This window comes from Phallusia mammillata, chromosome 6, assembly GCF_965637545.1.
Source record: "Phallusia mammillata chromosome 6, kaPhaMamm4.hap1.1, whole genome shotgun sequence".
NCBI lineage: Eukaryota > Metazoa > Chordata > Ascidiacea > Phlebobranchia > Ascidiidae > Phallusia > Phallusia mammillata.
Window position 1 is genome coordinate 14181048 of NC_137257.1, and position 71733 is coordinate 14252780.

At 41.6% G+C, this 71733-nt stretch overlaps 7 protein-coding genes and 3 pseudogenes across 7 annotated transcripts; 5 read left to right on the forward strand and 5 right to left on the reverse strand.

Annotated features, from left to right (window-relative positions):
* Positions 1 to 10717: 10717 nt before the first annotated feature.
* LOC145234339 (uncharacterized) lies at positions 10718 to 14572 on the reverse strand. The gene is made up of 4 exons (XM_080099077.1): positions 14528 to 14572; positions 13639 to 14208; positions 13304 to 13544; positions 10718 to 12550 (listed from the first exon to the last, which is right to left on the reverse strand). Exons 1-4 carry the CDS (start codon positions 14570 to 14572, stop codon positions 10722 to 10724), a joined length of 2685 nt encoding a protein of 894 aa, XP_079955203.1. The 3' UTR covers positions 10718 to 10721.
* An 802-nt stretch (positions 14573 to 15374) lies between these two features.
* Positions 15375 to 20519, reverse strand: LOC145234340 (histone H2B.2-like). Its single transcript, XM_080099078.1, has 2 exons — positions 20443 to 20519; positions 15375 to 15670 (listed from the first exon to the last, which is right to left on the reverse strand). Exons 1-2 carry the CDS (start codon positions 20517 to 20519, stop codon positions 15376 to 15378), a joined length of 372 nt encoding a protein of 123 aa, XP_079955204.1. The 3' UTR covers position 15375.
* A 686-nt stretch (positions 20520 to 21205) lies between these two features.
* On the forward strand, positions 21206 to 21517 carry LOC145234341 (histone H4-like). The gene has a single exon (XM_080099079.1). It carries the CDS (start codon positions 21206 to 21208, stop codon positions 21515 to 21517), a length of 312 nt encoding a protein of 103 aa, XP_079955205.1.
* Positions 21518 to 28618: 7101 nt separating this feature from the next.
* LOC145232125 (histone H4-like) lies at positions 28619 to 28934 on the forward strand. The gene has a single exon (XM_080096639.1). It carries the CDS (start codon positions 28619 to 28621, stop codon positions 28928 to 28930), a length of 312 nt encoding a protein of 103 aa, XP_079952765.1. The 3' UTR covers positions 28931 to 28934.
* A 9848-nt stretch (positions 28935 to 38782) lies between these two features.
* Positions 38783 to 40574, forward strand: LOC145234343 (histone H3-like). Its single transcript, XM_080099080.1, has 2 exons — positions 38783 to 38923; positions 39128 to 40574. Exons 1-2 carry the CDS (start codon positions 38783 to 38785, stop codon positions 39557 to 39559), a joined length of 573 nt encoding a protein of 190 aa, XP_079955206.1. The 3' UTR covers positions 39560 to 40574.
* On the reverse strand, positions 40136 to 40513 carry LOC145234344 (histone H2A-like). The gene is made up of 2 exons (XM_080099081.1): positions 40433 to 40513; positions 40136 to 40390 (listed from the first exon to the last, which is right to left on the reverse strand). Exons 1-2 carry the CDS (start codon positions 40511 to 40513, stop codon positions 40136 to 40138), a joined length of 336 nt encoding a protein of 111 aa, XP_079955207.1.
* A 6589-nt stretch (positions 40575 to 47163) lies between the features above and the next one.
* LOC145232126 (uncharacterized) lies at positions 47164 to 49557 on the forward strand (annotated as a pseudogene).
* Positions 49558 to 51406: 1849 nt separating this feature from the next.
* LOC145232124 (uncharacterized) lies at positions 51407 to 53818 on the reverse strand (annotated as a pseudogene).
* Positions 53819 to 64597: 10779 nt separating this feature from the next.
* Positions 64598 to 69220, forward strand: LOC145234345 (uncharacterized). The gene is made up of 7 exons (XM_080099083.1): positions 64598 to 64823; positions 65042 to 65522; positions 65623 to 65734; positions 67705 to 67865; positions 67972 to 68073; positions 68137 to 68255; positions 68449 to 69220. Exons 1-7 carry the CDS (start codon positions 64598 to 64600, stop codon positions 68775 to 68777), a joined length of 1530 nt encoding a protein of 509 aa, XP_079955209.1. The 3' UTR covers positions 68778 to 69220.
* A 709-nt stretch (positions 69221 to 69929) lies between these two features.
* On the reverse strand, positions 69930 to 70806 carry LOC145234346 (uncharacterized; annotated as a pseudogene).
* Positions 70807 to 71733: the final 927 nt, after the last annotated feature.

Below are 71733 nucleotides of genomic sequence, written 5' to 3' on the forward strand. Positions count from 1 at the left end.
AGTTTAAAAACACAATGTTGTCATCCTTTTTACATCCTTTTTTATATAAATATATAAACATATTTTAAAAAATTGGTCTTACTTATATTATAAAATTTGCTTCTTGGAAGCCATCTGTAAATAATAATGCAATAGATGGATTAATTACACCAAATTTCAGTTACACCACATTGCTTACTTTGAATTTTGAGATATTTTTCGTGAAATATAAGATATATAATAGTAAGACATTGTATGGTAATGATTATAAACAGATCACTTACTGTTGTAGAGCCCTAAACTGACGATAAGGCATAAACCTGTGGAATTGAACATATATACAGCATTTTTATTTATGTTAAATCATCTGGCACACAGATTTCCTAATTAACAATCAACTTTATTACCTTCTTTGTCGATTTTCTTTCTGTATCTAAAGTTTTAACGACTACTTTACAATTTTAAACAACACTTTGCTGTCAGTTCGCTGCTGCAGATCCACATGGCAGTTGTGGCAATAAATAAAATTTCCATTTTATGAAACAAATACAACATAATTAAACTACACACCAGGACCAATTAGTATAATGACACTTTTAATAATACGCTTTTTTGGCGCGAATGCTCTGTTGCGCCACTTACCGGAAAGTAGGTCCTTTTGGGGGTAGATTCCACTGATCTAGAAAAAAGCCTGGATAACGCAACCAGGCGTTACGATAAGGGGATTTTTGAAGCCTGTGTGGAGGTTTTGCCGCCATATTGGAAGGATCACCTGGTACACTGGGCAAAGCAGGAACACAGTGTTATGCATTCCGTTGCAGCAAAAAACGCTAATAAGGTAGAAGTAGAAGTGACGGCAAAGGCAGTGATGATGGAGAGAGCTGTACAAAGCCCAGATATTCCCGTACATTTCAGAAGTGGGATATATTTTTGACATTTTGTTGGAGTTATAGTGATGGCAACTGAGGCTGATTTTAGTTGTATTGGCTTGGAATATTAGTGTTTGTTATATAACTACAGATCTTTAACACATAAAATAATTGTACAAGACAAGCAGACCTTCTTCACGGTGTAGTAGTTTTTTTTAACGATTTATCCAAGTGATGTATACATTTTGTCAAATCCTGTGGTGTAGTGGTTTATCACATTTGCTTTATGGCAAAGGACCCTGGTTCGATTCCAGGCGGGATTAATAAGTATACAATCACTTGGTTATGTGGTTTATTGATCTAAGTGGTAAGTTAATCTCAATATCAAACTCGCATGAACTTCCATTTAATGTTTGGTACAGGATCTATCCCGCAAGTAGATTTTTCTTGATCAGTGGTAGATTCGCGTCATGGTGTTGGTAGCTCTACCAGAAGTTAAAGTGCCAATACAATGGTCAAAGTATAAATATGTCGGATGAGACCGATGAAGCTGGATGAGCGGGGGATGACGTGACCATGGCAACATACTAGCATAGATTACTTATAAAGTTATAATCACTGATCTAGAAAAATGCCTGGATAGCGCATTCAAGCGGAAAAGTGAAGCCTACATGGAGGGTACGGCGGCTATATTGGAAGGATCACCTGCGTTAGGCGGTGGCTGCAATCAGAACGTTATTTGGACTAAACTCAGTATTAGTGCGAAGTTATTATATTGTGTTTCATATTTTTATGTTGATTTCAGGTTGTATTAAATATATTGCTCTTAATATACGCATATTACGCGGTTCTGTGGAGAGAAATTGCTGATGTCGTCGGATTTACATTTTTGCTATTTCACCTACGTAGGTATTAAGCAGCGAAGATACATATATATATATATGATTTCTAGAGACCCCGCTATATATATATATATTCATGCAAATGCAATTGTTGATGCTTATTTTATCTAAAAAGAAACAACTTGACAACGATGCAACATGCATTAAAACCAAAAAATAACTTTTATTGCATGTTTCAAATCGTAACTGAGGAATAAAAAAAACTACTTTGTTCTACTTTTTCTGATATTGTCTCCAGTGATTTTTCTGACATTTTTTTGAGCAAGATGGTGAAGTCTAACTTTTGTGTAGCATTTTGATATCATTTTAATTAGCTCAAATTTATAATTGTCCATAACAGGACAATCAAATGAATGGTCTGTCCCTGAAACATTTTGGAATGAGGAACATCCATCAACACTGAGAATGTTATTGCTTCTAATATTCCTTTGCCTTTTGGTAATTTGTAGTGTCATGCATTTAAATCTTTTTTCCTGTTTTGGGCAAAGTGTAGTTACGCTAGATGATTTCTAGAGACCCCGCTTTATTCTTAAAAAACATAAAGCTATGGTGTGCTGGTAAAGTAGGTGAACCAAGTGATTCAATGCAAATGAAACGTGTTTGTTTTTTGACACCATCTTTCCTGTTTGAAAGACAGATAATGTTTGTGTTGCTGGAACATCTGCATAATCGTGATCATTTTGGATTCCGTTTTTCTTAATTATACTTTCTAATTACTGCAAAATATGAAATTCTCTTGTTTTTGGTCCTGCGTATATCTTTTAAACTTTTAAAAAATTGGTAGAATCTTGGTTTTGGCAATTGCTATGCTTCTCCATAGAAGGCGCTTGCATGCCGCTTTAAGTAGCTGAGTTGTTGTTGAAGCCCCCAACAGAATAAAATATTTAAAAAAAGCTCTAAATAGGCATTACTGAATTTGTACATCAACAAACACTTTAAGGGTGGGTCATTTTCATGTACAAACTCTTGAAATAGTTCGTTTTTTTTTCATGTACAAACTCCGGTTTTTCTTCTTGATTAATGCAATGGTGTGTTATCAGGCAATTTCAGACCAACAATATATAAGCACTCTAAGGAATGATTCCCTTGATGCCTTATTAGAAATTTGTAGGGGCGATTAAAAACCATGGGCAAATATATTCTGGAAAGTCAATACATCAAACAAATGATCGAACAATATAATAAACTGTAGCTTATTTACCAGTAATTTATTTTAATTAACAACTTTGGAACCTAAGACTGTGCGGCAGTATTAACCTTCATTTTGTGTTGGTGCCATTTATTATGTTTCAATTTCAGTTTTTCAATAAATACATTTATTCTTTTATGTATTACTTTTAATGTTTCAATTCATTATTTCAATAAATACAATTTAATTATCACTTGCTGTATTTGTATTGGTAAATTCTTGATTCTTGTGGAAACTGCATCCTCTCTTCAGACATGGGGCAATTCGTCATTCGAATGCATTCGAATACAGGTTTTACCACCTTCGTGCTGTATTCGAATGATTTTGGCTTTCGTTCGATAGTGCATGAATACAATTCGAATTGTTGATGTTAATTTTTGAGTAACAATTCACGAATACAAAAGCTTGAATAAATTCATTCGAATACAATTCGAATTGTTCTAGGTCTTTGCCAACTTAAGAATTTGCAAATTCGAATACACGATAATTTTTTACGAATAAAATTCGAATTATAGTCGGCCTTCGGCAACGTAACAATTCGTAAAATCGAATATATGACTACATTTTTACGAATACAATTCGAATTGTTGTCAGTCTTTGGCAACGTAACAATTCGTAAAATCGAATACATGACTACATTTTTACGAATACAATTCGAATTGTTGTCTGTCTTTGGTAACGTAACAATTCGTAAAATCGAATAGATGACTACATTTTACGAATACAATTCGAATTGTCAATTACCTCCAGACTAAGAGAAGTCGAGAATATGTTGCCACATATTTTTGCCAAATAGATTCGAATACAATTCAAATTGGCAATGATCTGTGACCTGATTTGACAAGTTTTGTTTATGTTACGAAACAATGACACATAGAAGTTTGTTTGTGACGTTACATAAGTGGAATTGTGCTATAAATCTTGCAACATTGGTTTGTTCTCAGCACATAGCGTGTTTGTGAAGCAAAAGTCTCATGTTAATTACATCAGTCAAGCTAATGTGGCAAAACAAAGCTCGTTGGTTTACATTTTCACCAATAAATTTGCAATTCATAAACCCAAATGTTACTTTTTGTTCCAATACCATTTGAGTTTCGGGGCGCTTTTATTTTCCACAACTACAAATACCCGAATCGTTGCATTCGAATGCAATTGTTGGCTTCTTACAACGACCGAACAATTCGTGAATATAAATAACTAGAACTATAATTTTGAATACAATTCGAATTGCTACATCTAAAAAGGAAGGAAGTATTCATGAATACGAATACACACTTGGGGTTTATTTGAATAGTATTCGAATTACACGTTGTTGTTTTTTGGTCAACTATTCATGAATACAAATACTTGAACCGTTTTATTCGAGTACAATTCGAATTGCGGTCACCTTAACATTACGAAACAATTCGTGAATACAAATGCTTTACTGGCATTATTCGAATACAATTCGAGTTGCTGAAATTCAAAAAGAATGGAAGTATTCATGAATACGAATACATGGTTTGGTTTATTCGAATAGTATTCGAATTATATGTCGTTGTAGTTTGGTCAACAATTCATGAATACAAATACTTGACTCGTTTTATTCGAATACTATTCGAATTGCTGTCACTCAAAAATCACCAAAGTATTCATGAATTCGAATACAGTCATGCAGGTATTCGTAAAGTATTCGAATACAGGAAGCGTGTATTCGACCCCATGTCTGCCTCTCTTAGAGTGATAATGTGGCCAGTGTGGTTTATATATTTTTGTAAAAAATGGTCTGAGCAAAGTGCTTGGATTTCAGGTTTGCCTACCAATGTGCAGACGTTTCGACAGTCAGGTTAAGATGGAAATCTAGACAAATGTATTAAACCTCGAATTAAAATGTGTGTAAAATAGTAATAAAAAACTGGAGTTCATGCGAGTTTAGAATTAAGATTAAATTACCAATTGGACAACAATAAATAGAGCACATAACCAAGTGATTGTATACTTAATAATCCTGCCTGGAATCGAACCAGGGTCCTTTGCCGTAAAGCAAATGTGATAAACCACTACACCACAGGATTTGACAAAATGTATACATCACTTGGATAAATAGGTAATACTACACCACAATGTATGACTGTGAAGAAGGTCTGTTTGTCTTGTACAAATATAATGGTAAAATATTTGTAGTTATATAACAAACACTAACATTCCCAGTCAATACAACTAAAATCTAAAACTGACATGCCCAACAGTCATGTGGGCAAACTTCTTTTATACATAACAGATAATATTGTGAAAATAGTTAAAGTTACTGAAGAACAGCATTATGTCGGAAGCAACAATCCCATTGAAAATGAAGTTTTGCAATACTTCGGAGGATTTACAATAAAAAAAGCTCTTCTCAAATTTCCCAATCACTCCAACATAATCAGCAACATTTCCCAATATATTCCAGACGGTTCGATGATAGAACATTCGAAAAAAAACTCAAGGAAATCTGCAATGTCCATCAGAAAAGCATTTATTTCTTCTTTAAATGATATACCTTAAGTACACAAGACCAGGGGCGGCTCGTGCTAGGGTGCTGCAGCACCCCTAGATATTTTTACCTAATATTCCTACCACAACAATACAGAAAACTTTTATGATACTTATTTTTATAAGTATAATTTCCGCCTTGATCGGCATTTTTTTCATTAAAAAAAAAATTATGGCATTAATATGTTATCTATGGTGTAGTTTCATGACGAATCGTGACGTTTTGCACTTGTGCGCATGCGCACTTGGAAAAGCTACATGCCGGGCGAAATAGACGACTGGGTGCTGCGGCTCGCGCAGCTCCACCAATCACGCAGCGTGTGAACCGGCCGCTGTAATTGTGTTGTCTGTTCCGGGTCTATGTTGTGCTCCAAAACCAAACCCGTTTGCTATATTCTAAGTTCGACAGTGAGTACAGTTAAACAATTTTTTATCATTTGAATTAGAAAGTGTATCTACCACCTTGAAAAAGGTCATCTAACACTTTGAAAAGTCACGATTAACCTTTATAATAAAAACCTGAAGAAAAAGTGAAGAAAACTGGGATAAAACATCTTCTATTCCAAATATGTCATGCAGGAATAAGCAACCTCAAGAACTACTCACACTGTGAAGTTAAATGTCTCACTGAAATTCGGGCAATATTAAATGCAGGTCAAACAATTGCACAAGCAACAGGAATTTTAAAATACCTTAGTGATGACAACACAAGCAACAGGAATTTTGAAATACCCTAGTGATGACAATTTCAAGTTTTGGTTTCTTAACACGCCATGTGGACAGTATTTGCAACCAAGTGCAATCTTGTGTATTGATATAATGGACATGTTATGTTTCTTTAAACAGTAGCTGCTAAATTGCTTCACAGGAAATGTTTCTTAAGAATGAACATTCTACAGGGGAGATAGTAGTGACCACCAAACATATCCTGTTGTTAGAAAAGTTACTGAAACTTTTAAGGGAAAAGCCAGTTAGCCAGCAATTTCCATGAGTCTCTCAAAGGCAAAACGGTTCTTGTAAACGTAAAGGATGCAAACTTTTCTAAGGAACACCATTATTTCCAAAAGGACTTGCACTTGCAGTGATAGCACTATATAGAAAAAAAACAGTTTCTTGGTTGTCATTTGGAAAAGCAAGAAGCTATCAATTATTTTGCCTAAACTATAGCGTTATGATTCATTTTAGTTGTAAAATAGAAGCACAAGGTTTAATAATATGTCTTAAATTTAAGTGAGAGTGTTGTGATTTTCAAAGCTTGCAGAGTTTTGTACTTCAAAAAAGGAATTATAAGCTATTTGCCACCAAATAAAGCAGCAAATTTAGCGGTTAAGAAACTTACAAACAATTAATAGTTGTACACAAAAATTAAGAAAAGATGTTGAATAAATCAGTTCTGACACAAATGTAATGTGGTTGTTGAATTTGTCAGTTATGATACAAATTAAAAGCTTTATGGCTATTTTTTTATGTGGTAATTATAATCTGTGACGTGTAATGGAATATGTTGAAAATGCTGACTGTGGCTATAAGGTACTTAAATGATACATGACCATATTAATGACTGAATAGCAAGTGTGTTAGTTAGTAATCATTGTTATAACCAGTTTTACTTAAATGTTGTCCAATTGAAATACTTCGACCTTTTTCGACTCATTTATTAATAATTTTTTTCTATATACTGTTGTTGTGTTTTACCGTATTTACAACCGCTTTGTTTCTAGTCTGTGTCACGTGTGTTTTTGTGCCACATTATTACTGCGTGTTATTGAGTTTGGCCTGTCGCTGTGCAAGTAAACAAAATTCCCCAATGATACCTGTGCTGTTTACACCCGTGTACATTATTGCGTAACAACCATTACGTCACAATGGAGTTGCTAATTAAGATTTGTATTACTTACAAAACTTGCTTTTTCTACACAAAACAATGAGTAGAAAACTAGAAATGCGGCTTTTCTATACATTGCCAACTTATATTTGTCCAATAAAGGCTAAAAATTGGAGCAGCACCCCAAGAAATTTTAGGCATGAGCCGCCACTGCACAAGACATGCAATTAAGCAGCCTAAAGACATCTCCATTAACGAGGTTATTGCTGACATTGTGTGTTCAGTACACTACAACAACTTCATTGAGCAGTTGCACGACTGCACTTTAGAATGTTCTTTTTTACATTGTTAACTTGTTTGTCAAAACATTGTCTCATAATCTTGCCAAAAAAAGTTTCAAAAGTTATTTGTTTCTGTTAACAAAAGGTCTGGTGGATTGCGTGCAGACTTAAAAAAATCTGCCAACAGTGTTCAAATGTAATTTAAAAATAAAATACAAAAACTCCTGTTTGATGTGTTTTTTTGAACATTTTGGCATTGGTTCTTCACACAAATATGTCCAGACATTGACTGAACTATGTGTTGTATTGCCTCCTTTAATTTTTTTGATAACTTTTCTTCGGGTAAGTGTTGAACAATGTAGCTAAATTGATTGACATCTGGATTTGTCATTCTTCTACACACCTGCCTCTTACAATATAAATGCTGCTAAAAATGTTTTTTTAACACTCACAGAGTTTCCAAAAAATGCTTCCAAGCAATCCTGTGTAAAACTTTCTAAGCAAACAGAAATTTAGTATTTAGTAAATTTTTAGTCATTTCATCGAAGTTTAGTGTTGTGAATACAAGTCCTACAAAAATAGGAAAAGACAATATGCTCTTGAATTCACCTTTATGGCTTGTATCGACACAATCCTACACTAGCACTGTTTCTGCATATAGCAGTGGTTCTCACACTTTTTTGACCGCGACCCAAATCTGAGTTTTATAAACATCTCACGACCCAAGCCTCAAACATCAAAAAATGTAACAATTTCGACTCCAAGGTTACGAAGATAAAGCCACATAAAATGTCTATGATACAATAATTCAGTCATGACTAGGAATTGAAAATACTTGAAAAATGAAATGAAAAAAGTTCATTTTGGCAGAATTGAATCACCATAGCGCGACCCATTTTTTGACCGTGCGCGACCCATGTTTGGGTCGCGACCCATACTTTGAGAACCACTGTGCTAAGGCATGGCAAACTTTGCTCAAGCTTGTATAGTTCCACAATGTGAGACCATAGAATGCCCTGCCATTCCTATTAAAGTACTTAGTTTCTCCTGGTTTTGAGAAATAAAGGCTATTTTGAATTGTCTAAAGTTTTGCAAAATTATATATGCTACCACTTCACTAAAAGTAAGGACAAAATATAATACCTTTAACAAATTAGATGGATCACAACATACATAAACCATCCTGTCAGTAGCACAGTAATTGGTGGCAACAAAACATGATTTCACTGGGATTTTATCAACCCCTGCCACTAGTTTAAAAAATTGCCTGTTGGTTCGATGTCCATCTGCTATAACTGCATGTATTTGAACACCACGTGTTTCACACTCAAACAACAATTTCCGAAAAAATTATGCAAGTTTGAAAGCTGGAGTGGCACTTGTTGGGTACCAGGCTAAAGGAAGTAAAATTTCACGACGGACAGTCCTTAGGTAGAAAACTACAACATGCAAAACAAATTTATCATTTTTAGTTTTGGATTTTATAAACAAACCTTACCTAAACGTTTTTCATCACAAGATTTTCCTTCACTACAGAAATTGCATGTTTTATCATCACAAAAACCAGGAAATTATTCTGTATCTTATTGACTTTTACTCTTCATTTCATCAAGACAAATAAAACCTATTGGTGGAGATTCCCGATTTAGGCTCTCTCGATTTCTGCTAAAGCCTGACAATTTGTTCCTGGCTTGGGAGCAATGCAGTTTCTACACACAAAACAATCAAATCAAAAAAGATTTTGTAGATGTAAAACTTTTGTAAATAGTGCAATACCTGTAGCTTCTAATAGTTGATGCGACGAACATGATCATATGCAGCACCTATTGTAAATTTCAATTGCCCATCAAATAAAGTCTGGATGATAACCACGTGCACATGGTAGAACATCGATGCATCATTTTAAGCCACTCGTTTGGCCCCTAAAATGACTCAGCAACCTCAGTATGTGTGCAAATTAATGATACAAAACACACTCACAGGTTCTGTTTGTTCATGTGACTTCAGCTCTCACCCCAAGATCAACTACATTGGCTTGTTGTTCACATTGAGATTGTGTGCATGTATCACATTGATTTGTTACTGCTGTTAGATATCACAAAAAATGCCGTAGTTTTGCACAATGATACAAATTTATTATACCTGAAATTTTATAATTGGGGGATCAAACAATGGTGGTTTCCACAATTTTGTCACCATTCCAAAAAATAAGCGGGTGCAGTTTTGTGTTGAAACCAGTTTGTGCAACTCCATTGCAAAGATTTAGATTTTCTAATTTTGCCTAACACAATGGAAATAGAATTATTTTCTGTATTAAAATAATAGGACTAACATTTTACACACCAAAGTAGTGCACAATGATTCATGCATACTATGAACATCCAGTCTTTTAACATCAACTTTCCAACCTGACATTGAAACTTCTGTTATATATGCTGAAAGCATATGGATATATTTACACCACAGAGAACATTTCACTGCAATGTGTTAAAACCTTATAGCTGGAACCAAGTTGCCATTTTTGAGGTCTGCAGTCAGCTGCTCCCCACTCCTATAATATACCCACTTGTCTTTAAATCAGTAAAGTGTGTCACATATATTTTACTTAGGCTTGCCATATTTTTTTTACTTTAAACCGGGACACTTCCAAACATTTTTTTTCCCGTTTCTTCTGTGTTGGGGGAACAAAGGTTAGCATAGTAGGTGATATTACTGATATGAGACATCGCCGTCGCGACTTCTGTACGATCTGCCTGAAGGTGGTTGACCTGATCATAATCAAGAAAATCTGGCTGTGTATTTGCGAACGCAGCAGAAAACACAAACATTTTTAACGACATAAACATGCGGTATTTTTTACATCAAAAACAGACGATACGATTTTTATCCTGAAAATGAAACTTACTGACAGGCGGAAGGCTGGGGTGGATACTGTCCAAAAAATACCCCGTACACAAACACAAGGAGTAAACGTTACAGACACAAACGAAACGCTACAATCACACAGCAAATAAATTACATTTTATTCATTTTTTAGCATATCCATAAATTTGAGGAATATTAGGCTAAAATCTATTGCGTTTAAACCACTACTCTACCACCTAACTTAAACGAACAACGATATCCGAATTACGCAACACAAAAAGCAAACACGCAATCAATTTACATTTTGGCCCAGTCGTATTGATCTGTACCTCGGACTTTTTTTAAGAACTCGTTGTTCGATTTAACTTTGTCATAAAAATCGCAGCATGACATATTAGTGTTAATTTTGCATGTCAGAAGGGCTTTTACATTCTGCTCCAACATTCTGCTTTTATTGTCGGACCATATATTTTTCATAATGGAAAAAATTCTCTCCACCGGTGCCGAAGTCCCTGGTAAGCAAAATACAAATTCCATCACCTTTCGAAAGTTTGGAGTGAGTAAATTTTTTTCTGAAAGGAAGGCAAACATCTCGACCCACTTTTTTTCACAACATTTCTTTTTCCAGCTTTCGTTTTTGTCATGTTGAGACAGATACCGTTTGATTAGCACATGCTCGTCGAAAAGGGAGTCGCTGTTGATTACCTGAATCCCAAACAGGGTGTTAATGTGCTCTGCCGATGAAAGAACACTAGGCCATGATATTTCATCTGCTTTTAGATCAATCCAAAGATGAGGTAACACATCTTTATAAGCATCCCCATAAAGATCCAGATATGATAGGCATTTTTGATAAAATTCTGTTGTTTGTTTACGGAATACTTTTCCATCCACTTCCCCCGCGTTTTCCAACTTTTCTAAAAGACACAGTGCCTGGTAGGGAATGAAGCTGATCTCCTTCCTTTCACGTAAGTTTAATTTTAGTTCCGACAGAACGTTTGCCATATCTACAGCACTGGCATTTTCCTTTTCCAACTTCAAAATAATTTCGTTGAAGTACTTCAGTAAGCCGTGGACAAATTTCAAATAAAGCTCTTGCGATGGTTCTTCAAAACATCTTCTGATTAGTGTTGGGCAGCCTTCCTGGGAGTTAAAGTAACTTTTTAGAGCTTCAAACATATCAAGTATTCTTTGCAAAGCTGGTAACAAGGACAAAAATCTGGTGTTACCATGTTGCAAGATTCGCTGATATTCAATTTCGACAAAGTCGCAAAAATTTTTCAGTTCGGTAACGCGAACAGTGTAAATGTGGAAGTATTTGTAGATTTTTACTACAAGACTTTCCACACACACAGGCAATGTATCCACTGCGTGTTGGAGGCAGTTGTGAACAATGTGAGTAGCACATCCAATGCCTATTATATTTCTTTTCAGGCTTTCCCTTACTTTGAAGAAAACGTTATTTTTCCCCTTTCTTTTTACACCGCCAAAGTTAGTATTGCAGTTGTCCGCACAGAATCCAACAAGTTTTTCTTTTAGCACATTTTGGTCAAGAATGGACACTAAGTAGTTGCTAAGTATTTCAGAAGTTTCACCACCTAGTGATTTAAACTCCAACAGCTTTACTTTTACGCCCAAGTCGGGCACAAAGTAACGAACCACAACTGGAACAAGTTTGATCTCTTTTCTGTTCGAAGCATCGATTGTAACGGTGACAAAATTAGCCTTGTTTAACTCCAGCCGTAGTTCAGCCGCTAACATCGGCACAATACAATTAACAACCACTGATTCACATTTTGTTTTTGCCAGGGAAAACTTCGGATCAAACAATGTTGCAATCAACTTGGACGTACAGTCACAACTTTTAAAGCTGTGTCCATGAATAGCAGTATGAAACGCAAATGTAGCCTCTTTTGCTGCTGAGATTAAAGATTCGTTTGAATTGACCTTTTTGAAAAATGTTGTCAGTTGAGTTGACGACGCTGCTGCCTCAATGGAAGTTTTGTGCCTTTTGGTTTCCAAATGTTCTTTGATATCTGATCGACCACCATGACAAATTGAAAAAACAGACCGACAACGATCACAGTGAACCTTGCCATCATGCGTCTCTCGTATATATGGGTAGTCTATTTTGAGCTGACTAGTTAATTAACATTTTCTTTTAGGCATTTTAGAAAAATTTTAGCAGTCTGATTGTCACACTTTAAAGTGCTTCACAAATCTAGCAAACTATCTTGCAGCCAACTATACTTATCCAATGAAAGCAGGAACAATCAACTCACAATTATACAGTGATGTAACAATGCCACTTTCATCAAAATGAATGTAGTGAACAACAAACCAAAGCAAGACAATCCACTTTTAATAGCAACACAGGTGAGAGTCAATTAAACGTACCGGATGGCTGCATAAACTTAAAAAAACGGGACATATCGGCTAACCGGGCGGGACACCGGGACAGACCCTTAAAACCGGGACGTATGGCAAGCCTAATTTTACTGGACATTGATAAAAAAAGGAAACAAGTTATACCATGGATGGCACCAGACAATTTTGCAGCTGCCTTTTTTAATCCTGCAAACACTTGTACAACCTCTTTTCAGGTAACTTATTTCTGACTGTTGCTTTTCTTTTGCTTGCTGGTTTGAGTAAATATTTTAATATCGGCAACCACAACCCTCCCGTCCCGATCCCCGTGATGCGACACAAAAGAGAGAGACGGGTGAATTAGTAAAATTGCGACTCCATTGCTCGCCACACTTTTGTTATTTTGATTTGAATAAAACAAGGCTCTGGAAGGCCCAAATTGACGAGTCCATGTCTCCTCCTGTTCGATTCTCGAGTGAGTCTCTTGCAGGAGGACGACATGGACTTCCAACTGCCGAAGACTTTTGAAGACGGCCAGTCTCCTTGCGTCATCCGCGAGTCCTCGGCAGTTGAGGGTTGCTTATTGTTATTGTTAGGCGAGGGAGTAGACCTCCCTCGTTTCTTTCTTCTAACCTTAGTGAAAGTGGTGTCCTCTGTCTCGTCCTTCTCCTCCGATGTATCATCCGAGTTATGGATGCTGCAGTTGCCGCTTGGTGTTGAGGGGTAAGAGGAGTCACAGCGTACCTCCTCTTCCTGGACCACATCGGGTGGCGCATCCACTGCCTCGTGCGAAAGTGAAACAGGGTCCCCCTCGCTAGTGTCGAGCGAGTCTTGGGTTTGGTTTCACTTTCTTTAGCTTTTCAAAGGCTTCTTTGACCGCTATCGCGTTGTCCGCAGCGTTAACGACTGTGGCGTGGCGACTATGTCTGCCTTTGGTTTCTTTTGGCGTTAGAGTTAGTGAAGGAAAGTCCTCCACTTCTTCATCGACCTGGGGACATTCCTTGTCCCGGTGTCCAAATTTTCTGCATAGGAAGCATTGGACTAGTTGACTATCGTAGTGGACTACGAAACGCAATCCACACACTCTAACATTTTTCGGAATTGGATTTTCCTTAAGATCGGTCGTTCGTACCTCAAAGACTCTTTTTCCGTTGAACTTACGATATTGCGGATCACGCAACTTGTAATATTTGCGAACCTCCCCGTGTCGCCTTTCCAACTGGTACAAGATTGGCTCCCATTCCAATCTGTTAGGTATGTGTTCTATTAGCACGTCGGTGAACTCCGGATCGTGGAGTTTTGCATACTCCACCTCTTTTAAGGAGTTGAGCCTTTCCGCAAGTATCTTTGCTTTTTCTTTAGAGGTACAAGTGATGTCAGTTAGGCCGTTGAACCTCTCCACGATCCCTTCAATGGCCTGCAATGGAAATTTGACTTTTTCTATCCACTTGTAAATTAATCCCCGTGTTTTTCTTGCGGGAAATTTGACGAGAACTTCCGTCTCTGTAGAGAAAGATGTGGTGGGCCCTTTAGCACCACCGCTTACTATTCTGTTCCATCCTCGTTTGATGGTGGGGGCTCCTCCACTCGGGAGAGAGCCCTGTCTTCCACTGACAGCGGAAGAAGATGGTGGAGGGAGAGCACCTCCCTCCGAGGATGTCACAGGATCAGAGATATATCCAAAGTGATAATCCAATCAGGGTCTCTGGCGGCCTTAACGCGGGCGTGGGCCCGACTGGGTCGGTTTCAGGCGATTTCTCTTGGTCGAAAACGCGGGCCATGTCCGGTGCGGTGGTGCTGGGTGAAGTGGTGGGCCCGTCAAGGCCGTTGGTTAGTACAGGCTGGGACCGGCGCGTGCGCAGCAGGGGTGACGCTGCTGGTCGGACCAGAGTGAAAGAGAGAGGGCCGGAGGTAAGGCAGCACGCGTGTTTGCTTGTTTTTTGCGGTTCGATGCGTGCGTGGGGATTGGCAAGAGGCGAAATCGAGCGCGCGGTGATGTGATTTTGTGACTTTTTCGCTTCTATTTTTCTATTTCCATGGCGCCCGGCTGGTTATGACGCACTTGGGTTCCTTTTAATGGCTGTAAAATCGTTCGCGGTCTTGGGTTTTTCCCTTGGTCTACTGGCTGTGTTACGCTTCGGCGAGGTCGGGTCAGGTTTTCTCGAGTGTGTGAGCGGACTGGGCTGGCAGCGGCGCTTTAGGCTCGCTTGTGACAGTGTTGGGGACAATAAAAAATATGTTTGCCTGTCGACTCGACTCGCGGGAAAGCGGTTAGATCGAGGGTGGTCCCAACGCTGAAGTGGCCAACACAAAAAGCAAAGGCGGCGGTACATTGTGCGCAACGACATTTTTTGTTTTTTTTTTCTTGTTGGCACGGAGCAAAATGAGAAGGAAAAAACACACAAAAAACAACAACAACAACACAGAAACGACAAGAAAGTCGGCAAAGCAGGCCTTTCGGCGCTCGCGATTGATTCTCTCCTTGAACGATCGGGTGGCTCTGAAAAGAGCCGTTTTGGGTGGTGGCGGCGGTGGAGCTCGCTGAGGATGAAGCCCCTCGCGGCGGCGCTTGCTGCGGGCGTGCTTACTTGGAGCTGGTGTACTTGGTGACGGCCTTGGTGCCTTCGGACACTGCGTGCTTGGCCAATTCGCCGGGCAGGAGCAGACGGACCGAGGTCTGGATCTCGCGGCTGCTAATGGTCGACCGCTTGTTGTAGAGCGACAGGCGCGAGGCCTCGCCGACGATGCGCTCGAACACGTCGTTGACGAACGAGTTCATGATGCCCATCGCCCGGCTCAAGATGCCGGTGTCGTGGTGCACCTGCTTCAACACCATGCAAATGCTGAAGGTCTCGCGTCTGCGCTTTCTCCGCTTCTTGGTCTTGTCGAGAAAAAAACAGAAAGAAACGAAGCGTCTGTCTCCACACCGTATAAAGTAGGAGGCAGAGCATGGAATCAAGTGGCATCTGAAAAATGCACCACTCTTTTCAAGAGAAACCGAAGTTCTTTTTAAGTTTCCAGCAAAGAAAACAAGATCGTTAATCTACAAATTAATTCCGAAAGTTAAATTCCCTCTTGAGGCTATCGAAGGAATTGTCGAAAGGCAAAATGGGCTGACAGATATTACATGCACCTCTGGAGAAAAAGCATCTATTCTTGTAGAGAGGCTATCCTCACTTACGGAAGTCGAATATGCAAAATTGCATGACCCTCTAATAACAGATGGCAACCATTCAAACCTATTGGCCTATTTCGTTCAAAATCTGGCGAGGTTCCACGGCGAAGTTTTTAAATATTACAAGCTACGTGACCCACAATTCAGAAAGTTCAACGGCAGAAGAATTTTTGAAATGAGGACCGAGGATCTAAAGAAAAACCCGATCCCAACCAGAATAAGAGTGGATGGTTTCACATTCAGGGTAAATTACCCACAACAACCGGAATACTGCTTTCTCTGCCGTGGCTTTGGCCACCGGGAAAGGTTGTGTCCCAAAAATATGCTTAAAGAAGAAGATTTCCCTTCCCTACAGATCAGTCCGAAGGATCCCAAGAAAATAAAGCAGGGAAGGAGCCGCCAGGCAACAGTGGTTGACCAAGAAAGAAACCGCAAGGCAGTCCACGAGGCACTTGACAACCTACGAGGGGCTACTGTAGCGGCTCAGTCTAACTCCGGAGAACAAGTCCCCCCACCGGAAAGGGTCCCTGAAGACTCTTTGGAGGCAGATAACATGGAGAGCCCAGCTCTATCAACGTACGCACATGAGGAGATAATCCAAAATTAATCAGAATTCGAGGAGGATAACTTGGAGGAGAATGATAAAAGGGGAACTGGACCCCACCTCGAACATGGAGTCATCAAATGAAGAAGGGGAGGAGAATAAGGAAGAGGAGGACTTTCAAGAGGCTTCACCAAGGTGAGCCGTAAGCGGAAGGGGCGTTCCACGCCCTCACCGAATAAGGCTAACAAAAAATGTCCAAATGCCCATGTGGGCGTTTTGTAGGTGAACCTAAACCGGGCAAACAGAAAGTCTGCGAAAATTGCAACAATATTACTTTCGGTTGTACATGTGGCTCCAGTATTGCGGTGCAACCAGGAAGGGCGTCTGTTTGCCTTACGTGTAACAGAACGCACCGTCCTTTCTCGCATAACTCTAGCGACCCTGGTGGCATACAAAATCAGCGCCTGTAATCTCATTTTTTTATTTTGCTGTGTACCTTTGTTTCACTGTTTACTTAATTTATTATGGCTGACTATCTCAAAATAATAACTCTCAACTGCCAGGGACTGGCTGATGCTGCCAAACGAATGGCAGTTTTCGACGGTCTTCGACAGTTGGATGCCCATATCATCCTCCTCCAAGAAACTCGTTCGAGAATCGAGGTGGAGGAGATATGGGCTCAAGAGTGGGGACCTTCCAGAGCTATTTTCGCAGATAATCCTACCCTTCTCCCCAGATACCTCGAAAGAAAAAAACACTTAGAATCATTGATCCGAAATGATGCAAGAAAACAAAATATCAGAAATTATCTCCTAAACTTTGAGCAGGGAGAAAGGGGGACCAGGGACTTACGCCGCGGAAAAAGATATTAATGCGGCAATTAGAAAATCATTTTTTGAAAATTTATATCCATTCGTCACCTCCAATCACCCAATCATACTCGCAGGCGACTTTAATGGGGTTGAACAACCCGGTTTAGACCGTTTCCCCCCCCCCCCCCCCCCCTCTAAACGTAACAATACGGCAATGGTTCCTTTGAGGCAACTCTGCCATGACTTTCAACTTTCCGACACTTTTCGTTCCTTGTACGGAAACAAGCAAATTTTTACGCGGCGACAAGGAAATTCACAATCTCGTTTAGACCGCTTTTATGCAAATAATATGATACAACCAATTCGCGAAAAAACCCAAAATTTTTCTCTTTCGGACCACGATGCGGTGATCCTCACTGTCCAAATTGGGCCTTTGCCCCAGCGAGGATCGCCGCCTTGGAAAAATAATGTCGCCGCGTACGATGAGCACTTCCAGGAAGAGCTCTCGGACAGATGGCCTCGGTGGTTAACACTGGAGGAACATTTGTTCGAGAACGCTCCCTCCTGGTGGATGCTCATCAAACAGAAAATTAAATCATTAAACATACAAAATTCGAAACGCTTAGCTAAATTACAAAAACAGGAACAAAAAGACCTGGAACGAAAAGTGACGGAATTGTGGGAAGGCATGGCAGAGAATCCTTCCCTACTCCCCCAATATCATACCTTTAAAAAACAATTGGCCACCCTTCTTCGCAATAGGGCGAAGAAGAAAATTACTAGGGACCGACTTTTACGTTTTGAGCAAGGAGATAGGGGAACCAAAGAATTTTTTCAAAGCTTCGCTCAGAATCGCCAAAGGACTTTGATCGAAAGCCTTGTTGACGATTCTGGGCAAGCAAACTTCGACATCCCTTTTATTTTGGACAAAACCGCTAAATTTTATGAACATCTTTTTTCGGCCAGTACTGTCAATGAGCCCATCCAAGAACGATTCTTAAACAATATACACCCCAAATTGAGCGAGAGCGCATGTTTGGCACTAACCGATATAATTAGCAAAGAAGAAATTGAACGCGCTCTCGCTACGTTTAAACCTGGGAAATCTCCCGGACCCGATGGTCTCTCCTTTGAATTTTATAAACTGAATTGGGGAACCATCGGGACAAAATTTACTGAAATTATTAATTGCATCCATAACGGTCAAATTCCCTCCAATTTTAACGATGGGCTCATTACACTTATCCACAAAAAAAGCGACAAGGACCAATTAGGTAACTACAGACCTATCTCCTTGCTCAATTCTGTCCTAAAAATATATTCTAAAATTATTTCCCTTCGCCTCAAGGCCATTTTACCGGATGTTGTTCAACCCCATCAATTTGCAACACCTGGCAAAAAAATATCGGAAGCCACAACCCACTTACGGGACCCCTTGTATGAGGCCCAAAGGAGAGAGCTTAATTACTACTTTATTTCGCTAGACTTTGAAAAAGCATTCGACTCCATTGCCCACACTTGGCTCTGAAAGGTCCTGTCTAAACTGGACTTTCCTCAACAATACATTAACAATATTAAAAACTTGTACGGGGAGGGCAGCTCGAAGATTCTCGTTAATGGCTTTTCCACCAGAAGCGTTCCCATTCGAAACGGTGTTCGTCAGGGCGACCCCCTTAGCCTGTACTTGTTCGTACTGGCTATTGAACCCCTCGCCCAAGCGTTCCAGGATGACCCCAGTGTTGAGGGAATCCGCCTACCTGGAAGGCATGTGATTAAGTGCCCCAGCTATGCGGATGACGTCACACTGACCCTCACCCATTCTTATTCTGTTAATAAAGCTTTCCACATTCTTGACCTTTTTTATTTGGCGTCGGGCCTAAAAATTAATCCTGAAAAAACAAAAGGCATTAAGCCAAGCAACCTAAATACCTCTACCCAACTTTCCGATATCAATTGGTCTGAATCAAAATTGGATATTTTAGGAATTTCGATCGGCCCTCAAAAAACAATTCAAAACTTGTGGGAAGCAAACACCCAAAAATAAAACAAGAAATCTCGCTCTTAAAGCGTTACCCCTGCACCTGGAACGCCAAGTCACTCTTATCAAAAGCCAAATTATTACCTCACCTAACCTATTCCACACGTACTTTATCCCCTCCCTGGCGACATCGCGGAGAAGGTGAACGCCATGGTGGAAAAGTACGTGTGCGGGAGTCGGAGAGTTGCCCTCCCGATTGAAACACTAAGCAAACCATTTGACAGAGGTGGGTACAATATGGCAAACATCCCTCTATACTGTGACCTGCTTTATCTTTCTAACATTTATCAATATTGTAAACATAGAGAAAATAATTTAATAACCACGCCCGGTCTTGCCTTGACGGAATACAACATCGGGCATCAGCTCACCCGTCAATTTGGCTTTCGTTTAATAAACAGCACTCCCCATGCTGATGTACCATCACCCTTCTATACCCATTCTCTAAAATTAATTGATAAATACAAATTAAAACTAGAAACCCTCCTCAATGGCAAGATTCGTAACCTTTATCGTTCCCTCAATTGCTCCCCTAGTGGCACCCTCCACCCGTCCCAGAGTGACCACTGGAGGAGCATTCACCACCCTATACTCTCCAATAACTTACGAACTTTAAATTACCGAATAACATGGAATTGCCTTCCCCTTTCTACAAAGTTTTCCAATTTCCTTCTCGACAACGACACATTGTGCCCATTCTGTCAAAGTCACGCCGAAACAACATGGCATATTTTTATTGAATGTTCCCAAATTCTACCGGTTTGGCACGAGGTGCACCAACTCATCACTCGTGCCACTGGGTGCACCTCGCTAAACATTTCAATTGCTCTCATCATCAATATGGACCTTTTGATTTACATGATTTTCATAACAAAACAAAGTATTTGGCAACATCGAAATAAAATAAAATATGATAACATTAAACCATCATCCAATAGTATTTATTCCTCCGTTAAAAAATCAATTGTATGTCGACTTTTCTTTGAAACAAACCGGCGTGACACCACATTTTTACCAGTACTCCAGGGGCTGAGGGAAGCCCTAAGGTAGTCAGCCATTTACTTGTGTTGTTATTATTTAATTTGTTTTGTTTTTCCGCTTGCGTTTTTTTTTTTTTTTCTCGATTTCCGATTATTATTATTATTTCACACTTACCCATGTCTATAATTTATATTCACTATTAAAACCGGGTAAAAAAAAGCAAATGCGTATAGATATATACCAAACTCTATACTAAATGAAGGTATATAATACGCATTCAAATATATTTGAATGTAACTGTCAACGGTCATTGGACAACATTGCCCATGTTGCTTATTATGTTTATGTTCCTGTCGTTTTTCTCAGTCCTTCACACCCGGTTTTCTGTTTGTTTGAAAATAATATCATCGTGCTTCATCGGTCTCATCCGATATATAAATATATTTATACAGCGACCATTGTATTGGCACTTAAACTAATGACATCCTGTTCACTATCTAATATTTGTACATAATATCATTGTTAACTACGCTCATCTCTTTATTTCTGTATTTGCGCTATTTAATAATATTAATAAATAATAATAATACAATTAGGCTTTATATCTCTCTTTTTTCTCCGCCATAATTATTTGTTTTGTTAACTATTGCCATTTATTGCGTACTTTCTATTGCAGTGTTTCTATTATTATAATATTTTGTATCTATTTAACTCCGTTGTGTTACATCAATTTGTGTTCGTAATATAAAAATTTGTTGTGTTATACCAAATTGTGTGTTTGTAACGTATTCCAATGTGCTTTCGCAATGTATTATGTTGTTTTTCGCATATATGATTTTTTCGGTTGTGTAATTTTTTTTACCTATGTCAATAAACAAAAATTGTGGAAAAGGATTGGGAAAGGGATGCGCGAAGAGGCACAGGAAGGTGCTGCGTGACAACATCCAGGACATTACCAAGCCTGCGATCAGGCGTGTTGCCCGCCGTGGCGGAGTCAAGCGAATTTCGGGTCTCATCTACGAGGAGACTCGCGGCGTGCTCAAGGTCTTCCTCGAGAACGTGATCCGCGACGCTGTCACCTACACCGAGCACGCCAAGAGGAAGACGGTCACGGCCTTGGACGTGGTATACGCCCTGAAACGCCAGGGACGCACCCTGTACGGCTTCGGAGGCTAGGCTGCCAGTAGCTCGTTTCGCGGCCGCTTGGCCGGTGCGGCGAGATCAAAGCGCTGATTGGCCGAGCGGTAGTTTGGCAAACCAATGGGCGCGAGTCTCCGAAGGTATAAAAGGCCTAACGAAAGCATTCGGTCCATCAGTCTGACAGCAGCAGCAGCCGACGCAGCAGCAACGAGACAAGACAGTATTAACTCTGAGGACCACGCTTGTTTTTCGTGGGTGTCCTCCAGCTGTATCCCGCCTTGTTGCGGCCTGTGGATATAACAAAAAGACAAGACAGTGTTAGTTCTGCGGATCACGCTTGTTCTCGTGGGTGTCCTCCAGCTGTATTCCGCTTTGTTGCGGCTTGTGGATATCTTGTGGATTTACCTATCAGTTTATACTGGAATACTTCCTCCTACTCAGTGGATTCTTAACTGTACAATACGTTTGAGGAACTCGCTACTACACCCGTGCTCCTCTCAGGAGGGATCCTGAGAGCTTATGGAGAAATCGACGTATGCAAATGCCGCCTCTGCAGGGGGCACTAACAAAACAACAACAGTAAACCAAGGTTCCACTAAACCCCTCATTCCTCCCGAGAAATGGCGAACCAACGTCGATGTTCGATTCGAACCCGGTATACCGAGGACCCAAATCTACGATCTTCTAAAAAGCCTAAATCTTGATGCCAAACGACACCTCGAGGCACTGGTGCAAACACCTGGCGGAAAGGTTACTTTCAAAGCCCGCACCGAATCTTGGGCCAAACACTTGGCAACAATCCTAAAAGAGTCGGGCAAGGCGTCATACGTCTCCCAACACGGAGACAACGAAGAACGCCTTGTCATGCTCTATGTCTTACCCCAATATAGCATGGAAATGACCAAGGCCATCGTCGAAAAGCACACCGACGTCTACAGATGCTGGCATGCCAGAGACGATCATGGCCTTCTTTCGGGCCAAAGAATTTTCATAGTACACAAAGAAAAGCTACACGCCAACCCAATGCCCAAACGCATGTCTTTTGACCGGCGAAGGATCGACGTCTCTTACCCCGATCAACCGGATTACTGCCCCCGATGCCGGGAAATCGGACACAACATTGAAACACACTTTCAACATACCCAAGCACCGCAGTTGGAAAACCCCACCCAAACACCGTCTTCCCCGACGAAAATCTCGAACCACATAAATGACGAACAACCACAGCTGAACAACGCCCCTGCAACGAGCACACCGAAACCCCAAAGACCCTCTTACCCACACCCGGATATGCCCCACCCAAACCCATCTCTCGGGAAAAAAACAGCTCCAAGTGAGATGCCACAAGCAGACGAAAACCAAGAAACAGGCGTATATAACTCGGATTCCATCCAAGTAGGAAGCACGGTGGAAATACAAGAAGAGGTCGCCGGAGATGGAGAACTCCCCCGGATAACGACACGGAATCCAGAAAGCGAAAATCCGGAGGCTCACCAACCCCTAAGCGAAGCGGTAGAGAGAGGACCCCCCGCGCCTCTGAATCCTCGACCGTAACACACAAATAAAGAGAACTCTCCCCCCAAGAAAAGATGCATGCTACCAGACAAAAAAAGTAAAAGATCACGTAGCAAAACGTGCACGCTCTTCTGAATCATCCGATAGCAGTAAGCGCTTTCGCCCTGTCCAGGGGTTTTCAACTTGCCCTTGTGGCTCAGACGCGATATTCTCGCCCAACAAACGCGATACCTTTTTTCAAGGCTGCGCCAGTTACTTTCGGCACTGCGACAATTGCCAAACCATCAGCAACCCTAAAGGGGGGGGGGTTATGTAACCTGCAACCAATGCGGTATAATAGTATAACCAATCACAGCGTCCCTTTTCCTTTTTAGTGTATTTTTCGCCACCTGCTGTTTTTTTGCACTCTTTTTTTAAAATACGTGTCTACGCTTAGGTTCCGCCAAGGGTAACAGCATATTCAATGCTGTTCCTACCCCATTTGTATGCTTTCTGCCAAACCCTAGTGGTTAAATTTGCTAACCGTGTTCTAAACACACCTCTCCATAACTTTAGCGTCAGTTCAGTTCCCACGCCCCTATTGGATAGTTGTTGACGAATCACAAGCCTTTACTTTAACACGTTAAATAACACAGCCGGTCAATTGTACGGCTGACTGTAGACCCTCCTTTTGGAACGACACTTTGTTTTGTTTCTCGAAAACGTTTCTTGTTTCCGGAAGTTCCGGCACTAACCCCGAAGGGTAATGGCACATCATCGCCCTGATGATCTCGTTTGTCTTTTGTTTTGCACGTTTGAAGCGCTCGTTTATTGGCGGATAATAAACAAACAGTACAACGAGACAGAGTAGAAAACGAGCTAGACAGCAGCATCAGTCATTCTTGACCAGGCGCGGTTATCGTGGACCCCCGCCCTGGTCTTTGGATTATCCTTGGATTATCCTTGGATTATTTTTTGACTATTTTTGGACTATTTTTGGACTATTTTGGACTGTTGTGATTGGACGTTACTGCAATCGGACAATATCTGTGATTGGCTGTTCACTGCTATCAGATACAAAAGCACCACAAGTCTTAGAATTGTTGCGACAAGGGGGCCTATAATTAGTTGTGGGTTCTAACTTTGTAAACAGTCCTTCTCAGGACTAAAATGCCTACTTATGCAGAATCGGCTGCGAATGGAGCCATCAACCAACCACCAGTTGAGAACGACCCGTTTGCAATCGACCGAAGTGGCGAGGTCCTGGCCTCCGACGCCAAGAAATCTACCAGGTCCTCCGAGACCTGAAGTTCGACTTTCGCCAGGATTTAGATGGGATTATACAGGCCCCAAAAGGTAAAGTTACTTTCTACTGCTCATCATCTTTCACCGCCAAGACCCTGGCACAAAACCTCTCCGATTCAAAACAGGCCGTTTACGCGTCAGCGTTCTTGGATGACGAAGTTAAGGTGACGATGTCATATGTGCCACCAGCAATCAAAATGTAAGGGGGGGCCACTTCCCCTTACAACACCTCCAGCACCACCAACAACATCGACCCCAAAGGGCGCCCGGCGCGACCTCCTCGAAAGAGTTGAGGCTCCGGCGCCCCGCGGGGTACAGGAAACAAGGAAAACACCAACAAAAAACGTAATCGATCTGGGAATAAGACACCGCAAAAAACACCATGTTGTTCGACCCGATATACCGACGATGTGTCCATGGCCTGCTTGTGTGGGACATGGCACATCAAGTGCAGATGTGGGAAGTGGGCTCAAAGGGAGGAATATGATAAGATCAGTAGATGCGAGAACGAACAGTGCCAGCGGCTGCTGTTGGCATGTGGGTGTGGCAAGTGTCACCAACTCAAACGGAATGAACAGTTAGACTGTGCATTTAATTTACGCGATTTTAACCATACCATTAATTAGTTACTTTTTGTGTTTATGTTTTCTTGTTGTTTATATTCTTCCAATGGCTACTTCGTATTCTCTAAATGTAAACGGCATAGGGTTAGCTTCCAAAAGGCAGGCCTTGTTCCGTTATCTAGCCTCTTTACACTATGACCTTTATCTCTTGCAAGAAACTCACTCTACACCCAATACCGAATCCCTGTGGAAGTCCGAATGGACTTCCGGCCCCATCCTCTTAAACTCGGCACCTTACAAGGGCTTTGCCCGCGGAGGTGTCGCAGTTCTTCTCAATTCTCCAAATCTCCACATTCTTAAATCTATTTCTGACTCTGATGGTCGCATTATTGCGGCCGACATCTCTACCCTTTCCAATACCTTCCACATCGTCATCATCTATGCACCATCTGGAAAACAACAACGTAACATTCAACAATATCTTCTTTGACGGACTCTACCCTTATCTTTCTTCTTCCTTTTCTTCTCTCCTCGTCGGCGATTTTAACTTCGTCGACGACCCTCTACTTGATAAATTCCCTCCCATCTCCAATCGACCAAAGAACCAGAATCTTCTTCGCCTCCTTGAAACTTTTCACCTTACAGACGCATTTCGAACCCTCCATCCAAATTCCCGCCAATACTCCAGAAGAACGCACGATTTCCAATCCCGCCTTGACCGTTTCTACATCTCCCCTTCCCTCCAACCTCGTCAGCACACGTTTACTCCCTGCCCTTTCTCGGACCACGATCTAGTTACCCTTACCCTCAACCTCGCCTCCTCTGCCCCACCCAAAACAACACCTCCACCATCCAAGACCCCACTTTCCAAAAAGAACTCCGACACCTCTACCCACTCTGGCATACCCTTCTTCCCCTACACGATAACCTTATGGACTTCTGGCTTACCTTGAAATACAAAATCAAAACCCTCCTCCAAAAACACTCCAGACGAATCTCCAAATCCCAGACCTCCGACATGAACTCCCTCCAACATCAACTCGACAACCTCAGACAAACCCTCACCCACCAGCCAACCCGCGAAAACCTGAAACAGTTCCAAACCCTTTAAACCAAACTCCGCGACCTTCACCTTCAACAATCAAGATCCCGGCTTATGAAATCCCTCTCCTCAGACCCGCACTTTAAAAACCTCATTGACAAAACCCTTTACTCCCAACTCCTTCCCCTTCGGCAACACCAACAAATCCAAGAACTAGGAGATGAACTCGGACTTCCCCTCTCTACTCCACAGGAACTTCTCTCACAAACTTTTAATTTCTTCAAAAATCTTTATAAGGACCTTCATCTTCCTCCTCCACTTCTTCCCTCTCCATTCCTTCAGCAACCACCGAAACCAATCCCGGACGAAGAAACCAACAAACTAATCAACTCCTTTACCCAGCAAGAAATTAAACAAACAATCTCCCTCTTCACCTCTGGCAAAACTCCAGGCCCCGACGGTCTCAGCATCGAATTCTACGCACTCTGCTGGGACCTGATCGGGGCAGATCTAATACAAGCTCTAAATTACTCCTACCAAAATTCCTACACCCCTCCAGAATTCAATCTCGGACACATAACCCTAATCCACAAAAAGAACGATCCCACCCTCCTCACCAACTACAGGCCAATCTCCCTCCTCAACACCGACCTAAAGATTCTAAATAAAGCCCTTAACCTTCGTATTAAACCCTTTCTCCACCTCATCATCTCCCCAATCAGTTTGCCCAACCCAACCACACCACCTCAGACACAACATCCCTCCTTAGAGACCTGCACCATGAAGCCTTGAATCGACACTCGGACTCCTTCTTCATCTCTCTGGACTTCCAAAAAGCATTCGACTCTATCTCTTTTCCTTGGATACATCTACAACTCACCCGTAAAAAATTTCCTCCCACTTTCACTAACTACTTACTTTCTTTACACGCAACCGCCTCTTCTCAAACCCTCATCAATGGGTTTGCCACAACGGGTTTCCCAATCAGGAGAGGCGTCAGGAAAGGGGATCCCCTTAGCTTGACACTCTTCCTGATTGCCTTAGACCCACTACTCGCTGCGATTCAGCAAGACGCAACAATCTACTCCTCCCCCGCCCCATGCCGACATACACCTAAAGCAATCGCTTTCGCGGACGACGTCACCCTGGTGGTGGCTCGCCGCGAATCCCTTACCCAATCCTTCAGAGTTATCAACCAATTTTCAAAGATCTCCGGACTCCACCTCAACCCCAACAAAACCGAAGCGATTGCCACCCTAAAAATCCCCGACGACCCCTCTCTCCCCAACATCATCTGGCAACATGAAGCAATCCACCCACTCAACATTCCTATCGGATCACCCTCCTCCATAACCTCGGCATGGAAGACCGCCATCTCCTCCCTAAAAAACAAAGCCTCGTCATTATACCACCCCTTTCTCACCTTTGATTCCAAAAGTATCCTTACCAAAACACTCCTCCCGAAATTATCATACTTAGCAAAATCACACTACCTTCCCCACTCGCAGCGAGAAAAAGTCGACGGCATTGTGGTAGCCTTCATTGTAGGACACCACAATCCCACCCTTCCCATTCGAACCCTGGCGGCGGACCGTGACCACGGCGGCTACGGCGCCGCCAACATCCCCCTATACGCGGATCTTTTTCTTCTCTCATCCATCAAAAAATACTACCTTCACAGAATCTTGGATACAGCATCAACTCCCCAACTCCAACTCATAGAATACAATATCGGACTTCAACTTTCTAAACTCTTCAACCTACGAACCCGGAACTTTCTCCCCATGCAGCATCCCCATCCCCTCATTACAAACATATTCTTACCATCCTCCATCAAACCCAACCAACCGAAACCGAGTTAACCTGCCCCAAAATCAAACCCCACTACCAAAGGATCTCCAACCCCGACGACCACCAACTTTCCCTCGTCCACTGGCCAAACATCCACCACCCTCTCCTTCCAAATTACATTAAAACATTTAACTACCGACTGGCTCATCACATTCTCCCCCTTAACTGCAAATTTTTCCTCCTCCACCTCCTCGACAACGACTCCCAATGTTACCTCTGCCACAACGCATACGAAAATGAACCCCACCTCTTCCACACCTGCCCTTCCATACAGCCCCTCTTGAACCAAGCGAAGAACATCTTTCAATCAACATCAGGACAGCCAACTTCTTACTTTCACTCCCCCACTAGACTCTAGTTTCCACAAACAGATCTCCCTCCCCCCTTTAACTTTCTAATTGTACTTCTAAACACCACCCTCAATCACATCATCTGGAAAACTAGAAACAAAATCAAGAATATGCAACCTACGAAGACAACTCAACTGGACCTCACCCACTCCCTGAAGAGATCTCTTAACTTTAAACTTTCTGTCCTGCGGAACAGGCCAGACTTACCTTTTCGGAGGTATTAACCCGCGCCGTTGAGGTATTTCAAACTATATGAGCAACATTATCCTGTCTTTCAGTACTGCTTCGTTTCGTTTTTGTCTTTCCAACGTTTTTTTTTTATTTACGCAAACCCAACCCCCATCTGCTTAGAGCACTTTCACTTGAGCCTCCTCTACTGTTTTATTTTCGAGTGTATGTTGTTTTGAATAAAAATACACACACAAAGGCAATGATGATACAAACCTCAGGCTGGTGCCACGACCCCCGGGTCTTATGATCAGGTACCACCTGGGCTCTGAGCCCTCGTGTTAAAAAAAGAAGATATCTTATCATGTCAGGACGCGGAAAAGGTGGAAAAGGATTGGGAAAGGGAGGCGCGAAGAGGCACAGGAAGGTGCTGCGTGACAACATCCAGGACATTACCAAGCCTGCGATCAGGCGTCTTGCCCGCCGTGGTGGAGTCAAGCGAATTTCGGGTCTCATCTACGAGGAGACTCGCGGCGTGCTCAAGGTCTTCCTCGAGAACGTGATCCGCGACGCTGTCACCTACACCGAGCACGCCAAAAGGAAGACGGTCACGGCATTGGACGTCGTCTACGCCCTGAAACGCCAGGGACGCACCCTGTACGGCTTCGGAGGCTAGGCTGCCAGCAACTTTCGGACTTGTCACAAGCGGCAACAACAACAAAATCGGCCCTTTTCAGGGCCACCCATACTTGGCGGGAGAGAATTTTGCGAGAAGGGGCGGCTAGGCTAGGCTAGGCTAGGCTAGGCTAGGCTAGGCTAGGCTAGGCTAGGCCAGGCCCGGGGCCTTAGCGGCGCTCGTTTTTGCGCAGAAATACACTCGTTTCGCGGCCGGCCGCTTGGCCGGTGCGGCGAGATCAAAGCGCTCATTGGCCGAGTGGGAATTTGGCAAACCAATGGGCGCGAGTCCCCGAAGGTATAAAAGTCCGACCGCAAGCTTTCGGCTCGTCAGTCTGACAGCAGCAGCAGCCGACGCAGTAGCAACGAGACAGAGTAGAATGGCACGTACCAAGCAAACAGCTCCCCTCCCCAGACCTCGCGACAGGTGCTCCCTGATCAGGTCGAGCGAGTCGGAGGTCAGAAGAAGGATACGGAGGAGATCGCAACAACATCCCCTCCCCAGACCTCGCGACAGGTGCTCCCTGATCAGGTCGAGCGAGTCGGTGGTCAGAAGAAGAACAAGAAGGAGGAGACAACAACGTCAGCCCCTTCATCGACCTCGCGACAGGTGCTCCCTGATCAGGTCGAGCGAGTCGGTGGTCAGAAGAAGAACAACGAGGAGGAGACAACAACGTCGTCCCCTCCATTGACCTCGCGACAGATGCTCCCTGAAAAGGTTGAGCGAGTCGGTGGTCCAACTACCAACCCCAGGAGTCCGCGGTCGAAGCTCCCAAATATGGTTGAGCAAGCCGGTTCTCCTGGGCCTGCGCCAAGTGCGCCCACGACCTCAACACCCAGGATTACCCAAGGAAATGTGGAAGGGGTCGTCTCCCTGCCGGACACATCGCTTCCAGAGGAGATTATCACCCCACAGGAGGAAGGATACAAGATCGTCCGGAGGAGGAAACGACCAGCAGCGACACCGCCGAAGAACCGGACAAATTGCTGCATTGCAGCGTATGAAGGTAGAAACATGCGTTGTTTGTGCGGCACAATGCACATTAAGTGCAAATGTGGCACTTACGCCACAGAACAGAACTATAAAAGCCCTTCACAGTGCACAAACAAAAAATGTAAACGACTGTTGATACAATGCACTTGTGGAAATTGTTATAACTTAGCGCACGGGGAGCGAATTCTCTGCACATGCAAAGCTCGCATACCGTCAGATTTTAACGCCACATTTTTTTAAAAAAACTGTGTTACCTTATGGTTCCCCTTTTCATTCAAACGTTAAAATGGCGCCGACCAGTTTTCTAAAAATCTGTACGCTGAATGTAAACGGCATTAAACTCGGCACCGCACAAAGGCTCCGCCAGCGGCGGTGTCGCAGTTCTTCTAAACTCCTCTAGTATTTCCATTCTAAATTCTATTTCCGACTCCACCGGTCGTATTATTACGACCGACATATCTACCCGAACCCACACCATCCATATCGTAAACATTTATGCACCCTCCGGCAGTAAAAATCATCAAGCCCGCAACCCCTTTTTCGACTCCCTGTACCCTTACATTAATTCACCTCACCCTATCATCCTAACCGGCGACTTCAACTTGTAGAAAACCCCTCTCTTGACAGATATCCCCCCAGCCATACCCACGCTCCTAATAAAACTCTACAGAACCTTCTAACAACCTTTCACCTGCAGGACTCTTTTCGGTTACTCCACCCCACCTTACGCCAATTCACCCGTCGAGCACCTAACACCCAATCCCGAATCGACCGCATTTACATATCTCCAGCCCTCACCCCAAAACAACACACCTTCCTCCCAACATCCCTTTCAGACCACGACCTTGTAATCCTCACCCTGAACCTAGTCTCTGCCCCACCCAGGGGCAGAGGCACTTGGAAAAACAACGTCAACACCCTTCACGATCCTCACTTCCAAAAACACCTCCGACAACTCTACCCCATATGGAAAACCCTTGCCCCATTCCACCCCAATCCCTTGGACTTCTGGTTGACCCTTAAAGTAAAATTCAAAAAACTTATCCAAAACCACTCAAAACGAATTGCCCAAGAACAGCGTACCCATACCCACAACCTCCAGACCCAACTTAACACCCTTCGGCAAACCCTCAACGACGACCCTTCCTCTGAAAACTACAAAACCTTCCTTGCTGTAAAAAAATCCCTCGCAACTCTCCACCTCGACACCGCCCGATCCCATCTAATTAAATCCCTCGCTTCTGACCCCCATTTCAAACACATGGCAGACAAAACCCTTTACTCACAACTCCTCCCCTCCAAACGACACCCCCCGATAACCGAACTGGAAAACGACCTTGGACTTCCCCTCACCACACCCAAGGAAATGCTTTCCCATACTCACCGCTTTTTTACAGACCTCTACTCGGACCAAAACAAACCTATCCCACCCCCGGACAATATCTTTTTGAAACAACCACTTAACCCCATACCGGAAGACCAAACCCAATTCCTATCCCAACCATTATCGAAAACCGAAATAAAAAATACCATATCCCTTTTCCCAAACGGCAAAACCCCGGGTCCCGACGGTCTCAGTATCGAGTTTTACTCGCTCTACTGGGACCTAATCGGGGCTGACCTCACCCGAGCCCTGGACTATGCGTACCTCAACGCCTATACCCCTTTAGAATTCAACCTTGGACACCTCACCCTAATCCACAAGAAGAACAACCCATCCCTCCTCACAAACTACCGCCCCATATCCCTACTGAACGCCGACCTAAAAATACTACAAAAAACCCTAAACCTCCGCATCAAACCCTTCCTTTCCCAGATAATTTCCCAAAACCAATTTGCACAACCCAATTCGACCACCTCCGACGCCACAACCCTCCTCCGCGACCTATTTCATGAAGCCATATCCCGTTCCTCTGATTCCTTTCTTGTTTCGCTCGACTTCCAAAAAGCCTTTGACTCCATTTCCTACACCTGGTTAAAATTACAACTTACCCGAAAACGTTTTCCCCCTACCTTTGTCAATTACATTCTTTCTCTGCAGACCACCGCTTACTCACACACCCTCCTCAATGGTTTTGCCACAACGGGCTTCCCGATCAGGAGAGGTGGCCGGCAAGGCGACCCGCTGAGCTTGACCCTCTTCCTGATTGCCATCGACCCATTACTCGCTGCCATCCAAAACCACCCTTCGATATCACCTGTCCCAGCCCCTTGTCGAAACACACCAAAAGCAATCGCCTTTGCGGACGACGTCACCCTTGCGGTGGCCGGCTCCCATTCCCTAGAAACATCCTTTCAATTAATATCCCGTTTCACCCTGATTACCGGCTTAGCCCTAAACCCCACCAAAACCCAGGCGATTGCTACCCTCTGCCCCCCAAACTCTCCAAACCTCCCCGATATCAACTGGAACCCGACTGTAATCACCCCTCTCAACATTCCCATCGGCCACCCCAAATCCATCACCGCAGCATGGAGAAACGCCATCTGCTCCCTTAAAGAAACCTCCACGTCCCTCAAACACCCTTTCCTCACCTACGACGCCAAGAGCATTTTAACCAAAACCCTGCTTCTCCCCAAACTCTCATACCTGGCACGAACCTACCCACTTCCACCCACGCAGCGAGAAACAGTCGATGGCATTGTGGTAGACTTCATTTCAGCCTACCCAAATCCTCCCCTCCCAATAAAAACCCTATCCGCACGTCGTGACCTTGGTGGTTACGACGTCGCCAACATTCCCTTATACACAGACATTTTTTTTCTTGCACCCCTACGGAAATACCTATTGCACAGAATTTTTGATACCCCGACAACACCCCAGCTTTCCCTACTCGAGTACCACGTTGGACACCCCATCTCCAGACTTTTTAACCTCCGCACCAGAAACTACCTTCCCCTTTTACCAGACCACTTTGTCGCTACTTGCAAAACTGAACCCAACACAATCCGAACTGTTATCCCCAAAATCCAAACCACTCTACACTAGATTAGTCAACCCTGACCCCGACCCCACGAATCCCACCGATTGGTCCCTCATCCACCACCCAATTCACCCCAACTACATTAAAACCTTCAACTACCGACTGAAACAAAAAACCCTACCCCTACACTGTAAATTCACCATATTCTTTCTTGACAAGGACACAAACTGCTACCTTTGCAACACCCATTTCGAAACCTACGACCACCTTTTCCACACCTGCCCCCAAATACAAAGCCTCCTCACCCTTGCAAAAAAAATCTTCACCAAAACAACCGGAAATCCAACCACCTACTTTGACACCCCCTCCCACTATGAATTTATTAAACCCGACCACCCTTCAGCATCCGAACACACACTTATATCCCTACTGAATTCAACCCTCTCCCATGCGATATCGAAAACCCGTAACAAAATAAAAGCCGAAACCCACTCCATCAGCCCCACACTTGACAAAGACCTAGCCCGATCCCTAATCCGATCTTTACACTCTAAACTTTCTATCCAGCGGAACAGGCCAAACTCTATCCACTTGGAGGTCATGGCCAACGCCGTTAAAGCTATCAATTTGATAAAAATATAAAATAATAAAAAATTAACTGTCGCGCCAAGCCCCAGAACCTTTCCTGTGCTTCAACGCGAGTTTCATGCACTATTTATTGTATTTATATTGCGTATCCCAAAAATCCATTTTGCATAAATCTATTCTTTACGTGTTTTTGCAAATCCGCGTGTAAATATACCATACGGCTTTTGGTCCTCCCATTTATATAAAAACAAGACTCTTATCCCTTCTATTGCGTGTAGCACTTTGTATAACAAGAAATTGTGCTATACGCCTATCTCCACTTTGTGTAGTTGTTTTTCGCCTTTGTGTATTTTTGCGCCTTTGGGCACTTCTCTGCGATTGAATGTGTTTTTTCTCCTGTTTGCACACGTAAAACAGCCTTGTTATGTACTGCCTCTGTGTTTCTTCCTTTCGTGTTAAATTAAAAAAATATCCCCGTATTTTCTTTAGAATTCTACCGCCTTTGTTTACATTTCTCTTTGCGTAAAAAAATCCCCTTGTATGATCTCTATTGTGTTTGTTTATTTTTCGCACTATTTACTATCTCTATATTTAAAATCTCATCGTATGTTTTCTATTGTCGTTGTTTACCTTTCGCTGTATCCACTATTTCTATCTTTAAAATTCCCCTCGTAAGTTTTCTATTGTCTTTGTTTACTTTACGCCGTAGCCACTATTTCTATCCTTAAATTTCCCCTCGTATGTTTTCTATTGTCTTTGTTTACTTTACGCCGCTACTACTATTTCTAGCTTTAAAATTCCCTTTTTCTTTATTTTTCTATCGTCTTTGTTTACTTCTTTGCTGTGTGTACGACTTCCATGTATCTGACCTTTCCTCGTATCCTTTATTTTTTTCCCTTTTTTCCCCTCATATTACACTACGCGCGCACACTATTCTAATTTATACCCTTCTTAATCTATACAGAACGATACGTTAAACAACCACCTATTATACCCACCCACACTTGTAAACTATTAATTCTCTGTCTCTCCTTTTTTTTGACGTATTTTGTTCTTGTATCGTGTTTCTTTTTTCGTAGCGAGTTAAGCGCTCGAATAAAAAAAAAAAAAAAAAAGCAAACAGCTCGCAAGTCAACCGGAGGCAAGGCGCCACGTAAGCAACTGGCCACCAAGGCCGCTCGCAAGAGCGCGCCGGCTACCGGGGGCGTGAAGAAGCCCCATCGGTACAGGCCAGGAACTGTGGCCCTCCGTGAGATCAGTCTGACAGCAGCAGCAGCAGCCGACGCAGCAGCAACAACTAGGTATCTAGTAGCAGCTAGGCAAAGCAGTGTTAACTTTGAGGACCACGTTTTGTTTTCGTGGCTGCCTCCTTTTGTTTTACCGCTCTGTTGCGGTTTTGACTCAAGCTAACGGATATATATTGTGGATTTACGTGGATTACTGGACTTTTGTGGATTACCAAACTCACACCTAGTCTCAAGGAAACTCTGCTACACCTGTGCTCCTCTCAGGAGGTATCCTGAGAGGCCATGTCGGAAAAACCGACGTATGCAAATGCTGCCTCTGCAGGTAGCACTAAAAAAGCAACAGCGAACCAAGCTGCCGCCAAACCTCTTATTTCTCCGGAGCAATGGAGAACAAACGGCGATGTTCGTTTTGAACCGGGTTTGCCGAGGGCCCAGATTTATGAACTTCTGGAAAACTTGAACTTTGATGTCCGGCGCCACCTTGACGCATTAGTACAAACACCTGGCGGAAAAGTAACGTTCAAAGCCCGCACCGAAACCTGGGCCAAACACTTGGCCAAAATTCTGAAAGAGTCGGGCAAGGCGACATACGTTTCACAGTATGGTGACAACGAAGAACGCCTCGTCATGTTGTATGTCCTCCCCCAGTACAGTCTTGAGATGACCAAGGCCATCATCGAAAAATTCACCGATGTTTATCGTTGTTGGCACGCTAGAGACGATCATGGCCTCCTTTCGGGCCGAAGAATATTCATAGTAAACAAGGAGAAATTACACCTCAACCCGATGCCTAAACGCATGTCATTCGATCGCCGACGGATCGACATATCTTATCCTGACCAACCGGAATATTGCCCCCGATGCCGGGAGATCGGACATGGCATCGAAACACACTTCAAACCAACCCAAGCACCACAAACGGAAAGCCCCACACATAATCCCCCTCCTTCAACAAAAGCTCCGGAAGATCCAATTGATGATTACCCACAGCTTGACAATCCACCAGCAACAAGCACCCCCAAACCCCAAAGATCATCCAACCCACCCCCTGACAGACCCCACCCACACCCAGACCTTGGGAAAAACCCAGCCCACAGCGACACACCACAAACAGAAAAAACCCAAGAGGCAGCAGTATATAACGCGGACCAGGATATGGTACTGGTAGGAAACACAATGGAAATTGAAGAAGATGCGGGTGGAGATGGCGAACTTCACGGAGACACAACACAACAGGATCCAAGTAAGCCCACTTCTCTTTTTAATACTAAACGTAAACGCTCGCAGACACATCCTGCGAGCCCAGAACAGGACTTAACAACGACTAGATGTTGCCAAATGCGACTAACAGGTGTTGAAATGCAGTGTAAGTGCAAGCATGTGTTTGTACGCTGCACTTGTGGTCAATGGACTTTAAAGCCAGCATTAAAAGAGTACATTAAATGCCACAAAATGGACTGTCCGAACATCCACCTCAGATGCTTTACGTGTACAAAAACACTAACTGTTCCTCCAGGGGCCTCTACCACATGCACATGTGGAGCTGTTTTACCACAAGATTTCAATGAAACGCTATAGATACCCCCAACCCTAGACAAACCTATGTACCCTCATAAACCCTTGAAAGCCCTATTTTAAGCACCAGAACCCTACGGCAACTATCCCCTTTGTTGTTAGTTTTTTTCCCTTTTCTTCCCTCTTTGCCGGAACTTTGGAAAATCCACTGACAATCACAGAACTGAACACACTGACAAAATCGCTTCCGAAGGGAAAATCTCCTGGACCAGATGGCATTTCCATTGAATTCTACATCCACTTCTGGAAGATAATTGGAGCCGACCTTACATCAGCCCTTAATTTTGTTTACCAAACAGCCTCAATGGAACCAGCTTTTGCTCAAGGCCATATAACTCTCATCGCAAAACGAGACGACCCAACACACCCTTCGCAGTTTCGACCCATCACCCTACTCAATACGGACTACAAGATCCTAAATAAAGCACTAAATCAACGTCTACTCCCTTATTTTGACAACATACTATCAAATTTTCAATACGCAAAGCGAGGCTCTTCAACGACACAAGCCTCAAACATGTTGCGAGATCTTTACACAGAAGCCAGGAGACGGGAAAACAACACTTTATTCGTCTGCATCGATTTTAAAAAAGCTTTTGACAGTCTAGATCACCAATGGATCAATTTTGTTCTTACTACCAAAAACTTTCCTACTCGCTTTCTTAATTATATCAAAGCCTTACAGAGCTCTTCAAGATCGCAAATTTTGATTAATGGAACAATGACGCCCCCCATCTCCATCCAAAAAGGAGTAAGGCAAGGAGACCCCCTTAGCCTTTCCCTTTTCACGATCGCTTTGGACCCTTTATTGGTAAGCATTCAAAGCAACCCAGCAATAAAGATGACCCCCTCACCATCCAGACACACACCCAAAACTGTTGCGTTCGCTGACGACGTCACCTTGGTCACGACGGGCACTACGTCTCTGATCGAAGCGTTTAAAACAATCAAACGCTTTACGTCTCTCACACACCTGAAACTCAACGAAGAAAAGACGCAAGCCTTGGCAGTCATAGAACCACCAGTCCTCCCACATATAGAGCTGAAAATTCAATGGTCCACAAATTCAATCTTTCCATTAAATATACCAATCGGAAAACCAGCCATTATACAACGTGAATGGTCTACGCTGATAGTAAAGTTTAAAGAAAAAATCACGAAACTTGCAGACTCCTTCCTGACAATGGATACCAAAGCGGTCCTAACCAAAACTGTTTTGCTCCCACCTTTTCAAAACTTGCTTCCACCTACCCTATCCCCAATGCCAAACGGGACCAAATAAATGAGTTAATCAGCGGTTTTATGTCCGGGAACAACCACAAGAATTTGAAAATTCCATCACACAGGTTATGCCTACCCAGAGAAGAAGGAGGGTATAATGCAGCCGACATCCCTTGCTACCTGGATGCTTTTTACATCAGAAATGTACAAGAATACCTCCAGCACAGATTATTTGATACTAATACAACTCCACAACTGTCAATAATAGAATACAACATTGGATTCCAACTGTCTACACTTCTGGAACTACGGAAAAGAAACTCACTCCCGCACACACCACATCCATCCCCCCACTACGTTGAAACTCTAAAGATCATAAAAAGATACAACATCTCAACCCAAGCCCCCATATCTCTGCGAGTGAAACCCACATATAACTATATGATAAGTCAACGGAAAACCCATCAACCCTGGATACATCCATCATGGCATCTGATTCACCATCCAATTCTGCCCAACTACCTAAAAACTTTTAATTATAAACTGACGGAAGAAATTATTCCAGTAAAATCCAAACTAATCCCCAATATTCCGGACCTTGACCCAAATTGTACCCTCTGCAGGGTCTCCTACGAGAACATACCCCACCTTTTCTTCCGATGCCCGGTGGTGCAGCCTGCACTAAGACTGATCAGTCAAGTGTTTAGACGCATATCAAGAATTCAAGTGGACATATATAATAACCCAAACTTTATCTACAATATTGCCCCCCCCCAATTGAAGAACCAAGATCTCAAGCACTTTTTGCGGTCCTAAACACCTCACTTCTACACGCAATTTGGAAAACACGAAATAAATCCAAAGACAAACCAACGAGTCAACAAGAAGCAAAAGAGAATCTGATAAGAACAATTAAAAGATCACTCAACTACCGACTCCACACAGAAAGGATACGTTCCTGTCAGAACTACAAAGATTTGAATCTCGTAGCCATCCAAGAAATGGAGAACTGTGACCCCATCTAAAAAACCTGCATGCACACTATATGTGTCCAATTACATATAGATTTAGGCTCCCTTTAACTTTTTGTACCTGTGACAACTTTTTTTTTCTCTTGTTTGCTTATGATTTAGGGTCCTTTTTTAACTTTACTTACGATATCACTCGCCTTATGTTCTACACATAACTAATTTGAGTCAAGCGTTCTTCCCTGTTTTTGCGACTCTTCCGTCGCACGCACCACGCAACTTCCGAAACACATACTATCTGTGTCCTACACCGGCTTCCCTAAACTTGTTGTACCTATGACAACTTGTTCTTTTGCGTATGATGTAGTGTCTCTTATTAACTTTACTTACGCCTTTACTCGTTATATATTTTGCGCGAAACATATTGACTTCTGTGCCTTTTCCTCTTTTGTGTTCCTTCTGTTGCACGCTCCATGGGTAAATTACACACTATCTGTGTCAAATTATACACAGAATCAGTGTCCTTGAAACCACCTGTAAATCGGACCAACGCGCCACCTTATGCTGAGTTTTCCCTTTATTGTGCGATCTAATGTGACACAAATAAAAACAAAACAGGGCATGATGACAACAAGACCATAGCAAGGGTGTGGCAATTGCTATTACCCGAAAATTCGCTAGGTCTCTCTGAGTCCCTGCGGACAAAAAAAAACCAAGCAAACAGCTCGCAAGTCAACCGGAGGCAAGGCGCCACGTAAGCAACTGGCCACCAAGGCCGCTCGCAAGAGCGCGCCGGCTACCGGGGGCGTGAAGAAGCCCCATCGGTACAGGCCAGGAACTGTGGCCCTCCGTGAGATCAGGCGTTACCAGAAGTCGACCGAGCTTCTCATCCGCAAGCTGCCCTTCCAGCGGCTGGTACGCGAGATCGCTCAGGACTTCAAGACCGACCTGCGCTTCCAGAGCAGCGCCGTGATGGCTCTGCAGGAGGCCAGCGAGGCCTACCTGGTCGGCCTCTTCGAGGACACCAACTTGTGCGCGATCCACGCCAAGCGCGTCACCATCATGCCAAAGGACATCCAGCTCGCACGCCGCATCCGCGGGGAGCGCGCGTAAGAAGCGGCACACCAACAACCAAAACGGCTCTTTTCAGAGCCACCTAAACCCTTGCGAAAGAGATACTTGACTTGTTTCGGGGGCCGGCGCGTCGTGCCATTTTTTTTACAGCGTAAGTAAACGCTTGCCTGCGATGTGCGCGGCAAAAACAGGAACATGGCCGCCGCCGGCTAGTCTCTTTTGCCGTGTTTCGAAATGGCATTTCGTTTCGTTGGGTGAAATTCAATTGCGCGAGGACAGTTGCTCGCTGGAGCATGAATGACGCACATTAAAGGCTCGTTTCGCCCGGAGCCGGAGCCCTGGTCGAACTCGACGACAAAGGCAACAGGGTGCACAGTGACGTCATGTAGGGCTGTGTTGTGAAATTGGAATGCGGTTTCAATTGGTCGAAATAGTTTGCCATCGCAAAAATTGGGCAAAGGCTACAAGGAAGACATTCGTTCGGGGCGAGCAATGCACGGTCCCGGGCCGCAGCGGGGGGGGCGGCCATCTTGAAATCTCTTTTGCGAAAAATTCGGGTGGCTCTGAAAAGAGCCGTTTTTCGGTTTGCACCACGTACGAGACAGGGGCGACGATTTAGGCTTTCTTGGAGGTCTTCTTTGGCAGAAGGACGGCCTGGATATTGGGCAGGACGCCGCCCTGCGCAACGGTGACTCCGCTGAGCAGCTTGTTCAGCTCCTCGTCGTTGCGGATGGCCAACTGCAGGTGGCGCGGGATGATGCGGGTCTTCTTGTTGTCGCGGGCTGCGTTGCCGGCCAACTCGAGAACCTCGGCGCTTAGGTATTCGAGCACTGCGGCCAGATAGACGGGCGCGCCAGCTCCCACCCGGTCCTAGTAGTTACCGTTGCGCAAAAGCCTGTGCACACGACCGACTGGAAACTGCAGACCAGCGCGCGACGATCGGCTTTTGGGCTTTGCTTTGGACTTACCGCCACCTTTACCACGTCCTGACATATACCACAACGGAAACAGCAACGTTATCATCGAACACATCATCAGGATACAGTAAAGGCTATTGATAGATTTCGATTCTTTTACTGACCAGACGAGTTTGTTCTTGTAACATTTTTGTTTAGATAGTACGTTCTCTTCACTTTTTTCTGGGTGAATTGAACACACATAAACAGTCCTTTTCAGGACTACCCTGCAGCCTTGTTTTCAGTTTTGGATTTGAGGCAGCTTTTGTTAGTTTCATGTGGGTAACTTGTTTACAAGTTTCCCCAGAAATTTCATTGTTCTTGTCCGCTTGCAAGCGGTTCGAGGAAGGTTTTCTTTGTTTAGAGAAGCCGCTTGTTGCTGTTTCCCGCTTTCACACGGGTTCGTGCAACTTCACACCGGTTGGTGCAGCCTTTTCTTTGTTTGAGGTTAGTTCTTGTTGTGGCTTTTACAGCAGCCCAGTATGTCCTACGCTGCCGCCACAAAGAAGAGTTTGGCTCCCACAGCCACCACTGCAAATGAAGGTCAAGAGCCTTTCGCTTTCGACCGAAATGTCGAGGTGGAAGCCCGCTTTAACCCTGGCCTGAAAAGACAGGAGATTTACGAAGTTTTACGGGCTATCAGGTTCAATTTTCGAGCCGACTTGGACGGCATCATTCAACTGCCGAAGGGCCGAGTTACTTTTTATTGTAGCACGGAGGCGAAGGCCAAAGATCTAGCGGTCGCTCTGACCAACAGCCAAAGGGCGGATTACGCCACAGCCTACGCTGACAATCTAGTGAAGGTTGTCATGTCTCGCTGTCCCCCAGGGATTGATATGCGAGAAATCGTGGATTATTTGGACAGAACGTACGCTCCAGTCGAGCGTTCTTACAGAGTTAAAGACCCGATGAGCAAGTCTCTGGGGGAAACGGGCTTTCTTTATGAAGAGATCCGTTCTCGCGGAAAACCCCATCCCAGAAAGCATCTTTCTAGGAAAGTGGTCAGTGTTAATGTTCTACACTGGCCAACCACGGGCTTGTGCCTATTGTCAGATCGTAGGCCATAAGAAGGAGGAATGCTCGTCGCTGCTGGAGCGTCAGGCACAGCAAACCCAAGAACAGCCTGATGTTCCAGCTGAAGCACCGGAGGAGATCGGAACAACATCCCCTCCCCAGACCTCGCGACAGGTGCTCCCTGGTCAGGTTGAGCGACTCGGTGGTCTAGCCACGGAAACGGAGGAGATCGCAACAACATCCCCTCCCCAGACCTCGCGACAGGTGCTCCCTGATCAGGTCGAGCGAGTCGGAGGTCAGAAGAAGGATACGGAGGAGATCGCAACAACATCCCCTCCCCAGACCTCGCGACAGGTGCTCCCTGATCAGGTCGAGCGAGTCGGTGGTCAGAAGAAGAACAAGAAGGAGGAGGAGACAACAACGTCAGCCCCTTCATCGACCTCGCGACAGGTGCTCCCTGATCAGGTCGAGCGAGTCGGTGTTCAGAAGAAGAACAACGAGGAGGAGACAACAACGTCGGCCTCTCCATTGACCTCGCGACAGGTGCTCCCTGAAAAGGTTAAGCGAGTCGGTGGTCCAACTACCAACCCCAGGAGTCCGCGGTCGAAGCTCCCAAATATGGTTGAGCAAGCCGGTTCTCCTGGGCCTGCGCCAAGTGCGCCCACGACCTCAACACCCAGGATTACCCAAGGAAATGAGGAAGGGGTCGTCTCCCTTCCGGACACATCGCTTCCAGAGGAGATCATCACCCCACAGGAGGAAGGATACAAGATCGTCCGGAGGAGGAAACGACCAGCAGCGACACCGCCGAAGAACCGGACAAATTGCTGCCTTACAGCATACGAAGGTAGAAACATGCGTTGTTTGTGCGGCACAATGCACATTAAGTGCAAATGTGGCACTTACGCCACAGAACAGAACTATAAAAGCCCATCGCAGTGTACTAATAAAAAGTGTAAAAGACTGCTAATACAATGCACTTGCGGAAATTGTTATAATTTAGCGCGCGATGAACGAATTCTCTGCTCATGCAAAGCTCGCATACCGTCAGATTTTAACGCCACATTTTTTTTAAAAAACTGTGTTACCTTATGGTTCCCCTTTTCATTCAAACGTTAAAATGGCGCCGACCAGTTTTCTAAAAATCTGTACGCTGAATGTAAACGGCATAGGCCAGGCCTCCAAACGCCACGCCCTGTTCCGTCATCTGTCCTCTTTAAACTTTGACCTTTTTTGCCTCCAAGAAACCCACTCTACCCCCCAAACCGAATCCCTGTGGAAGTCCGAATGGACTTCCGGCCCCATCCTCTTAAACTCGGCACCGCACAAAGGCTCCGCCAGCGGCGGTGTCGCAGTTCTTCTAAACTCCTCTAGTATTTCCATTCTAAATTCTATTTCCGACTCCACCGGTCGTATTATTACGACCGACATATCTACCCGAACCCACACCATCCATATCGTAAACATTTATGCACCCTCCGGCAGTAAAAATCATCAAGCCCGCAACACCTTTTTCGACTCCCTGTACCCTTACATTAATTCACCTCACCCTATCATCCTAACCGGCGACTTCAACTGTGTAGAAAAACCCTCTCTTGACAGATATCCCCCCAGCCATACCCACCCTCCTAATAAAACTCTACAGAACCTTCTAACAACCTTTCACCTGCAGGACTCTTTTCGGTTACTCCACCCCACCTTACGCCAATTCACCCGTCGAGCACCTAACACCCAATCCCGAATCGACCGCATTTACATATCTCCAGCCCTCACCCCAAAACAACACACCTTCCTCCCAACATCCCTTTCAGACCACGACCTTGTAATCCTCACCCTGAACCTAGTCTCTGCCCCACCCAGGGGCAGAGGCACTTGGAAAAACAACGTCAACACCCTTCACGATCCTCACTTCCAAAAACACCTCCGACAACTCTACCCCGTATGGAAAACCCTTGCCCCATTCCACCCCAATCCCTTGGACTTCTGGTTGACCCTTAAAGTAAAATTCAAAAAACTTATCCAAACCCACTCAAAACGAATTGCCCAAGAACAGCGTACCCATACCCACAACCTCCAGACCCAACTTAACACCCTTCGGCAAACCCTCAACGACGACCCTTCCTCTGAAAACTACAAAACCTTCCTTGCTGTAAAAAAATCCCTCGCAACTCTCCACCTCGACACCGCCCGATCCCATCTAATTAAATCCCTCGCTTCTGACCCCCATTTCAAACACATGGCAGACAAAACCCTTTACTCACAACTCCTCCCCTCCAAACGACACCCCCCGATAACCGAACTGGAAAACGACCTTGGACTTCCCCTCACCACACCCAAGGAAATGCTTTCCCATACTCACCGCTTTTTTACAGACCTCTACTCGGACCAAAACAAACCTATCCCACCCCCGGACAATATCTTTTTGAAACAACCACTTAACCCCATACCGGAAGACCAAACCCAATTCCTATCCCAACCATTATCGAAAACCGAAATAAAAACTACCATATCCCTTTTCCCAAACGGCAAAACCCCGGGTCCCGACGGTCTCAGTGTCGAGTTTTACTCGCTCTACTGGGACCTAATCGGGGCTGACCTCACCCGAGCCCTGGACTATGCGTACCTCAACGCCTATACCCCTTTAGAATTCAACCTTGGACACCTCACCCTAATCCATAAGAAGAACAACCCATCCCTCCTCACAAACTACCGCCCCATATCCCTCCTGAACGCCGACCTAAAAATACTACAAAAAACCCTAAACCTCCGCATCAAACCCTTCCTTTCCCAGATAATTTCCCAAAACCAATTTGCACAACCCAATTCGACCACTTCCGACGCCACAACCCTCCTCCGCGACCTATTTCATGAAGCCATATCCTGTTCCTCTGATTCCTTTTTTTGTTTCGCTCGACTTCGAAAAAGCCTTTGACTCCATTTCCTACACCTGGTTAAAATTACAACTTACCCGAAAACGTTTTCCCCCTACCTTTGTCAATTACATTCTTTCTCTGCAGACCACCGCTTACTCAATGGTTTTGCCACAACGGGCTTCCCGATCAGGAGAGGTGGCCGGCAAGGCGACCCGCTGAGCTTGACCCTCTTCCTGATTGCCATCGACCCATTACTCGCTGCCATCCAAAACCACCCTTCGATATCACCTGTCCCAGCCCCTTGTCGAAACACACCAAAAGCAATCGCCTTTGCGGACGACGTCACCCTTGCGGTGGCCGGCTCCCATTCCCTAGAAACATCCTTTCAATTAATATCCCGTTTCACCCTGATTACCGGCTTAGCCCTAAACCCCACCAAAACCCAGGCGATTGCTACCCTCTGCCCCCCAAACTCTCCAAACCTCCCCGATATCAACTGGAACCCGACTGTAATCACCCCTCTCAACATTCCCATCGGCCACCCCAAATCCATCACCGCAGCATGGAGAAACGCCATCTGCTCCCTTAAAGAAACCTCCACGTCCCTCAAACACCCTTTCCTCACCTACGACGCCAAGAGCATTTTAACCAAAACCCTGCTTCTCCCCAAACTCTCATACCTGGCACGAACCTACCCACTTCCACCCACGCAGCGAGAAACAGTCGATGGCATTGTGGTAGACTTCATTTCAGCCTACCCAAATCCTCCCCTCCCAATAAAAACCCTATCCGCACGTCGTGACCTTGGTGGTTACGACGTCGCCAACATTCCCTTATACACAGACATTTTTTTTCTTGCACCCCTACGGAAATACCTATTGCACAGAATTTTTGATACCCCGACAACACCCCAGCTTTCCCTACTCGAGTACCACGTTGGACACCCCATCTCCAGACTTTTTAACCTCCGCACCAGAAACTACCTTCCCCCTTTTACCAGACCACTTTGTCGCTACTTGCAAAACTGAACCCAACACAATCCGAACTGTTATCCCCAAAATCCAAACCACTCTACACTAGATTAGTCAACCCTGACCCCGACCCCACGAATCCCACCGATTGGTCCCTCATCCACCACCCAATTCACCCCAACTACATTAAAACCTTCAACTACCGACTGAAACAAAAAACCCTACCCCTACACTGTAAATTCACCATATTCTTTCTTGACAAGGACACAAACTGCTACCTTTGCAACACCCATTTCGAAACCTACGACCACCTTTTCCACACCTGCCCCCAAATACAAAGCCTCCTCACCCTTGCAAAAAAAATCTTCACCAAAACAACCGGAAATCCAACCACCTACTTTGACACCCCCTCCCACTATGAATTTATTAAACCCGACCACCCTTCAGCATCCGAACACACACTTATATCCCTACTGAATTCAACCCTCTCCCATGCGATATGGAAAACCCGTAACAAAATAAAAGCCGAAACCCACTCCATCAGCCCCACACTTGACAAAGACCTAGCCCGATCCCTAATCCGATCTTTACACTCTAAACTTTCTATCCAGCGGAACAGGCCAAACTCTATCCACTTGGAGGTCATGGCCAACGCCGTTAAAGCTATCAATTTGATAAAAATATAAAATAATAAAGAATTAACTGTCCCGCCAAGCCCCAGAACCTTTCCTGTGCTTCAACACAAGTTTCATGCACTATTTATTGTATTTATATTGCGTATCCCAAAAATCCATTTTGCATAAATCTATTCTTTACGTGTTTTTGCAAATCCGCGTGTAAATATACCATACGGCTTTTGGTCCTCCCATTTATATGAAAACAAGACTCTTATCCCTTCTATTGCGTGTAGCACTTTGTATAACAAGAAATTGTGCTATACGCCTATCTCCACTTTGTGTAGTTGTTTTTCGCCTTTGTGTATTTTTGCGCCTTTGGGCACTTCTCTGCGATTGAATGTGTTTTTTCTCCTGTTTGCACACGTAAAACAGCCTTGTTATGTACTGCCTCTGTGTTTCTTCCTTTCGTGTTAAATTAAAAAAATATCCCCGTATTTTCTTTAGAATTCTACCGCCTTTGTTTACATTTCTCTTTGCGTAAAAAAATCCCCTTGTATGATCTCTATTGTGTTTGTTTATTTTTCGCCCTATTTACTATCTCTATATTTAAAATCTCATCGTATGTTTTCTATTGTCGTTGTTTACCTTTCGCTGTATCCACTATTTCTATCTTTAAAATTCCCCTCGTAAGTTTTCTATTGTCTTTGTTTACTTTACGCCGTAGCCACTATTTCTATCCTTAAAATTCCCCTCGTATGTTTTCTATTGTCTTTGTTTACTTTACGCCGCTACTACTATTTCTAGCTTTAAAATTCCCTTTTTCTTTATTTTTCTATCGTCTTTGTTTACTTCTTTGCTGTGTGTACGACTTCCATGTATCTGACCTTTCCTCGTATCCTTTATTTATTGATTATTATTTTTATATACCTTTATTCCCCTCAAGTTACACTACGCGCACACTATTCTAATTTATACCCTTCTTAATCTATACAGAAAGATACGTTAAACAACCACCTATTGTACCCACCCACACTTGTAAACTATTAACTCTCTGTCTCTCCCTTTTTTTGTTGACGTATTTTGTTCTTGTATCGTCACGGGAAGCCACCAAAGAAATAAAGTCAGCGTTGCAAGCTGCTTTTCACAAATCCGGATTAAAGCTAACATTTCGGGAATTTTCCAATAGAGATTGGAAAGAGAGTGTGGAATTTCTTGATGTTTTGCACTGCTATTCAAGTGTTACAAAGTTACATTTCGTCACCAAAGACCACGTGAAAGAAACAAGCAAACACCGTTGCTTCCTGCACGGAACTTCCCATCACCCTTCACATGTATTTCGGGGCATTGTGTTGGGTGAGGCCAGTAGATTAAGAAGGCTGAATGAGTTGGACAAAGACTATTTCACCAGTCTGGAACGACTCAGGGAAAAGTGCCAAAGATCTGCGTTTCCCGAACGCATTACAGAACAGTGTTTAAGTGTTTCGAAAACTTGGATGAAACGGTTCGCGTCACCAACTTGTCGATCCAGCAAACCAAGGATAGCTTGGGGTACAGCTTTCCCACAGGCAGCTAAGGAAAGGGACTTACAACTTTCCGCGACTGTAGTTTATAAAAGAGCAAGTACCCTGGGGAACCTTCTGACTAATTACAGAAGCTTGGCCCATGCACCACAATAGCCCGTCGGCCAGTCGCGCCCTTGCGAAAAGTGTGCTTTGTGTGGCAATCATGGCAGTCATAAGAGCATGGTTTATAAACAGCGCAAATTCACAACACACGGACAAGTTTTAGAATTGAAACAAGACCTGGACTGCAAGTGCTACGGCATATATGCGGCTACTTGCAACATATGCAGCGCACAATACATTGGACAAACAAAAAACCGGTTTAGCACCCGTTGGACACATCACAGATCCACATGGAAAGAACACAAAGTAAATGAGGAAAATGACAATGCAGCATTCAGACATGGGGCAATTCGTATTCGTCATTCCTACACAGGTTTTGGCACCTTCGTGCTGTATTCGAATGATTTTGGCTTTCGTTCGATAGTGCATGAATACAATTCGAATAGCTGAAGTTAACTTTTGAACCAACAATTCATGAATACAAAAACTTGAGTAAATTTATTCGAATACAATTCGAATTGTAGGTTTTTGCCAACCTAAGAATTTGCAAATTCGAATACACGATATTTTTTACGAAGACAATTCGAATTGTTGTCGGCCTTTGGCAAGGTAACAATTCGTAAAATCGAATACATGACTACATTTGTACGAATGCCATTCGAATTGTTGTCAGCCTTTGGCAACGTAAGATACGTAAAATCGAATACATGACTACATTTTTACGAATACAATTCGAATTGTCGATTACCTCCAGACTAGAAGTAGTCGAGAATATTTTGCTACATATTTTTGCCAAATAGATTCGAATACAATTCAAATTGGCAGTGAATGTGACCTGATTTGACAAGTTTTTGTTTATGTTACGAAACAATGACATATAGAAGTTTAATTGTGACGTTACATAAATGGAATTGTGTTACAAAGCTTACAACATTGGGTTGTTCTCAGCACATGACAGGTGTAGCGTGTTCATGAAGCAAACATTTCACGTAAATTTGGTGAAGTTTTTATAACGGAGACTTAAATCAGTCAAGCTAATGTGGCAAAAAAGCTCGTTGATTTACATTTTTACCAATAAATTTGCAATTCATAAACCCATGTTACTTTTTGATCGAATACCTTTTAAGTTTCGGGGCATTTTATTTCTTTTATTTTCCGCAACTACAAATATCCAAATCGGTGCATTCGAATGTTATTCGAATTGTTTGCTTCTTACAACAACTGAACAATTCGTGAATACAAATAACTAGAACTATTAATTCGAATACAATTCGGATTGCTTCATCTCAAAAAGTAAGTATTCATGAATACGAATACACGCTTGGGGTTTATTCGAATTACACGTTGTTGTTTTTTGGTCAACTATTCATGAATACTAATACTTAACATGCTTTATTCGAATACAATTCGAATTGCTGCCACCTTAACATTACGAAACAATTCGTGAATGCGAATACCTGACTCGCATTATTCGAATACAATTCGAATTGCCGAACTTTAAAAAGTGCGTAGAATTCATGAATACGAATACATGCCTTGGTTTATTCGAATAGTATTCGAATTACTTGTCGTTGTAGTTTGGTCAACAATTCATCAATTCGAATACAGTCATGCAGGTATTCGTAAAGTATTCGAATACAGGACGCGTGTATTCGACCCCATGTCTGGCAGCATTATTGCACCACTACGCCACAAAACACACAGCAGTTTTTTCAACACACCCCGACATAGCACAATGTTTTAGCGTAACGTTTCTACAGCAGCCGGCACCTAAAGACCTGGATGCATGTGAAGCCAAGTGGCTTAAAAACACAGGCCACCATCAATATTCAAAAAATGGTTTTACCTAGATTGCGCTGATCCGCAGTTTTATTTCTAATCTTGCGCGTGTCTGTTGACGTTATCTTTTTCCGTTTTACGCCTCTCACCTTTTCTCCTTTTTTCCGCCGTTGCGTCTGTTTTTCGTCCTTGTTACATTTACGCTTTTGTGCTCGTGTAGACTGTGTTAACCAAACTAGATATAAATGCTTTTAGTGTTTTAAGTTTTTTACTATATTATTTTGTATGCTTTTACATCTGTTCTCCTTTAATTTACCTTCGTTGTTTGCAGTTTTTAGAGACGGACGATGCCTGAATAGGTGAAATATATATCTCTCGAATATACCAACCCAGTGTCTACTGATTTTGAGTCAGAAGCATTTGCTTCTTAATTAATCATTTACTGAAAGAATTTTGACTCAGTGATCGTGGATATTAACATGCCTACTATTAGAGGGACAGATCCTGTGAATAGCATTTATATCATACTGATAAAGCATTAATATACTTACACTAAATTGGGGAAATCTCAGCACTTCCTGTATAAATATTTTTGCTTCGCAATTGCATTTTTTGTACCTTGAATACACATCTTTTTTGGGCAGGATTGGGATGGTCAAGTAACTATAAACGACAACAATGCTATTTTAAAAACCTTGCTTGTAGATTGAGCCATGAGACACCATTATACCTGATTGGGAATACATGGCTTGCGTTTATCATTTCGTTCCTTGTTGTAACTCCAGCCACACACTTTGTACAATAACATATGGGACTAAATCTTTTCCCCAGTGTACATAACCTTTTGAGATATCTGTGTATAAAATTGAAACATTACCACTTTTATACATATAAATATTTACTACTGCATTTCATACTTAATCTGTTGACAAAATTATCAACAATAAACATACCATGGAACTTTTTTGAGTACACATTAAATTTGGTTACGGTTGAAATTTCAAACTCTTTAACTGCCTTTTCAGCTTCTTCATACGTAGAAACCCACTGTAAGTAATGTAATGATTAATTTATGAAACTTCCTGAAAATAAATTAAACATGAACCTTCAAATTTGTATGCTTGCATACTTGTTCCGCAGGCAGATTAACCTTGCACAAAATTTAAAGGATTTTAGGGTAATTAGAAATTATTCACAGTATACAAAGGACACATGTCAAACCATTTCACTTGGACTTTTTTTTTAAATTTATAAAAAAAGCAATCTGTTGGGACAGCTTTCCGGTTTGATTTGCTTCTTTAATATGTTTGCTTGCTATCTTACGTCTGAATTGTGAATTGTTCTACATCAAGAAAGAATCATTCTTGGTCAAATTGTTAAATGTAAGTCAATAAAAGAACTTTATTTGCAAAAAACTAACATTTTTTAATAACTACAAATTTATTGGGTTATAAATATCATATAGTTTTTAATATTATAGTTTGGACAGTTTGAAAAAGGAGCGCTCTATTGACTTTATGAAGATTTATATTTCAAGTTTAATACCTTGTGGGCTGGAAACATAATTACTTCAAACATGGTTAGCATGTACGAATGCTGAGAGGCCACCTCTTTCATCTGCCGGAAATTATCACATACCTTTTCAATTTGACTTGTTGCAAAATCAAATTCATGCTTTTCTCTGCAACCGATGTAAGTTATTTTAAAGTTAGATCTTAGAAAAGCAAAAAAATAACAAAAACATACGCAGTTTCGTTGCATGGAGTCATAACTGGTTGGATTACATCCTCCACTTTCACTGAAACGTACGTGGTTTCGTTGCATACATTTTTAACTTATATTTTTCAAATTTACAACTTTTACTTATGATATTAATTCTTATACAACTTATTTTAGCACAACATTTTTTCCACTACACCCATTGACTGTGTAGCGCTACTATTTCTGCGCCTAAGGTTGAGGACGCTGCTCTAACGGCTAGCCGGTAAAACCAATAACTAGACCGCGCGCTACTCTTAATTCTTTTGCAAAACAGTAACAAAATATGCAATATATCCTTTGTCCTTATTATAAAAGCGCAGTAAAATAAGCACGGTTATCTAGTAAAAGATCTCACAAACCAAGAAGCACGTTCTACCAAGGCCGACCAACCAAGTCTGCCTGATCACCTATTCACCGCCCTCACGTTAGGGAGCCAGCCACGAGGAAAAAACAGCAGTTATTCTTGGGGCAAATTAAGCAAAGTCCCGAGGTAATTAATTAGGGACACGCGCAGGAATGCCAAGGCAACAAGGACGGTTGCGTCCGAAACGCAAAAATGGAAAACAATAAAAATAAAAGATAACATACAGTGACGAAGCAACAAACAAAGTTAGTGTTAACACAGTGAAGAAATAGCTAAATAAACAAAGGTGATAATATTAGCAACACATGGAAATAAGTATCATATGGTGAAATTGCTGTGCAATAGACAAATAAATAATATTATGGGAAACGAACAACATATTGTGACAAAAGAACAAACGAAACGAGTGACAAAACAGTGCAATAAAGAAATTGATAATATTATTCGTAACACCCCCCCCCTTCCCGCGTCGTTGCACTCCCGGGCAACAAAACATTGTTTCGTACAATGTGTTCTTTGCGTGCGTGCCCTAAGACGACTCGCACCAGGGACGTCATCAGGCGAATTGTCACCGAACTTTATCGGTATGTCACCTTGTGCTTCTCCCGTAATCGGCAGCGTTACGGAGCATGGTACGATAGGCAAGGCGATCCTTTGCTCTACCGGTTTGTGTCGGTCCCGTCCATCGTCGTCCTCCCACTTGGCACTGCTGGACACCAGTCTATTACAATGGACCGTTTCCTGTCGGCCAGCGGCGTCTCTCATGACGTAGTGCGCTAGTGGCTTGACGTCGGTAACGCGAAAGGGACCTTTCAATGACATATGGACCTTGCGCCGAGCCCCGACTGGTACAGCAGGATTTCTTAACCACACCACGTCGTCAACCCTATGTGGTTCAACTCTGCACCGGCGTTCCGGGTTACCGTTTGTGACTTGATTGGTTTCGGACCGGTAGAGCGTCTCACTAATGCTGCCCTTTTCCGGGCCGTACTGATTATTTGACTTCGTGTTCTTCGGCTTTTTTCCTACCCGGGACCACGTTGCACGGGGCCTCGTCGTGCTTCGAACAACTGAGACAAATTCTTTGCTTGTTTGTCTGCACAGCCTCGCCAATGTACAATTTCGAACCAGATGTCCTTGCGAACCACATGCAAAACATTTACGTATGGTAGGCCTACCGTTGCTTGTTGGTGCAGTGCGATTGTACCCTTTAGCTTTCGTACATACGTCGGCCCGAAACTGGTAAATGTCCGAGCGCATGACGTCTAACTCGCGTCTGAACGACGACATACACTGCTGGAGGTTGGCGTCAATCCGCTGAAGAGTATCTCGGACCTCGTGGATCTCCTGTCGCTTTTCCAACCCTGAAACTGGAAAACACACCAAAGGGTCTCTGGCCCCTGCACGTATGACCATCTTAGCTGCGGCGACAAATTCTCGAGTCTTTACGTTGCGCACTACATCAGTTGCCAAACTCCGGTCAGATAGACCCTTGACAAGCGCCAGAAATAGCACTTCGTTCTTAACGTTGGCGTCTTCTGCCTTAGGGTACCCTCTATCGGCCAGTGATTGCAGTGCATATACGAAGGCCCGTGGGGATTCGTTTGGTTGTTGTACCCTATCCATAAGATCGTGGCGCAGCACTTGGCCGTGGTTAAAATCATGTTCTTTTGCTTTGGATACCAATTCGTCAAAAGAGTACTTATATACGTTAGAGCCATCAGTTAAGTCCCACAAAAAAATCTTTGTCGACGTGCGTAAGCAGTAAATGTTTTTTGACTTCTTCTGTCGCTTTCACGCATGCACAATACGAATTAAAAACTTCACTAAAACTATTAAAATCATCACCGATCATAAATCGGGGCGGGTTCATACACACGTTCAAAGCCATGAAAATAAAATCAACTTACTTGGTCGGCAGTGAAGCGCGCGGTCGTGAGCGGCTGCAGCGTCCTGGCGTGCTCGCCAATTTGTAGCGCTACTATTTCTGCGCCTAAGGTTCAGGACGCTGCTCTAACGGCTAGCCGGTAAAACCAATAACTAGACCGCGCGCTACTCTTAATTCTTTTGCAAAACAGTAACAAAATATGCAATATATCCTTTGTCCTTATTATAAAAGCGGAGTAAAATAAGCACGGTTCTCGACAACACAATCGGGCCAACGTAGCACTTTAAAAACACTATAAGAAAACAGACAAATTAGTAAAAGATCTCACAAGCCAAGAAGCACGTTCTACCAAGGCCGACCAACCAAGTCTGCCTGATCACCTATTCACCGCCCTCACGTTAGGGAGCCAGCCACGAGGAAAAAACAGCAGTTATTCTTGGGGCAAATTAAGCAAAGTCCCGAGGTAATTAATTAGGAACACGCGCAGGAATGCCAAGGCAACAAGGACGGTTGCGTCCGAAACGCAAAAATGGAAAACAATAAAAATAAAAGATAACATACAGTGACGAAGCAACAAACAAAGTTAGTGTTAACACAGTGAAGAAATAGCTAAATAAACAAATGTGATAATATTAGCAACACATGGAAATAAGTATCATATGGTGAAATTGCTGTGCAATAGACAAATAAATAATATTATGGGAAACGAACAACATATTGTGACAAAAGAACAAACGAAACGAGTGACAAAACAGTGCAATAAAGAAATTGATAATATTATTCGTAACAACTGCAACCTCAAAAAATATCTTCAATCGTCTAGATTGAAAATCCAAACATCCCAAAATATATCTTAACATAAAATGAAGCTTTACTTCTTCCTTTTCATCACTCGCGTCATTTTGGCGCGAATGCTCCATTGCGCCACCTATCGAAAATTAAGCACTTTTGGATCTCCTAGGAGGCACGGACCCCTTTAAAACATAAAGTATCGCATGTATCGCATGTATCGCATGTATAGCATGTATAGCATGTATAGCATGTATAGCATGTATAGCATGTACACAGCCTATATACTAAATCTATCGCATGTACCCGGGACTTTCCCCAACTTGTATTGTAAGTAACCGCATGTACTTTACTACGCAGTTGCAATGCTGTAACTACATGAGGTACGAGTTTTTTGTCTTTTGTCTTGGTCTGCACTGCAGTTGACTGATTTATTGAGTATGGTTTAGGCTGAATGTAACAGTCTTCATGTGCTCTACTGCTGCAATTGCAACTAATATCTAAAGACTTTTGTCTTACAGGATGTCTATTACATGTGTTAGGCAAGCAAGGGTATAGAAAACTAAAGCAAGCAGTGTTTTATTTCAACATCCTTTATTGAAGAATCAGTTCACAGTTGCCGATGCAAAAACAAGCAAACAACAAAATGAATGAAATTCAAATCTCAGAACTCTAAAACATTCATTTGTGTTTTCCTGGCTTTTTATCAGCTTGTTTTGGTGGCAATTTGATGGTCATGGTTCCTTCAGAGAATGTGGAAACAAACTTGGCAAAGTTTGGTCCATTAAAGTTGGATTATACAAAGAAGTGTGATGATGACTTGCATTGGAATTTGGCTTTAAAGTTTGTTGCTTATCAGTCTCAACTTTTATCTTACTTTCTAATTGATTGTCAGCTGGCAAAGATTAGTGCATTAGAATGGAGAAGACGCAGAAGTCTGGTCATCATTGATGATAGGTTCTGGAAGTTGGTCAGTGTGATAAAATATGATTTTTTCTATCCTTGCTGGTCCACAAGCAAGAAATGGTTTGGAATGCATATGCTTTAAGCAGTACCTAGTATTGTCTATAATTACAACAAAATAGGTGCTGCTTTGTTGTGCATTTGATAAAGTCCTTTTTGATTCAGTAGTTCTGCGGCATATATATCAACCTCTATCTGCTGTGTTTCACCTTTTTCTGGTACTAATGGTTTATGATTGTCAAAAAGTATTCTTTCCTTTATCCCCACTTGTTTTACCACATTATTTTCCACGTCTGCTAACTAAATTTAGTATGTTTTTGATGTGTATTTGGTATTTTTTACTGCACCTTCTGACTAAAAATTGAATAAATTATATTATTACCTATCTGCACGTCGTTTATGATTTTAATGCACTGACATACTAGAGGACATTTTTTGGAATTTTCTCCTGTCAACTATTCTGCATTGTTATATAGTTCAAAACCCGTTCAGCATCTGTACAATACTTTCCACTTATGGACAACTGATACATTATGCAGTCATTAGCTGATGTTCTGAAATTAAATTTACCCTAGCCATCTGTGCAGTACTTGCAAACCTAATTCAAGTTTCCAACAAGTATTTTAGGTTTTTAATTTATTTTAATTACAATTTAGTCTTTGGGGTTACAATAAAAAAATACAAAGAAGCACCATAAAAAACACAAAATATTATTGATAATGTCAGCAAATGAGTAAACAGTACAATCATAATTCACAGCTGGAATCTTTGTACTGCTACTAGGACAACACTGTCAATAAACTAAAACATGATAACCAAATATGTTTTCAGAAAAACTGTTGGACTTGTCTAGCAGTAACTTTTTAAACATTTATCTTGAAAGTTAAGCTGAAAAATGGAATCATGAATTAGTTCAAAAACATATAAATCCTGCACCAGAAAGCATAGTAAAGTGTACACACTATAATTAATACAATTAAAATTAACACCACTCTGTTACGAATCTGCTGCATGAAAAACAATGAGACTAAAATACCAGACTTTTAAAATGAAGTTAATAAAATGACTGTCTGAACTTGTGCAACAAAAACAGCAACAATGAATAATTTACTATTCATCGCAAAAACTTTACCAATCTGCAATACAAAATGTAACACAGAAAGTAGTACATTTTATAAAGTAAAATTGTGCCTGCAGTGGAGCATTGATCAGTTTCGTAAAGCAAGAGGTTGCACAAAGTACTGACTTTAAACCAATTACAACCACTTCACCAGTCAAACTCCTATCAATTTTTATCTTAATTTTGTTGTTACACACCAATTAAACTAGTGACTAGTGAGCCTAGGTCTTTTAACTGCAGGCACATTTTAACAACATTACTTTGTACAGTCTACTTCTACTCACATTTAATTTTCTTACAACACAAGTTAGGGAAAGTCCCGGGTACATGCGGTAAACGATTATACATGCTATACATGCTATACATGCTATACATGCTATACATGCGATACATGCGATACATGCGATACATGCTGTACATGCGATACTTTATGTTTTAAAGGGGTCCGGAGGCACTCCGTCAGTAGCTCTACCGCTCACGTGGCGCGGTTGACACCACTAGTCGGGATGTCCAATAAACTTATACTACGTTTTCATGTCGTGGATTTGGGCCATGTGACCATATTTGGAAGTGAAAAACATGAAGCAGCAAAATTTGGGCCATCTAATTCGGGTGGTTTAAACTCAGTTTAGGCCAGTGGTTCCCAACCTGTGGGCCATGGCCCAGTAGTGGGCCACCAAGACATTTTCAATGGGCCACAGAGCCATTTGAATAGATTCTACTGTTTTGTAATACTGTATATGTCATGCGCTTTGTTTTGAAAAACTTAATTTTTGCAAAGAATTCTGAATCTTGTAGCCAAATTTCAGGAGCATGTATCTCATTAAAAACAAATTGCTGGATAATTTCGCCTGTTTTTGAGTTATTTTTTTGTTTGTGCCCAAATTTACAGCACGTGATGGGCCAGGAATCGCTATTAAATAGACATTTGGGCCACAGACCAAAAAAGTTTGGGAACCCCTGGTTTAGGCCATGTATGTTTTGGGTCATGTATTTGTAGTGAGTTGTTTTTGCGAACTATGTACGCGGTACTTTGAGCTGAAGTGGAAAATTTTGTTTTCAACAGAGGCTGTTTTACTACCGACGACCTGTTTACTGCCTTTCTTCGTTACATAGATTTTCAGTGAACAGTAGCCTGGTTTTGCACATGCAGCATTTACTCTACTAGCGCAATGGATGAAAACGAGATAGAATTAATTGTATACGTCGTGGTTGTCGGAGTATTGCTAATACTGTATACAAGGACTTAATTCAGCAACGAAAAATGCACATGTTGGCCATTTTAGAAAAAGTTGATCAGACTAGTCAACGTCGTTTTTGGATGAGAAACAGGTGTGTTAAAATGTTATTTAGGCTTTACAGGAATATATTTGTAATGATTTAAAAACATCAGATCATCAGAATGGTGGCCACATTTTTTGACAAGTGTGTCAGATAATGAGTGGATTGAAAATTTCAGAATGAGAAAATCAACTTTTGATAATATTGTGAACTTGGTAAAGGATGATTTGGAACCAGGTAAGTTTTAATCAAACTTGTTTTTTTTTGTTTATGTGATACCACTTAACACTGCAGATGAAAATTGGGTAAGAAAACCTATCCCTGTGGACATGAGAGTGGCAATCGTTATTTACAAATTGGCATCTGCATATGAATTCAGAGTTATAGGATCTCTGTTTGGAGTGCACAAAACTTCTGTCCACAGATTTGTAGACAGGTAAAGCAACAAATGTTAGAGAAAAATTAATGAATGCTAAAAAACTACACGTTCTGTCAAGCTCTAGCAAAGATGAAAAATATATACATACAAATGCCAAACAACGAAGAGGCTAAAAACATTGCTGAAAGCAATTTATAAAAGACTGGATTTCCACAAGTCTATGGTGCCATAGACGGATGTCATATTGCAGTGAGAGCACCAAGTCAAGGTTCAAGAGGCTTCTTGAACAGAACAAGATTTCATTCAATGGTTTATAAAGCTGTGGCTGACACCCACAACTTTTGTGCTTTAGTTTTAGGGATGTTTCAATAAAATGTCCTGGAAGTGAGCATGATGCATCTGTTTTGAAAAAATCAAACTTATACCATCGTCCTGCTAGTTTGCCAAAGGTAATGCATAAAACATGTACATTAAAAGCGTATGTATGGACCAATTCAAATCAACAGAACTATATTGCAGTTATTGTAATTAGCAAACGTGAAAAATCATCCAGCATGGTATGCAAACTGGCAGTATACAAATTTCAACATTTTAGTTTTGTTTGTTTTTATGGTAACATTATTATTGGTGGGACAGCTATTCCTCTGATGATTTTGGGTGATGCTGCCTACCCAATGCTTCCTTGGCTAATGAGAACATATACAGGCTCAACCTTAAGCAACAAGCAGGAAGTTTTTAATCACCAACACAGCAGCACCCGCATTGTGATTGAACACACATTTGGAAGGTTGAAAGCACGATGGAGAATTTTAAAACGACCTTTAGACATTAAAATGGATAAAGTACCATTAGTTGTTGGGGCCTGTTGTAGTTTACATAATATGTGTGAAACTGCACAAACTCCAGTTCAGAGGGATACAGGAGAACAGCTATCTGTACCTTCTGCTGCCATTGATTCTACTGTGAGATCAGCAATTGCTGACTATCTATTTGAAACTAAATTTGTATTTTTTCGGTTCTTTATATGTGTAATAAAAATAATAATTCATGACTACAAACTTTGTATAGAATGGACTGAAAATATATCACACACATAGTACAGCAATTATCTTTGTGAAAAAATTCCATCTGCAATTCTTTCCAAAATTCCTAACATCTGCTGCATTTGTGCTGAAGAATGAGCTTCTACAGCTTAAAAGTGCTCCAACATTGCTTGATTTCTAACATCTAAAACCAACAGATATGGAGCAATATAATTGAATCCATTTACAAAATATTTAATGCTTGAACACACTTTTGCCTTCATATGTCCGGTTTTACAATTGACAGCAAACAGCTAATACAACAACACATACAAACCTGTATTTCTTGCAGATCGAAGACGCCTTTGAAATGTTCTTTTTGAAGACCCTGCGGTACAACAAATACTAATGCAACATTAATAAAAAAATGTGAATTCCTAATTACGCTTTTAAAGTATAAATGTTTAAGGACCAAACTGCAAAATAGCCCAAGGTAAGTGACTCAAATAGTGGTGTTTTGGTCGCAACGGCACATCACTAAACTTTGAAAATCGCAAAGACGAATACGAAGAAATATGATACTGCAAATGCAAAATAGCATTTTTAGTTAGATTTGGGGCTACACAAATTTCAGTAATAAGGTGAAGTTTTAAAACAAGTTTCGATACATCATTATCTGAATTAACAATTTTGCCCCAAACAAACAATGGAAAAAGTCGTACAAAACACCAGTTCTGACTTGCATTACCAGAAAGTCGTTTTGCACATTTTACTATAAGTGGAGGCCTGGAAGGCTTGTCAGTAGCAGAGAATTTAAACTTTTGAAGAACACAATTTACACATCGTAATGAAAAGCATTTCTTAGAAATGAAATAATTAACATACAACACCATGTCCCATTGAATGACTCTTTCAAACAAATCATGTGCTGGACATGGTGGTAATCCAGGGACACATACATGATAATAACGCAAACCATTAAAAACACTGTCCTGTTTTATACCCACAGAATTTAATGTACCCTCTTCTAATGCCATTTCCAAAACTGCTTTTTATAACTATCAACAGATCTGTAAGAAATTGGACACAAGCAGTCTTCACGAAAACTTGACTTTTCTACAGTACAAAATCGACAGAAATATAAAGCATTGCTAAAATTTGTTGTAAATCCCCCCAACCAATGGCTTCCTAAATTATCCCCCATGATACAAATGACAGTTCCAAAAATGTTTTCTACAAAACCTAAATCAATTCCATCTTCTTCTAAAACTCGAAGGTCTCAGATCAAAGGGCAAAAGAGGGAAGAGGTGGTTGATTCATTGATAAAAAAAATTTGCAAAGTAAAACTAGTTGAAAGTTCTCTTTGATCTCTCTTTGTCAATCTTTGATCGATTGTACCAATACAAGTTTGCCAAAGTGTAATAAACAACTAAAAGTTTGTGCTTTTGTTTTCCTGAGCCCAGTGGATTTGCTATCTCAAAGGCATCTTGGTACATAACTATTTGAATACAGTGCTGGTTTGAAGCCAAAAATGTGTTATTTTTAAAAACCAAGCCATCTCGAAAACCCAGGTATGGATGCGTTTTCTTTAGTGGGTGCATAAATTTAGAAATGGAATATAACAAAGAAGATGTTTTTGTGCCGGAGATGATCAAGCAAAAAAGTAAAGGTGCGTTTACACTACACGCGACGCGAAGCGACCCGTTATCTTTTTGCCTTGTTTGTGTTGAAGCGTTTACACTACACGCGACGCGACGCGAATGTCGCGTCGCTTTGAATCGCTTCTGAAGCGAAAAATCGCTTTGCGCGTGTACTGTTGTGAACTAGCAGCCTGTGCTTTTTTTAACTTTTTCAAATTTTGATAGCTATATGCGTGGTTTGTTTTGCTACTAAAGGTATTTGAAACTGAAAACGTAATCAAGGATGATAGAACTAATTGCCTCAATTATGAATTATAGCCTTTGTGTCACTGACATTTGTTTTAGACCCTTGGACAGGATGCTAGTCCTGGTTTGGTTATTGATTTACACTAAAATAATAAACTTTTTTTAAGGTTTTAGTTTTAGCAAACAATGGAAGAAATTTTAATTAACAAAGTGCGGGATTTTCCTGCTTTGTTTAATACCAGCATCAGCGATTACCACAATCGCAACATCAAAGACAATTGCTGGCTTAAAATAGCTTCTGAGATGAACACACCAGGTTAGTATTGGTGTTTTTTTTTTACTTTTACAGTATGCAAAACAACTTTTAGGCCTAGAGTATAGTAAGCAAGTAGTCATTATGTTAGTATAAGGCATGATTTTTACTTTTACAGTTTGCAAAACACTTTCTTAGAGCTTGGATATAGTAAGCAAGTAGTCATTGTGTTAGTATAAGGCATGATTTTTACTTTTACAGTTTGCAAAACATTTTTTAGTGCTAGAATACAGTAAGCAAGTGGTTGTTATGTTAGTAAGGCATCACAGAAAGTCAGATGAGACATTTTAAATATGTTTTCAGTTAAAGACATAAAAGAAAAGTGGAAGGCATTGAGGGATAAATACGTGAAAATCAAAAGAAAAGAAATGAATGTGAGGTCAGGCTCAGCAGCATCCAGCAGTTATAGTTGGAGTCTGTATGATGCAATTTCTTACATTGATCCTTATGTAAAACCCAGGAGGTAACAGTCAAAACACACTTTTTTGTTGTTACATTTTTTGTTGTTAACAATTTGATATTTTGTAGCACCACAAGCAACTTAGATGAAGACACTGTCACACTAACCCTGGAACCGTGCTGCAGTGAAGATGAGTTTTTCACAACTAAATCTCCGGATAGTGCCATCAAAAGACCAACCAAAAAAAGAAAGGAAATGGATAGCTTTGAAAAAAAGATTTTCGAGCTACTGGAAAATGATAGTAAGTTTGTTGTTGACAGGCATGTCTTAAATACTTTGTTGTACTTATAATTTAACAATTGTACATGTAATTTTTTGCCAAAAGTCAAAAATCAAAGCCAACTTTTACCATTTTTTGCCAAAGTTTATACTATCATTGCATTATGTTTGAAGCTAAAGAAGAAGACCCTGACCGAATGTTCATGCTATCATTGGTGCCTAAACTAAAAGACTTGGACAAGAAAAAGGCATCTGAAATCAAAATTAAAATTCTAAATTTATTTCACCAAGCTGAATTCGAATAACAAACGAAACAAAATGCAATAAATACAAAACAAAACTCTTCTAGCAAAGTTGTGGTTGTTGTTGTTGTTGGATTCATTAACACCTGTTTATCCTGTCCAGCTGCCATGAAACCTGACCCTCAGTACTAAAATAATTTTTGAAGATTTCCCTCACTTTCATGGCAGCATCAGAATTTCTTCGTCCTTGTCTTTGTATATTTTGAAACCCTTGTCCCTCTTCTCGCCAACTGCCGTCAGTAATGTGACCCTGTCGGTCTTCCCGGTCAAAATCACGGTCATCACAGTAGCAGTACCGTAAATAATTGTGTAGAACACAGCATGCTTTTACGACAGCATCAGCTCTACACGGAGAAAGTGGTATGGGCCTTCGGAAAACCCGCCATTTTGCAGATAGTATGCCGAAGGTATTTTCGACAGTCCGTCTTGCTCTAGACAAACGGTAGTTGAAGATTCGTTTTCCTTCTCCAAGGTTTCTTCCTGGAAACGGCCTCATGAAATTGGTTTTTAAACCGAATGCTTCATCACCAACGAAGACATAGGGAGCAACTTGATTGCTGCCACGCAGTGTCGAACACCCAGGAAGGTCCAATTCGTTCGCTTCTAATTTTTTTCCGAAAGCGGAATTGGCAAATACACTGCCATCTGACTGCTTACCGAAAGCCCCCACATCCACACATATAAATCGGCATTGCGAGTCAGCTACAGCGAGCAAAACAATGCTGTGTGAATGTTTGTAATTATAAAACATCGACCCTGAATTATTTGGTGCCTGCATAACAATGTGTTTGCCATCAACACTTCCCACACAGTTTGGAAATTGCCAAAACTGGTCAAAATCTTCTGCAATTTTTACCCAATCTTGCCTCGATGGAATAGGCATGACCTCATTTCGCAATGTCTCCCATATAGCAGCACATGTTTCCGGTACAGCATGGCATATTGTTGATTTTGATGTTCGGAAGGATGCGGCAATTGTCGAATAAGAATCGCCAGTGGCTAAAAACCTGCAAAACAGCAGAACGGCTTAATAATCGTACGCTATAGGCTATGTAATTTTTTAAAGCCTACCGAAGCGTCAGTGCAAGGCGTTCTTCAACGGAAATGCTTGTTCTCAAATGAGTTCTTTGCTTCTTTATCTTCGGTCCAATTTTATGCGCTAAAAAATCAAACGCTTCTGGCGTCATTCGAAAATAAGTCCGAAACTCGGAAAGTCTTTCGAGGCGCAACTCCAAAATTAAACGATGAAATTCACCTAAAGAAAGTATTTTTAGCTAAAAATCAAACCTGTTTTCACTGTATAAATAGTTTCTTAACTTACCAAGTTCGGACCTTCGCTGCAAAATCGGATGGACCCACCAACGTCGCGCCCGTCGTTTCTTTAGAGCCATTCTCCTGGCTATCAATAACAAGGCTACGTTTCTACTTTTTTTTGTACCAACCATGATAAAAATCTGTGTTTGTCTCTTTTTGTGTCAGTAAAAAGAGTTATAACTGGTTTCTAATGACAACGCGCTTGTGCGACACCACAATAAACAATTAATAAGCAAAAAATATGCAAGTCACGCGAAATTGTTACCGATAGTGTAAACAGTTGATCGCTTGCGCGGCGTGCCGCGTTGCGTCGCGTCGCGTGTAGTGTAAACGCACCTTAAGGGAATCATAATGTTCCCAAACAGATATGGTTGTCCCAGATGCACCACTTCTTTTCATATTTTCAAATTTTTTTCTTTCTTTCGAAAACCGATCACGCAGGCTTTTCCAGCGCTTTGTGCATAACTCAACTGCAAAAAATAATTTTAGGCATACCCATAGTATAGCATTAGCATTAATAATATATGCAATATTTGCCTTAAAACAATGGGGCAACTGACAACAGCTACACATTACCTGGTTGTCCGGTTCTCTGACTAATCTTGGTCCACATGTTGTCTTTTTTAATTTGGTCCTTGTAATATTTGTCTTTGTAATTGTATAAATATGGTGCATCCCGGATCATTTGAATCAAAATTTCATTAAAACTCGTCCTAATTGTTTTGCTAAAACCCAGTGGCGTATCAATGATTTTAAAAGTAATGATGAGAAACTGCACCAAAAAAATCCATTGTTACGTCATTCTCCTGTAGAAATGGTTTCGGACACGGTCACGCTTCGATGCATGACAAGAAAGGTCGTCTGCTTGTATTCACTCTGTCAGGTATACAGGTGGAAAACACGAATTTGGAGCTGTGCGCATGTTTTAGCTTGTCTGGTTCTGTTTATATGTGTGACATAATTCTTGTTACGTACTCAATTCACGTAAAATAGCGTCTTATTTATTGTTGCGCACAGGTTTTCAAGACGAAACTTGGGTTTTGCAAAACGAAATGTACAGTATAATTACGTATGCTTCTTTAACATAATGTATTAGCCTCAAATTAATGATGTATTAATTGTTGTTAAATTAGCCCTGAAGAGTTGTTTTTATCTGATTTGCTATTGAGTGACCTATAAGAATGGCAAGAATGTGCTGCATACCATTTTGCGACAAAAGGGCACCCGATGTCAGCCTTTTTCGTGTGAAATCGAAATCGATGTGCAGCAAAAATGATCAAAACTGGGCAGAACAAATGGAAAAAATTATTCTAGGTTGTCGCATGGACAATCATATTGAAGGACTGTACAAAAGAGATTTGGTGAAAATTTGTGAATTACATTTTACGCCTGCAGATATTATCATGAGTAAGTTGAGTTGTAATAGTAATTGCTAAGATTTTCTGTAGAACAAAAAACATAGGAAAGACAAATTACTAACATTGTGAATGACAAATATTACTTTACAAAATGTCTATGTAATGCTGACTCTAATTTTTTACAAAGTAAATTTACTAATGCTATGGTAATTTTGCCAAAGATTTCAAGGTTTCTCATTCATTTGAACATTTTTATTATTAATGCAGAAGGAAGTCGTAAAGAATTAAGACCAGGTGCACTCCCAACCCGTAATCTTCCCAAAAAGTTGCCTTTACAAGCTGTCCGTTCATCTCCAAAAGACCGTCAACATTTACCAACCATTAACAAAAGTTTTTTAAGTTTATCAAAAATTGACCCTCCTCATGCCTGGGAAAAGTGTTTGGATGAAACCAACATCAAATTTGTTTTTCGACATGAATATGACCAACCAAAGTTTTTAATCAATGTCAACAAAGATTTTGTTGTCAATGTATGTTTCTATGGATGGGGGGCCCCTACACACAATCATATCAATCAGTTTGATCTCAAACACGCTAAAATACACCAACTGACGACTAGAATTGAAAACTCATCAATTTGCTCTGGAGTAGATTTTAGCAATGAAGATGGTGTTTCACAATATGTTACAACACCAGCAAACTTTGAAACCAAAAACCTTATCCCAGATGTGAAAGTGATTGCTAAAAGGTAAGTTACATGGTATTGTTAACTTAAACCTGTTTTCTTCTGAAATGATTTAAAAACTTTTGTAGTAATTTATTAATTTATCTTTTAATTTGTTGTTCAGGTCTCAATTCTGTTCAGTTTTTTTGTTATCTGAAGGAAAATGTTCCAACTGCAAGGCACTTGATCAGTCTTATAAGCGCAAGTTAGCAAAAAGGCAAAATTATAAATCACAGGTTAAGGATAATCCACTTGGTACTATTCAGTATGGGCGTACACTAAAGTCAAGAATACAATGCGCAATTGATGCCAAGAACAAAAGGTACACATTTAAAAAAAGGCAGTAGCAGGAATTACTTTATGGTGGTGAATAGTTTAGGTTGATACACAGCCAGTTTCATTACTTTCTGTTCTTGTGATGTTTGAGTCAGCATGTTAATGGTGCGTTATAAACAAACAAAAAATATCAAAAGTTGCAGTAACAGAATACATGACATAGTATATGGCAATTTTTAGAATTGCGGAGCTGGAAGAGGAGGTTTAAATTCTGTTAAAAAACACAGATGTGCAGGTTCCAGTTGACATAGCTATGTCCAATGACTTCAAAAATCGAATGAATACTGGTAATAGTATGTAGTTAGTGCTTTCAAAATGTATCTATCCTGTTTTGTTTAGCATGTTTATTTTTGGTGCATCTGATGCAGTATTGTACATTTTAATGGTAAACTAGAATAGTGGTTTTCCTATATATTGCCAGTTTATATATACTACATCATATTTAACGATGTATCACATATACCATTTACTATATTTATAATGAATATATATTTGGCATTGGGTCCTTATCTTTTTCCTGGCACTTTATAACATAATTGTTTCTGCAAGCATAATCTAATGGGTCCCCACACATATGCATATGCGATTTGGTAACAGTAAAAATAGGACACAATCATTGTTAGATATTTACCAGTTTACTATACACATCATTTTATCTACACATATGATTGTTTTTGCAAGCAAAAACGAATGGGTCCCCACACGCGCGTTTGTGCGGATTTATGGTAAACAAACATCCTGGTTATTTTCAGATTCTTAAGGAAAAACTTAACCAACTTTAGCCTTAACCCAACTTTGAAAGTTTTGTCCGTATTCTTTTTGCATCATTATTGTCATATAATTACAAAAAAACAGTAAATAAGAACAGGAAAAATACTTTCAATTTAATCTCATGCTTTGACCTTGATATTGTCGTTCAAGGTCAGTTTTTAAACACAATTTTCCAAAACTGAAAATGAGCTTGATAACTTAATAAAACGACATAGCATGAGTGCGCAAAAACAGCTGATTTGTAATCACCAACACGACTGTCTCGTAAAACGTCCGTCCGGACGTCAAGCTGAGCACTCCCGCTGCATTCACTCGTCTTAATCGTAAACGAGTGAATTCTGAGCACTCCCGCTGTATTCACCCGCCCTAATCGTAAACAAGTGAATTACTACCTTGAGATTTCAGACTTCTATCTGACTGACAGTGTACACATGTTATGGACTGTAAAAGTAACTATTTGGCCGATTAAGGCAAATTTTTAAATACTAAACGAATAACCTACTGCAAACAATTGTTTAAATTTTCAGCACATTGGGGCTTGTATTTCTGGCCTTACTTATTATTTTGTGGTTTAAGGGGTAAACATGGATGAATCCAATAAAAAGTTACAAAATTCTTTAGAATAGCTTACATTGCACCAACCAACAAAGCATGAAACCCTCAGATTATGTACTTGGGTCAGTACAGCCGTTTTAATTTTTTTTCGTTTTGGGGGGCCTGTGGGAAAACGTTTGGGGTCAAACTTCAGGAGGATCAAATTCGGAGCAATAACTAACATCTGTGCAAATTTGAATACATTTAAAGCACTCTTTTTTGACCAAACGCACTTAACAAACCAGCGTTAGACAGAAACGAATATTTTGTGGGTTAAGGGGTGAAAATGGGTAAATCTTTTTTTAAGGTACAAAATTCTTTGAAATACCTTATATTGCACCAAACAACAAAGCATATAACTCCAAAATGAAGTACTTTAGCAAGTATAGCCGTTTTAAAACTTTCACGTTTTGGGGGGCTGTGGGTGAACCGAGGGATCAAACGGGGTCAAAATTCACATGGACCATCTTTAGACCAATATCTATAATGTGTGTAAATTTGAAAGAGTTTGAACCATTCTTTCTTGACCAAAACGTGGGAACAAACCCGCGTTAGAAAGAGCAAAAATGGTGAAGTGGATGAGTTTCATAGGATTTTTTGGAAGGAACAATTAAAGCAGCAGGGCTGCAAACCAAATGGTTTACGATACCATCCAGAAATAATTAAGTAAGCTGTTTTCTATTAATTAAATAAAAAGTAATGACACAAACCGCTTCTGCTGTCAATTAATTTTGCCTTTCAAAGAAGAATGTAATGTTGAGCATTTGTGTAGGTTTTGTCTAAGTATTGCAGCAAAAAATAGGAGTGCATTTGAAGAACTAAGGGACAGTGGCTTACTCCATTTGCCTTCTTCAAGAACTCTAAGTGATTATAGGTGGGAGGGTTGGTATTCATGTTATTTTTTAACAGTTTTGATGCATTGATTACTACTGCACAGAAACATTTATCAAACTGCGCCAGGGATTCAGGACCATGTGCTGAAAGAACTCAAACAGAAAAGTTCTCAAATGGCTGAACATGAGCGAATGTTGGTAATTTCGGTCGATGAAATGAAAGGTTTGTGATGGTTTGACTTTTGCAGATTATTTAACAGATACTAATTGTTTGTCATAATGTGGGGATAAAACGATGTGGCAATGCATCGAATTTATACCTTGCATTATAAATTAATGCAATAAGGTCATGTTGTTGTGCCATTGGCGCTGGTCCGGCCATTGTGTTGTGTTTAATCATGCTAATGTTTTTGCAGTGAAAGAAAAGATAGTTTACAATGCATCCAGTGACCGGATGGTTGGATTTGTTGATCTGGGAAAAACCAGGAGTTTGTCTGAAGAGGCAGCCAGTCACGCTTTGCAATTTTATGCACGTTCCATTATGTCTAGTTTTTCACGACCCATTGTATTTTTTAGCACTAGCAAAACCAATGCTGCCGACTTGGCAAGTATGTTTTGGGAAATTGTGGAGTCATTACAGTCATGTAATTTAAATGTTGTTGCTCTAGTGCAGGGGTGGGCAAACTACGGCCCGCGGGCCGCATGCGGCCCGGCAAAGGAGTTCATGCGGCCCGCCAAATGTTAGTAAATTTTAAAAAGATAGTTACCGAGCAACGCTGAATAGTAAGTTATTATAAGCACAGGCGTACAGTTTTAAAAAATAAAAATAAATACCGCGGGTGCGACTTGCCGATACCTATACCATGTGCAGTATCTGTAACCGTACCATACTTTGGAACTAAACACAGATACTTTTTTCGTGCATTAGCCTGTTGTTTCTGCCACGTTCTTATACAAATCGTCACTTGACATAATTTCTTCGTTCGATAAAAGTGAAAGCGATTCACGTTTTTAAATACAGCCCACTTTGCACTGTTGACGCGAAAACTTTGGTCACTTTGGATCAAGTTTACGTCTTTGCAGTACTTTGGAAACAGACAAAAAATAGCTTCAGAATCGTTAACACAGACCCGCACAACACCTAAAGATGGATACTAAATGCGGCTCGCATTGTTTAATGTTGGCGCAAGGAATTTATCAACAAAACAACGTGCTTGTTTATTTTGAAACAATTACAATTGTAGCGTTTCAACCAATGTTTGTCCAATCAAGTGACAACAAATTTATGTTTATAGCTGAAAATATGCTATGTTAATATTTTGGGCTAAATCAGGCGTGTACGACCACATGCGGCCGCGGAGACGGGTTTGTGCGGCTGTGACCATGTTTATTAAAATACATGCACTGGAGGCCGTGACGTATCTAAAACTATTTTGCCAACTATTTTAAACTGCTAAAAACAGATTTCGTGTGACTGGAAAAAAGATTACCAGCCTATTAACTATATGCGGTGCCTGTTTATCCGCTTATTGTGTGCAAAGAATCCGAAAAAACAGGCACAGTAATCGTCAAAATACAGATTATGATGTCATAAACAATCAGCTTCGTTTAGCTAAACTTATGCACCATGTTAGAAACTATTAATCTAAGCATTTTAGGTGGCTTTAAATGGTATATATATAATATAAACCTAATTCTTTACACCAGTTATTTTAAAACAAAAACAAGCAAGCAATTGGCGGCCGTTGGTGAAATACTATGCGGCCCGATAAGATTTAGAACTTTTGAATGCGGCCCTTGCACTGAAAAGTTTGCCCACCCCTGCTCTAGTGTGTGATGGTGCACCATGCAATAGGAAATTGTTCACGCTTCTGAACAACCTTCATCTTGATGTACCTTACAAGTGTATTAACGTTTCAGGCCAAATATTCTGATCAAATTTTAATTTCAGCTTTGCATTAAGACTTTTGGCCTTTTGGTAACACCGTATTTTTAAATAGAAATTATAAATTTTTATGACAATATCTTCAAAGCACATATCTGAAAGTAACATACAAAAAAATATCATAGACATAAGAAAAGTCGATATTGGAAAATACATTTTCATGTACATTATCAGAACTATAGCACTTCCTAAAATTGTATTCAAGGTAAACAAGAAATTGTGTCACCTCTGGTTTTGGGACAGTTAATTTTCCAAACTTACAATCATTCAAGGCTGAAATTTGGCACATCAACATCATCATTTGTCAATTCATTTTCAGACTGATTACGTTTTTTTAGTTTTTGTAATATATAGCCACCAATATATTGTATGGTCGTTTCATCATCTTTGCTTAATTCCTCGAATTGATGCAACTTGGAAAGGCTCAATTTTTGGGAGAGATAATTTATGTATTTGTCAAATATTTTTCTTGTTAAACCTAATGATAATGTTCGTTGGATTGTAAACAGACTGGGAATTATTGATATACCATCACATGCAAATTTATGAAACAAGGTATCTGGTGCTTTAATCGTTAAAAAAGTTTCCAAAAAGTATTTAATGGCATTTGCTGGTAGGTCATTTTCACTGCCACCAACTTCTATCCACCATGTTTTAATTTTGTTTTCACCAATATCATTGGATTTTCTTTCAGCTGAAAAAAAGAAAAACAACATCTGGGATGTGCAGTAAAATCAAACAAATTGAAATTAGGAAAGTACCAACTATAAATATGCACAAAACAATTACCAAATAATAATGTTTACTCATATACATATTTACAGTTATTACCATGCCTTTTTCATGCCATAGAAGACCTCTCTTCATAGAAAATTCTTTTTTACATTTTTTACACCTACAAAACCAAAAATATGTTGACAAATTCTTAACAGCAAAACAAGTTCTTACCTTTTGATGTCCAAGGAATCCAAATCCTCACAATCAATAACAATTTCAATATTTAAGTCACAATTCATTTTATTGACTAAGAATCCTAAAAGCACAATATTACAGACTTTTACAAGAATATTAAGGTAAATTGTGACAGATTTTAGGTGAATGTCGCCACGATCCACAACGTCACTTCAACGTACATTAATCGCACGCGTATTTGTATATTTTGTCAATACTAGTACATAAAACGAGTCAGCATACCTAAATTCGTAACTGTCCAGCGAAGGGGACCCCGTTCCCCCTCACAGGATGCAACGGATACACCACCTGATGTGGCCCAGGAGGAGGAGGTCCACTGCGACTCCTCAACATTAATCACCGATTCCAGCGGCGAGGTAGAGGAAGAAGAGGAGACCTCGGAGGAGGAGAAGGGGGAGACCTCGGAGGACAACAGTTTTATAAAGGTCAGCAGAAAGAGGCGAGGGAGGTCTACTCCCTCCCCTAACAATAACATTAAGAAAAAGTTGCAAAAAATATCCAAGTGCCCGTGTGGGCGCTTTGTGGGAGAACCAGGTCCGGGCTTGCAGAAGGTCTGCGAGGGCTGTTCCGCAATCACTTTTGGTTGTGCTTGCGGTTCAGTTCTCGCGGTCCAACCCGGACATACAACAACTTGCCCAAAGTGCGAGAGGACTTACCATCCTCATACGCACCACGCTAGTGACCCGGGCGGTCAAACGTAATTTATTTTATCTTTGCATCCTTTTATTTACACTGCCTAATTTTTTTTAATGGCTGACTACCTTAAAATAACAACCCTCAACTG

Bases quoted from the DNA above. Each gene is read 5' to 3' on its own strand.
- LOC145234345 (XM_080099083.1), top strand. From the start codon at position 64,598: ATGGCAAGAATGTGCTGCATACCATTTTGCGACAAAAGGGCACCCGAT. The intron at 65,523-65,622 runs GTAAGTTACATG...TTTGTTGTTCAG, and splicing joins GTGAAAGTGATTGCTAAAAG to GTCTCAATTCTGTTCAGTTT. The intron at 68,256-68,448 runs GTTTGTGATGGT...ATGTTTTTGCAG, and splicing joins TTCGGTCGATGAAATGAAAG to TGAAAGAAAAGATAGTTTAC.
- LOC145234343 (XM_080099080.1), top strand. From the start codon at position 38,783: ATGACAACTTGTTCTTTTGCGTATGATGTAGTGTCTCTTATTAACTTT. The intron at 38,924-39,127 runs GTAAATTACACA...AAAATTCGCTAG, and splicing joins TTCTGTTGCACGCTCCATGG to GTCTCTCTGAGTCCCTGCGG.
- LOC145232125 (XM_080096639.1), top strand. From the start codon at position 28,619: ATGTCAGGACGCGGAAAAGGTGGAAAAGGATTGGGAAAGGGAGGCGCG.
- LOC145234344 (XM_080099081.1), bottom strand. From the start codon at position 40,513: ATGTCAGGACGTGGTAAAGGTGGCGGTAAGTCCAAAGCAAAGCCCAAA. The intron at 40,391-40,432 runs GTCGGTCGTGTG...GGTAACTACTAG, and splicing joins GCGCTGGTCTGCAGTTTCCA to GACCGGGTGGGAGCTGGCGC.
- LOC145234341 (XM_080099079.1), top strand. From the start codon at position 21,206: ATGTCAATAAACAAAAATTGTGGAAAAGGATTGGGAAAGGGATGCGCG.
- LOC145234339 (XM_080099077.1), bottom strand. From the start codon at position 14,572: ATGGCCCGCGTTTTCGACCAAGAGAAATCGCCTGAAACCGACCCA. The intron at 13,545-13,638 runs GTGAAACCAAAC...GATGTGGTCCAG, and splicing joins CCTTTGAAAAGCTAAAGAAA to GAAGAGGAGGTACGCTGTGA. The intron at 12,551-13,303 runs GTTGGAAGTCCA...AGCTCAAAATAG, and splicing joins GTCTTCAAAAGTCTTCGGCA to ACTACCCATATATACGAGAG.
- LOC145234340 (XM_080099078.1), bottom strand. From the start codon at position 20,519: ATGGGTAAGTGTGAAATAATAATAATAATCGGAAATCGAGAAAAAAAA. The intron at 15,671-20,442 runs ATTAAATAATAA...TCTCGACAAGAC, and splicing joins CAAGCGGAAAAACAAAACAA to CAAGAAGCGGAGAAAGCGCA.